The sequence below is a fragment of the Taudactylus pleione genome, unplaced genomic scaffold (assembly GCF_031769625.1).
Source record: "Taudactylus pleione unplaced genomic scaffold, aTauple2 ptg000147l, whole genome shotgun sequence".
NCBI classification, from domain to species: Eukaryota; Metazoa; Chordata; class Amphibia; order Anura; family Myobatrachidae; genus Taudactylus; species Taudactylus pleione.
The window spans coordinates 3,812,039-3,872,986 of record NW_028284549.1 but is presented as its reverse complement, the minus strand read 5'-3'; the positions used below and the strand labels follow the sequence as shown (position 1 = coordinate 3,872,986).

At 51.0% G+C, this 60,948-nt stretch overlaps 1 protein-coding gene across 1 annotated transcript; it reads right to left on the bottom strand.

The window, feature by feature from the left end:
* Positions 1–350: 350 nt before the first annotated feature.
* On the bottom strand, positions 351–29,516 carry POFUT2 (protein O-fucosyltransferase 2). Its single transcript, XM_088474120.1, is given in 10 exon segments — positions 351–1,452; positions 3,947–4,070; positions 5,217–5,397; positions 7,136–7,261; positions 11,205–11,271; positions 11,363–11,460; positions 11,462–11,474; positions 14,988–15,132; positions 28,397–28,647; positions 29,271–29,516. Coding segments are annotated over 10 exon segments (1,377 nt in total). The 5' UTR covers positions 29,489–29,516; the 3' UTR covers positions 351–1,298.
* Between the last annotated feature and the right edge of the window lie 31,432 nt (positions 29,517–60,948).

Sequence of the window (60,948 nt, the reverse complement as noted above, 5' to 3'; positions counted from 1 at the left end):
TGGTTAATGGAAGTTTATTTGAAATTCAACTATTCCTTTCTGTGTTTTCCTTACATTTTTGAAAACAATGGAAGTCAGCAAACTCTCTTTTGCTCACATATTTCCATAGACTTATAAAGAATGGTTTCTAGTTCTGGTGAATGCCAAAGTGGAACATTATAACTAGAATATTAATATTATGTTAAGCAGTAAAGATATGTTTGTATAAATGCATTGGTATGCTATGCATTTACACACAACCAGGCCAATACTGTCAAAGCGTTCTCTCTTAATACTAGGATGACATCGCCACCTTGTGACAAGAACAGTGTACTGCTGGAATACAAATCACAATTATTATGAGACTTTTATTGTTTCATAAAAACACAGTAGTGGTATATACAAAACACATTGTAAAACAAGTGTCACCGTTTTCTGTTGGATGTAATACAGCTTAGTGTAACAGTCACATCCCAGGTAGAAAACAAATTCTAAAATATTGATAAATTATTTTTGCAGTGGTATTTACATATAAAATGTGCAAGTTAAAAACAAAAACCTGCATTGCAGAAGATAGAAAAAACCTTTTATCATAGACTGCACCAAGTATACAAAGTTCCACAGCCCTGATGCCATTATTCCAATATTTAAGTCATTATGTAACATACTAAAGGGCAGATATTTTTTAATACTGAAACGGCCGCCCTCTAAAGACAAAGTTGGACCAGAACAGACAATGGGTTTCGAGACATCATTTGTGAGTAATGGGGAACAGGCAGCATTGTACTATGCAGTCTGTCTGTATATCCGTGAATGATCCGCTATTTTTCCTCCATAAGGTGTAGACGGGAAGTTGAATACTGAAGGACGTATTACACATGGCTCTTTTTCGGAATGTTCAGCTAGTTTCCTTTGAAGTGTATCAGTCTCTCTCCCATCTAGGAAACATTCTTGGCACCAGTCTTCAAACAAAGTTTTCAAATATTTCCACAAATCACAATTGATGTCTCTGTATCTTCTAACAGTTTCTGCCTAACCGGAGGAGATTGTGATTTCACAGGAGAAGCAAACTGATGAGAAGCTGCCAGCACCGAACCTACACCTACGCATATTATAATGGAGATGCATGAGAAATGTCCATCGCGTGTTTAATCTTACAAATTAACACTGACAGTTACTGACAGCAGTAAAAAGTGTTCCCTTAAACCACATCCACGAGCAGCCGCTACAGTTTAGGACTCAAGATCAAACCAGGGCGAGTTCACGGAGGAAGGTGCGTGGGGCCAACTGTGCAAAGTAATGATCCTGGCACGTCCTGGTCAGTATACAATCTTCCAGTGTGTAGGCTGCTCGCAGTTATTTTCTTTGTCCCCGCAGAAGCGGTTGTAGGTGGTCTTTGGATCAAAGCCTAAAATCTCTCTCTCCTCGTGGATGCGGAAGGAGAAGGTGGAGACGGAGGTGCCAATAAAATATCTGTGTGTAGAAAGAGATTAGGAAGCAAAATAAAAACTTGTAATGGTCACGATGACCCCAGTAGTGCATACTTTGGCTCGTTAAACTTATAATCAGAGCCCAATTGACCTCACTAACCTGGAGGCAGGTCCATGATGGAATGTAAAATAATGTCATGCAATGCCGGGGGCTCGAACAATAATTTTTATAGGATTTTTGGTCTTCCAATTTATCAAGTGTTATTACAAGAAACTCATTTACCAGTGTCCTGGTCGCTGTCACTCAAGAGAGGCGTCTACACACTTTGGTCTCTCAGTAGCTCCTAGATAACAGCACAACTCTTTACATACTCCATGTGTGACAGACAGACAGGGAACTGTGCCCTCTATAGCAGTGGTTCTCAAACTCAGTCCTCAGGACCCAAAACAGTGCATGTTTTCCAGGTCTCCTCACAGAATCCCAAGTGAAATATTTCACCTGTCGATCTATCAAGATGCGTCAGTGAGTAATGAATGCATCTGGAAAATGTGGCCTGTGTGGGGGCCTTGAGGTCCGAGTTTGAGAATCTGGGCTCTATAGAACTGAACCTAGTAGGTTTATACATCCAGCACCCTTTCACGGACATCATGGCTGAGATTGTGTTCTGACATACGCCCCCTTGTGGTAATAGTCAGATTTTAGTGTTAGATCCAACCATGAACCACACATTACCCTCTGAGCTGTAGATGATGTAGGGAAGACCTGTGCCTTCGCCCCTACACTATATGTCGTTCCCCCCAGGGGAATCTCCTTTCTAAGTACCCACTGAAAGTATAACGACTTGCTTTGTAATTAGACACATGCATTATGGAGCTTGGACAGGACGACACCCAGGTCATACAACCTTTTTTGTCACTCCACTACTTCTCACATAGATCGGGTATTTGGCTCCAGAGACATTACCCTGATGTGGATATTCTATATATACCCTCCAACAATGTCTTCCCTTTCACACCACACTGCCGGGTCGCACACAGGATTTTGTACGCTGGTCCATCCCGGGTGCGACCCGTCTGAGACCCCTTTCAGACTGGCGGCCCGACCAGAGTTAGTGCTGAGTAGATGATGTCACCACGGGATCGGTATGATTTACCACCGGACGCAAGTCCGGCGGTTAGAATAACGACAGCGGCTGCCCGACATGGGTAAAAATCCCGATCGTCCCTAAGGTAAGTATTCACTAACCTAATTCCCTCCCCTAACCCTCCTTAGGGGTGCCTAACCCTAACCTTCCCCCCAGTGCCTAACTCTAATCCCCCCTCTAAGAGCCTAACCCCCCTTCCCCGCCGCCTAAACCTAAGTCCCCCTGGGGGGTGCCTAACCCTAACCCTCCCTCCCCCCCCCCTAGCCTAAGCCTAACCTCCCGGGTGGGTGCCTAGCCCTAAGTCCCCAACGGGAGCCCTAAACATAACCCTCCATATCCCCCACCCGTACGACTGTCCGCGCTCAGCATCCCTTCGATCGGGATACCAGGCACCGGTCTCCTGGCGTCGGTAAAATGACAGGCGTCTAGATTTAGACGCCGCCTGTCATTTAACCCTCGCCGGAATAAAGCAGTCGGGAAGCCGGCCGTCGGGATTAGGTCTGCCGGCTTCCTGACTGCATACCGTCACGTGCTGAGTCGGCGTTTGGAGATGAGATCATCGCCAACTCTTCCTGTGCTGTGAACAGGTTGCAATCGACCCTGGTTACCCGTTCACACTGCACCGCGAGCCGGGTTGAACCTATGTACAGTATATTGAATTATATATTTTCATGCAGGTACATAATCATGATCTCTGTGTTTCAACAATACACTTTATTTTAAGTTCTCAATTTAAACTTTCTATTTTAATAAGGGTTTTCCCACTTTCAGACGACTTGCAGTATATTAGCAAAACGTACACTTTATGCAACGTCCTGGCACAAGGACCATGTGTTTTAGTGGCCTGTGCCATCGGCTGGTGAATCTGCATTAGCTGTACCCTCTTCTCCAAAGGTGTAAATACAGCCTATTAGTTTGCACATACCATCCTACATACAATCATCTGTTGGGCTTCCTACGCTGCTTTTCACAAAGGCTTTCCGGGCAGAGCTGTTTGTTTTCCGGTTTCCCTTGGTTATGACGCAGAACAGCTCTGAGGACACAACTGATGGTATGCACAGAGCTTGCCTGATGTGTGTTTTGGTCAAAGGCGACATTAACAAACAACCTGCCTTGGTGACAGACAGACGAGGACGATCAATCTGTTTATTAAACGTTTCAGAGGGTCATGTATCAATTCATAGCTCCCAACCATCCCGCTTAGGAGGCTCCTGATGTCGGGAGACATTCAATCAGATAAAAAGTTTCTTTTGCATGTCATTTTATTATTTCTACTGGTTTAAGATTCCTTTAACAGATAAAGTTTATATAAAAAGAAAAAGAGGTGTATAAATGAAGTAAGGGTTCCACCCCCCTCAATCTAGTAACCCCATAAGCCCCCAATCCCATTACCTGGCATGGGCACAGATCCACTGGTCTATAATGGCCACCCCGCCATCCTTGTACATCTCCAGCTCTTCCCATGTGGGTTCATATCTCACCATGTCAGGGATCAGATTCCGCAGCTCTTCAAGATCTGAGAAAAAGTCAAAGTTTTAAAAGACACAATCCGTACTGAGTACTCCCTGTGTTCAGAATACTCTCTTTATAGAAGCATGAAATGGCATCTGTTGAAGTGATGGGTAGTTCACAAAAGCAGACGGGACCATAACTAAATAAAAGAAAGTAACATACAATAGTCCCTATAAACAAATAACAATATAAACAGAAACCTTCGCCTGCCATATATGGTATTTTTGACATATATAATGTAAATGGTTTGAGAATGTTGCAGTTCTGGTATCAGCATACGATACGCCTATACGGGAGATCGGAAAGCGCATTTCAGATCTGGATCCCTCACGTGTAAGACAGAAAAGGCACTCTATTCTAGAAAATCTAGATAAATAATTCAGAAATCACGCAAGTAAATGTGTAAGTGCCTTAAAAGCAAATTAACAATAAAAGGAGATTATAGCGAGACACCCATGTGACGGGTGTCCCCCATTTTTTTACTCAGTAAAACTTATGTACGGCCCAGTCTTTATGGGGTACCTTGACAGGCCTCTGATGAAGTGCCACCCCTTCCTGACACTAATCTAGTTAGGCTTCTGGTAGTCCCACTGAATGGTTTTTGCTATAGCAATGAAAATTATTTTTCTTTGACGACGTAAATGTCCATAAAAGACACTTGTGAACAATGCAAGCGTGTCTGTTTCTGTGCCCTGCCTCTCTGCAGCACATGGGGGGGGGGGGGGGGATTCAATTGATCGTGATGTTGAATAGCCCCAGACAGGAGATCCTGGGGATAGTCATGTGAACGCGATGTTAAGCCTGACTACGGAGGATTTCAGCTCGCACCCTGAGAGCAGAAATCTGACTTAAAGTGACGATCGCGATGCTATTTCACAGCTTAGCGTGGCGCTGACAGCATACCGGCTGGCACTTAAGTTGAAAAATACCGGTTCTCGCAACTAAGCACCCCACTTTAGTCGCGCTAACCGTCATTCTCCGACTTAAGTGCTACTAGTCAGATTTAACAGCGATTTGTGAATTGAATAGCTCTGGGACCTCCTTCCCGGGGCTATTCAACATCGCGATCAATTGAATCGCCCCCATGAAATGCCGGAATGCGCTTAGCGAGAACAATGTACCTGGCGTGCTCCCATTACAAGGCACCTACCTTGCCTGTCGGCGTCTGTGGCAATAAATACTTTCTTGAGTTTCAGCTTCTTCAAGAGACTATGAATTTCCTGTGCAGCTCGTCGCAGGCTGGGTACATCTTCCCTGTGGCCCCAAATGAAGTCTTTTCTCCTGAGGTGGACGGCGATGTAAGCCCCCCCTAGAGGTGTGCTAGGCTTTTCCTGCATAGGAGACATTGAGTGAGCACACCTTGCTTACCTAATGGCTAGAATACTCCATTAATGGGGTAAAGTTACAAAAAAACGGATTTGTTTTTGTAATTGCGGCACTTTTGAAGCGCACGGCTTGTCATGAGCAGTTTGCACCGGGGTCGGCTGAAATATAATGCATTTCATTTGGCGAGAGTTTAACATATAAATTGCAACTTTCAACGTCTTATAAAAGGCTCAGTCACATTCTCTGTATCACTTATGCTGGCCATACACTCTGCAATTATCGGGACGATCCGCCCGATATCGGTGGATCGCCGCGATAATTGCAGCGTGTATGCGGGCGACCGAGGGTTAAATATTGCTCGGTCGGGCATGCTGGATTGTCCAGCATGCCCGTCCGATGCGATATTTACCCGGGAAACTGTCGGCCGCATCGGGCAGTGTATGCCCAGCGCGGCCGACAGACAGACATTTCCTGTGTTCCTTCCTACGGAAGGAACAGGGAAATGTCTCCTCCCCCGGGGGCGGAGCGCGGATGTCGGGCTATACACTGTGAGATTTCTCTCACGGTGTATGCCGGCGACATCTGCGGCTGGCAGGCAGCCAGATAAAATGTCTGTCGGTCTGACAGACATTTTATCTGGCAGTGTATGCCCAGCATTAGTTATTGAAATTTGTAGCAATTATGTGCAACGTTTTCTATGAGCCAGCCATATATTTACACAATAAAGATGACAGACATTAAAATACTTATAGCGGTATTCAATTTGAGCTGAGCCGCGATACTTTTTTGCGGCCCGAACTATTCGCCTACTTCGCCTGTTTTGTAGGCGGAAAAATATTGCGCGCGTGCCCGCCTTACCCCGTATTCTATTTGAAAGTACATGAAAAAACGGGACCCGGCGAAACTTGAACAGGCGGAAAGTACTGTCAGATTTGGGGAAATCAGCCTGACACCCCCCAAAAGATGCTCTGACATGGGGGTTCCCTATGGTACCCCCCTGATTTGCCTTGCTGAAGGTATTTGGTGTTTTTTATACGGGCTCAATAGCTGCTAAATAGCGTTTTTCTATAAGTGGTGCAGAATAGTATTTAGGAGTATTTTTTGCAGAAAATAACTTATCCCAGCAAATTTGAGGTACTTGAAAATGGGGGTCAGCATATTTAAAAGTTGGTAAAGTGAAGTTTAAAAAAAACGTGAAAAATCCACCTGCCGCAAGCACCTGCAATAAAAAAAAACACCTGGGGCGTACTTGGGGACCCCCCCCCAGAGTCAAGTTTAACTTTGTCCCACAACAAATTTTTTTTTCCCCCCCTTTTCAAAGTAATTTTTTGGGGTGTCCTTAAGTTGTTGTTTTTTTGACACAGTTTACCTTTGGGGGACTGTCTGAAGGCTGCAGGGGGGTTCCCGCAACGTTGCACCCCAAAACCCCAATTCTGTACTTTTTTCCGCCTCCTATTCATAGGCGAAACTTTTTCGCCTAGTACATTGCATTGACTTTCCGCCTTAATCGGAAAGTCTTTCAAATTGAATTCGGGGTAAAAGCAAAACAAGCGAAAATGACGCGAAAAAGTATTGCGGATCCGGACTTTTCGCCTCAAATTGAATACGGGGCCTTAGAGAGAACAGATCCTGCTGCTTAAATTGTTGCGCTTGTCCTCAGAGTAGCAGCAACTGTAACTAGACTTCACTTATTACTGCAGCCTGTCATCACGATTATCAGAGATGAGACCTAGAACGCACTACCTTCACCTTTGTCCAGTCATCATGGAAGATGGTTCGGTCAGCCTCATCATTAGACTGAAGAGATTTAGCCCGGAACTCGTCCCCTACTACCCTCAGGTGCTGGGCAAACCTCATGCTGCGCCGTGTCTGGGGGAGGCAATCAGAGTGGTATAAAGAGGGGTCTCTACACAAAACACAGTGCACAATAACATGGGAGCTTTAACAAGAATGAGTCTAACTGCAGGCGGCTACTGTGTGCGCCATCAGACACGAAGATTTATTACAGGTAAAACGATAGGAAAATTGCTGCTCAGTTGCCATTTACAAAACCAACACACGCTCCAATAGTCATCTCCAATTATCACATGTAAAAATATACAAAGTGCTGGATAGATTTAAACATAATAAAAATAAAATTGACCAGAAAAACTGCCAGGTAATAAGAAAGGAGGCGATTAGGACAGACAAGACAGCTTCAATTGTCTGAGGTTCTACAGATGTGTCTGTTGCCGTGAGACTCTGCTGGCGCTGGGAGTCTTTTTTTTTTTTTTTGCCGAAAATGCGTCTAAATCGCAATGCGATGCGACTAGGACGCAGCAGCAAACTGTGCCGATGAATGCGATGTGTGACACTTGTATATCTGTGTGCGACTTCTCTCAATAAGGTGCAAAGTGCTACTATAAAGCGGCCGCAGCTTTTGTCCACGTCCAGATCCATTTACAGTCTCACGCAGATATACAGGTGTCACATGTCACAGTAATTGGCACAGTCTCCTATATACAGACTCAGGAGCACACAGATATACAGGTGTCACATGTCACAGTAATCGGCACAGTCTCCTATATACAGACTCAGGAGCACGCAGATATACAGGTGTCACATTAATCGGCACAGTCTCCTATATACAGACTCAGGAGCACGCAGATATACAGGTGTCACAGTAATCGGCACAGTCTCCTATATACAGACTCAGGAGCACACAGATATACAGGTGTCACATGTCACAGTAATCGGCACAGTCTCCTATATACAGACTCAGGAGCACACAGATATACAGGTGTCACATGTCACATTAATCGGCAGTGTCTCCTATATACAGACTCAGGAGCACACAGATATACAGGTGTCACATGTCACATTAATCGGCACAGTCTCCTATATACAGACTCAGGAGCACACAGATATACAGGTGTCACATGTCACATTAATCGGCACAGTCTCCTATATACAGACTCAGGAGCACGCAGATATACAGGTGTCACATTAATCGGCACAGTCTCCTATATACAGACTCAGGAGCACGCAGATATACAGGTGTCACATTAATCGGCACAGTCTCCTATATACAGACTCAGGAGCACGCAGATATACAGGTGTCACATTAATCGGCACAGTCTCCTATATACAGACTCAGGAGCACGCAGATATACAGGTGTCACATTAATCGGCACAGTCTCCTATATACAGACTCAGGAGCACACAGATATACAAGTGTCATATTAATCAGCACAGTCTCCTGCTGCGTCCTAGTCGCATCGCACTGTGACTTAGAAGCCTGACGGCTCACTCAGGCCAGGCATATCGGTGCTGCATGGGGTGTTGAGGATAGACGAGAAAGGACACATCTGTGGCAATCTTCTCTGCCATAGTCCCCTCCCTTTTCCGTCGTTCATGGCAGTCTTTCCAGCGTCAAAAAAACAAACAAAATAACAGTCAACCGTCCTTATCATATTGGCTGCCTAGGGGTGCCAGGCCCGATACCAGGTGGCATTTGGCTCCTCCTTGTACCCATGGCCTGCGAGTATCAGTGAAAGAGAGTAAATAAGTGCCCCTATATAGTTAATAGTTTATAGTTAAACATAGTGCCCACTTATTAACTTCTAACTAATAGTGCCCCCTTACTTACCATAAAAGTTGCACCCCCTTCATACAATAATTAGTTGCGCTATAATAATAGCAGCCCTGGTACTTTGTTATACATTTTTATCCACTTATTGCCCCCGAAAATGTTTCATAGTGTAGCCAGCATGCTGGAGCAGTCTCACACACTCTATTACAGGGGTGACCAACCTCGGTCCCCAAGAGCTACCAACAGGTCACGTTTTGCAGATCACCCAGTAGGTGCACAGGTGTAGTCATTAGTCACTAACACATTTGAAAAGATCCACGGGTGAAGCTAATTATTTCACTTGTGATTCTGAGGAGACCTGGAAAATATGCACTGTTGGCAGTTCACGAGCACCAGGGTTGGCTACCCCTGCGCTATTAAGTAGGTGGGCATCTGGACATTTATTCATTTCAGCCTTGTCCCTAAAAGACTGGGACTATTAGTGAGAGAGGTTTTTTTTTTTTAAATGTTTACAGTAATAATGTCAGTTTCTGGTGCGCGGTGGTTTCTGTGGAATGGGTATACCAACAGCAGCATCCCGTTGGGCTGTACCCAGACGGGGGTCGGGTAAGTATACTTACCCTCCCCCCTTCTCCCCCTAACCCTCCCTTCTTGTAGCATAATCCTAACCCTCCCCACCCCACACCCTAACCCTCCCAGTCTTCCTCCTTCATGCCTAAACCTAACCCTTCCCCCCTTAGTGCCTAACCCTAACGTCTCCCCAAAAAATCTAACACTAACAGGGCAATTCAATTTGGAGCGAAAAGTCAGTTTTTGCGATAATTTCGCACCGATGACATCATTTTCGCTGGTTTTGGTTTTACACCGTATTCAATTTCAAAGACTTTTCGCAGGTTCGAAAAGTCTTTGAAAAAAACAGTGATAACTTTTAACCACTGAATAGGTGGCGAAAAAAAGTGCAGAATGGTGGTTTAGTGGTGCGGGATTAAAAAAAAATAGCCTGCATAAAATAAACTGTCAAAAAAAGTTTAAAAAAAAAATATAGGGACACCCCAAAAAAATTATTGAAAATTTGGGGTGAAAAAAAGGAGGGAAAAAATTGTTTAAAAATAGGGAAATAGGTTCTGCAAGTATGCGGCAGGTGTTTTCTAGAATAGGCTATTAGCGGCAGGTGTTTTCTAGAATAGGCTATTAGCGGCAGGTGTTTTCTAGAATAGGCTATTAGCGGCAGGTGCATATTTGCAGAATTTTTAAAGAAAGACTTTAGGGACTTAAAAATATGCTAGTACCCATTTTCATGTACCCCAAATTTGATGGGACCACTTAAAAAAAAATAAATAAATAACCTAAGTGCTCTTCTGCAACACTTCTTCAATGTTGGGGAAAAAACACCTGCAGCCGCTATTTAAAACCCCGACTTCCATTTGCAGACTAAAACGGGGGTACTCATAGTGATCCCCATGTTTTTACAGTTTTAGGGGGGTCCTACAATTTATTCCAGGTAAATTTCCTTTTTTTTCGCCGATCCTACTTCGCCGGGTCCAGTTTTCGTAGCTTTCAAATTGAATACGGGGATAAAGCGGGCGCGCGCCCGATACTTTGTCCCAGGAAAATCTCCGATGTGGAGCGAAAAGTCCAGCACGGACTTTTCGCTCCCGTATTGAATACAGCTCTATCCCCACTATCCTGCCTAATCCTAACACAAACCCCCCACCCCCAACCTCGGGGTGCCTAACCCTAACCTCCCCCCAAATAAACCCAACACTAACCCTGCTATGTTGCCTAAACCTAACCCCCCCCCCTCATAGCTAACAGCTAAGATGCCCCGTTCGGGCTGGAGTCTGTCTGTATTCCGGTGTCAGTATTTCGACACCTATTTTAAGTCCCACGTCGGGCTTCCACCATAAGGATTCAGACCGGCGACATACCGTCTGCTAAATACATCCCGGTTTCAGTACCGTCTCACATCTCTATCAATTGGAGTATTTTTAACACTCCAAACCAATGCACACTCGTCAGCCCCCAAAACCCCTAACCTGATCAGCATGCCCCCATTATCTGCTAAACACAATACACAGTATAGCGCAGACCACTTGCTCTCCTGGCACAGACTGTAGAGTATGAACACACTGTACAAGGGGAAAATAACTTTGCTTCCGTCCATAGAGTAGATTTTAATTAAAACCTGCTTCAGGGCCAATACATATATCCAGGGAGCATGGAACTTGCTTGTATACACACATTCCAATAATCTCTGCCTCCATAATGGTCGTGTAGAAGGTTCTCTGCTCTGTCTAACATTACGGACCTTTAAAGAAAGGAAAGAAGGACACCGGAGGTTACCATGCTGTTACAGAAACGCGCAGCGCCGCCCTGTATAGCGATGTCGGACTTCTCACCTTGCGCTGGTGTTTTTCAGCAGCACTGGAGCGATGATAGAAGCCGATCCCTGGACTGAAAGACAGGTGACATTTAAACCTCTGGTCTCTTCGTAGCCCCCAAAACCATCCCCTAGAAAGAAAACACCAATCAGTAAGCTCCGTATCCTCTGTAAGTATCGGCTACTGTAAGTATCGGCGATGTATAACCCAATTACCCCAATGACGTTCTGAGCCAAATACCTTACAGAGTCCGAGTCTTTTGCTGGTACTGCTTCTCCAACTTTATGCAAATACCTCTACAAGCCTTTCCCTGGTGTATATGTATAACACTTACACTATAGTCACATAGGTAATAGAGGAGAGCATTGGCTGACAGAAGACACCATACTGCTCCTTATTAGTATAACACTTACACTATACTCACATAGGTAATAGAGGAAGGCATTGGCTGAAAGAAGACACCATACTACTCCTTATTAGTATAACACTTACACTATACTCACATAGGTAATAGAGGAGGGCATTGGCTGACAGAAGACACCATACTACTCCTCATTAGTATAACACTTACACTATAGTCACATAGGTAATAGAGGAGTGCATTGGCTGACAGAAGACACCATACTGCTCCTTATTAGTATAACACTTACACTATAGTCACATAGGTAATAGAGGAGAGCATTGGCTGACAGAAGACACACCATACTGCTCCTTATTAGTATAACACACTATAGTCACATAGGTAATAGAGGAGGGCATTGGCTGACAGAAGACACCATACTGCTCCTAATTAGTATAACACTTACACTATAGTCACATAGGTAATAGGGGAGGGCATTGGCTGACAGAAGACACCATACTGCTCCTTATTAGTATAACACTTACACAATAGTCACATAGGTAATAGAGGAGAGCATTGGCTACACAGAAGACACCATACTACTCCTTATTACTATAACACTTACACTATAGTCACACAGGTAATAGAGGAGGGCATTGGCTGACAGAAGACACCATACTGCTCCTTATTAGTATAACACTTACACTATAGTCACATAGGTAATAGAGGAAGGCATTGGCTGACAGAAGACACCATACTGCTCCTTATTAGTATAACACACTATAGTCACATAGGTAATAGAGGAGGGCATTGGCTGACAGAAGACACCATACTGCTCCTTATTAGTATAACACTTACACAATAGTCACATAGGTAATAGAGGAGGGCATTGGCTGACAGAAGACACCATACTGCTCCTTATTAGTATAACACTTACACTATAGTCACATAGGTAATAGAGGAGGGCATTGGCTGACAGAAGACACCATACTGCTTCTTATTAGTATAACACTTACACAATAGTCACATAGGTAATAGAGGAGGGCATTGGCTGACAGAAGACACCATACTGCTCCTTATTAGTATAACACTTACACTATAGTCACATAGGTAATAGAGGAGGGCATTGGCTGACAGAAGACACCACACTGCTCCTTATTAGTATAACACTTACACTATACTCACATAGGTAATAGAGGAGAGCATTGGCTGACAGAAGACACCATACTACTCCTTATTAGTATAACACTTACACTATACTCACATAGGTAATAGAGGAGAGCATTGGCTGACAGAAGACACCATACTGCTCCTTATTAGTATAACACTTACACTATACTCACATAGGTAATAGAGGAAGGCATTGGCTGACAGAAGACACCACACTGCTCCTTATTAGTATAACACACTATAGTCACATAGGTAACAGAGGAGGGCATTGGCTGACAGAAGACACCATACTGCTCCTTATTAGTATAACACTTACACTATAGTCACATAGGTAATAGAGGAAGGCATTGGCTGACAGAAGACACCATACTGCTCCTTATTAGTATAACACTTACACTATAGTCACATAGGTAATAGAGGAGGGCATTGGCTGACAGAAGACACCATACTGCTCCTTATTAGTATAACACTTACACTATAGTCACATAGGTAATAGAGGAGGGCATTGGCTGACAGAAGACACCATACTGCTCCTTATTAGTATAACACTTACACTATACTCACATAGGTAATAGAGGAGAGCATTGGCTGACAGAAGACACCATACTGCTCCTTATTAGTAGAACACTTACACTATAGTCACATAGGTAATAGAGGAGTGCATTGGCTGACAGAAGACACCATACTGCTCCTTATTAGTATAACACTTACACTATAGTCACATAGGTAATAGAGGAGACTGGTAACATTAGACATTGTAAATGGACAGTTGAGACATGTTCATCATTTAATATGTATGCATACTGTAAATAATATGGGCGAGATTTATTACCACATACAAGCAAGGACAAATTATTTATACAGGTCATGAAATTCTGTAGTGACTTAGGGGGGTGTTCAATTAGGTGCAAGAATAGCAAACATCCCGCACCTATGGGGGTTTTCCTGCACCTGTGGGGGGGGGGGGTTCCTGCACCTGTGGGGGGGGGGGGTTCCTGCACCTGTGGGGGGGGGGGTTTCCTGCACCTGTGGGGGGGGGGGTTTCCTGCACCTGTGGGGGGGGGGGGTTTCCTGCACCTGTGGGGGGGGGGGGGGGGGAGGGGGGTTTCCTGCACCTGTGGGGGGGGGGGGAGGGGGGTTTCCTGCACCTGTGGGGGGGAAAGGGGGGTTTCCTGCACCTGTGGGGGGGATTTCCTGCACCTGTGGGGGGGGGGGGGGAGGGGGGTTTCCTGCACCTGTGGGGGGGGGGAGGAAGGTTTCCTGCACCTGTGGGGAGTTTTTCGCTGTTCAATCAGGTCCTGGGGTTTTTCATTTTTTGAGCACTTCCAGAGCACGACCAATGTTTCCTAAAATCCACATTGTAATGAGAAATGGTCGGGAAATGCTCTGGGACCCTGGCGGCACCCCTCCTATTTACTAATTAGGCAATTGGAAGTTTCCAATTAGCTTAATTATTCAGTAAATAGCTTCCGAATCGGTGTCTCCTTCGTCCAGTGCTGGGACCTGGTCTTCTGCAGCAATGGTGGTGTGTATGTTGTGTGAGTGTGTGCGTGTGTGTCTAAGTATGTGTGTGAGCCCCCCGAAGGCGGCAGCAGCAGGGACACCTACATCTCCCAGCAGCCACCTCCCCTCCCAGCAGCCTCCTCGACTCCCAGCAGCCCCTTGCCCAGTGCAAAGATGGAGGGGAGATGACCAGGAACCGTGGGGACCACCAGAGAAGTAAGCAGGGTTTTCAGTGCTGAAAAACCAGCGCGCATTTTTATTTTCTTTTTAAATCGAGTACAGCGGGTATCGGGAGCGCGCATACCCGCAGTATTCCAATATTGGGCGCAAGGTCTGCGTGATTTTTTGCAGACAAACCCTCACTCCCAATTGAATAGCCCCTAAATATCCATAATAATGTACAGAAGAGGGCGCTGTAACCCTTACAATACACATTGTTTTTAATGAATACAGAAGTGATGACATCAGAGCTCATTGATCATAAGTAATGTCATCAGAAAGTATCAGCTATTACTGCCAAGAGTTTATACTGTATATTAGCATCCCCTGTGTATTATAAGGGTATAGTTGACAACATATATATTTGATATGGGGGTGGGGGGAGAGTTAGTACTTGTAGAAAGATCATACCTGTAATACCCATGTTTGTCTTCAGAGTACATGACCTGATCGATACAAGGTCTCTGATCCACCTTCTCCTCCCAGGTCCCCTCCTTCCAGCCTTCAGCATAGCCCTGCAGGACATACACCTGCTCGATAAACGGCCCCCCGGATTCTGCAATTGGAATATACGCAGGAGATCAGATGGCGAGACGGCTAAAACCAAAACACTTCTGCGCTAACTATAGTTACATTAAATAAAAATAAAAAATGTGTGTTTATCCTGCCTTAACCTTAAATAAACACAATTAAAATGTCTACTAGCTATGACCAAGTTAAAGGCGGATGCCCTATTATTAGGTTAGCGCTTTATAATTGGGAACAAACAGTGAAAAATGAGAATGGATAATAATAACACAGACAAATAGGTAAGAGGGCCCTGCTTACACTCTATAGTACAATATTACAATGCACTACTAGGATACCATACATTTCTGATGTATGTACAGTTGTTTTTTTTCTTGTCAATAGGATTAAATGGTTTAACAGTCGCTGTGAGGGAGTAAGTTGGACGGCTGGGGTTTCCGAAACTACTTTGGACAAACTGTCACCGCCAACACTTGTGGCAGCCATATTTGTCAGACTCATGAGTGATACACAGCCTATAATGGGTATGTAATGGGTTTGGCGCAAGCTTTAGGTATAACTAATGGAACGCTTTAGTATATTTTCAAATACCTTTGTTTTCCATTCCCTCTAACATTTTTATTTACTGTAAGTGAAGTGTAATTAAACCATTAAGGTCACTTAGGACCGCAGCCAGCAAACCACTTGTGACCGGCTGTTTGCAAGCAGTCAGCTGATGGTGCTTTCTTATCACTCAGGCATAGACTGTGCTTTTGGAAGGGTGTTTAAGCGGGATCGGTATGAATGACCGCCGGACCAGACACCGGCACCACTGAAAACCCTGATTGGTAAGTACACTAACTATCCCTAACCCTCCCTTAGGGGGGTTAGGCACCCCTAAGTGCCTAAATCTAATCTCCCTCGTCCCCGCAGCCTAAGCCTTAGTTAGGCACCTCCCGGGGGGTGTCTAACTAAGTCCCGCCGGGAGCCCCTAACCTAACCCTCCCCCCCTGCGGCTGTCCACCCCTGCAGCCTGGCTTACCTTTATTTGGTATGCTGGGCTCCCACAGCATAGGGATAATGATAGGTGTCGAGATTTTAATGCCTATCATTTGTCCCGTCGGGATTGCACAGTCGGCATTTCGACCGTCGGATTCCTGACTGCATACTGTTTAAGCAATTGTTTTCAGGAGACAGAGTTGATGGTAATATAAGAGATATTTTTGTAGGTTAATGTCTGACATGTTTTTGTTGCACATAAATAAGAGTACTGTGCGCTCATTCTGGGACAAACTCTTCATGGGCCCCCAAAGATTCTCTTAGCCAACATTTCAGTGAAATCACAATTAAATGACATTTATATATTGGCAGCATATTCCACTGCACTTTACAATTAGAACAGATCAGTAATAAACCCAGACTGGATGAACGACAGACAAAGAGGTAGAAGGGCCCTGCACGAGCAAGCTTACAATCTAATCATAAGATTCCAAAAGCTTACAGAATGGAAGTATACTGCCATCAGATTCTAATGTCCCAGGTGTCTTACTGTATTTCGCAGAAAATGTAGATAGCAATGTCCTTCCCAGCCATCATCACTGCCTGTTCAGAGGTTTTAGAAGAAGTTGATCAGGTAATTTCCTCCAATCTGAGTAATAAGGCACCTGGCGTGGATGGCATACCACTAGAGGTTTATAAAAGATTTTAACTAAAAAATTTTGATTCTTTGCAGTCCTCTAGGTCTGTGTCTCTGTCTATGTCCAAAGTTCTGGTTATTTTTATTCCAATACTGAGTAAGGACCAAATTGGCCCAGTATTTTATCACGTTGCTTCCCATGGATGTTAAAATCCTGGCCAAGGTCCTGGCCCCCAGGCTTAATGCATTTAAGGTTACTTAGGTTGTCCACCCAGACCAGACGCGGTTTATGCTCAGTAATATCCAATTTCCATGAAAAAACAGAGTCCGACCTGGATTTTCGGACATGGTTCCAACCCAGGTCAGACCCCGTTTACACTGAACCCTCCATCTGGGTTATTTCCAGCTCAGCCCCGTTCACAGTGAACCAGAGTCTGCCCTGCTAAACTTGTGAGGTCATAAAAAGTGGGAGGTGACTGCTCCACAACCACCAATCAGCTCATTTTAGGCATGACCCAGGTCGGATAACCCGGGTCGAGCCGTTTACACTGCACCATTACTGGGGTCCATCCTGGATCAGAACCTGGTAGCTACCTGGGTTGGATTCCCAGGTTACTGGACCTAGGTTTATTTTTTAGGGACCCTTTTCCACTGAGGTGACCCGGGAATAACCCGGGTTATTGCAGCAGTGGAAAAGGGGTATAAATGAACTGCCACTAATCTGAGTACCCTCTACCCTTCAGGTGACCAGGTTGTCTGGGGAGAGGACAGTGGGGGTGGAAGCTGCCAAGTTCTCGGCCTGGCTAACCCATACTTGCCTACCCTCCCGATTCGGCCAGGAGCCTCCCGAAAATCAGGTGCCGCTCCTGGCCCCCACCGGAAAGGCAGGCAAGCCTCCCGGTCCCCGGCAACCTGCCTGGCCCCCCCCCCCCAACGATCACCATATAAACCCCGGCAGCGGACGGGCCGGTGACGCGATTCGCGCTGAATCGCGTCATCGTGCTTCCGCCCCTGCTTTACAATGCCGTTATTCTTGGCATCATGAAGAGGGGGCGGGACCGTGATGACGCGATCGCGCTGTCACGCACACTTTTTTCGCGTCACTTACCTGGCCACACCCCTCGCTGATAAAGCCCGACAGCTCCCTCCCGGAAGGAGGGAGCTAAAAGTCGGCAACCCTGTCGAGACGGAGAGAAAGAAGCATCAGATTCGGTCGCACACGCGCGCTTGCATGAAGCATCCGTCTCATCCAGATACACACAGGTTTGCAAGAAGACATTAATCAATGACTGTACTGATGAGCCAGCGGCAATCAAGGTACTGCAATGGCACCTCCAGTGGAGCGGTGTGCTGAAGCATTCGGACTGTTACTGTGGTCCGGTGTTAAAAAGTAAATAAAGTAAAACATATAAAACAAATACTGCTAGAGTCAAGCTGGATACACATTAGACCATTAGCAAACGATGCAATGGTCATCCAGATTAATAGCCTTCACTTAATGGGCCTACCTGGAAGCATTAAAGGTCCTTCTCTAATAACTGAACTACCAAGGGTGTTGGGCATCTCAAATTAACTTTCTGACTTTGAAATTGAACGGATTCATGGGCCTGGGCCCAGTAAGAGATGGGATGGATACCAGACCAAGGGTTGTAGTTTTCAAATGCCTCAATTTTCAACATAAAATTACTCTTTGACCCACCAGTAAGCAGAAGTTAAATGGAGCGAAAAATGCCTCCTGCTGTTTCCAGACTACTCAGCAGAAGTTTCAGAAGCTAGTAGGGAGATGCTTCCATGATCCATCTGTACTAAGCTAGCTGGCTCCCAGTGTAAGTTCATGCTGCTATACCCGGCATCTACAATGGATCAGATCACTAAAACTTTTTTTGCCCTGTTGATATAGTACCCGGACAAACGATCTAATGCATACACACTGTACAATCTTCCAAACGACCGAACGATATAACTTGCATCGTTTGGAGTTTACATTGTTAATTATATAATGTAACCATATGGCCTGGTTGTCCGGTAGTACGTACACACTGCACTATTTGCAGGAAATCAGTAACGAGATCGTCAGATTGAGCTGCGTGTAGGGAAGTCCTGAAGATGCGACAAACGCCTCTGCGGAGCGCGCACACACATGACGATTTGTACGAAATGTGTTTCCGATATGTTGGAATTGGCCAAATCATTAAAAAAAAAAAACTGCGTAATGTGTACCCAGCTTTAAACTACAGTTCCCAAGAGGCACATGGTATAGAGGGAAAGGAGATGCACAAAGGCATTCAGATTGTAAGTGCCGGCGCTCTGGGATTCTACCACCCCAATGTCCCCAAAAGAAAAGGAATAAGAATTGCGCTCTCTCTCTCTCTATACAGTGTTCTCCCCAGGGTGTTTTTGCGGGCACATCGCCCAGCAGAAACAGCCTACTGTCCGGCACTCCCTCCCGCCCCAATGTGCCGCGTTCCCTGTTGCCCGGTCACCCTGGTGTTCTTGTTGCCACAGGCAGGGATGCCGGATGTGACACCGAGCTGCGCCGACGCCACATCTGAGTCCGTCTGGCATCCGTGTCCTCCGGCAATAAGGACAAGGGGCGCGGCGCATTGGGGTGGGAGGGAGTTACTTTGGTTCATTAACAGGTAGGTTACTGAGCCAGTTCTTTCTCCAGTAATAGAACATCTGATAAATCCTCTCCACCTCCAATATATACTGTAATCTGCATATAATGGGAGGAGCAGCCAGTAATAGTACATCTGATACATCCTCTCCACCCCCAATATATACTGTAATCTGCATATAATGGGAGGAGCAGACAGTAATAGTACATCTGATACATCCTCTACACCCCAATATATACTGTAATCTGCATATAATGGGGAGGAGCAGCCAGTAATAGTACATCTGATACATCTTCTACACCCCAATATATACTGTAATCTGCACATAATGGGAGGAGCAGCCAGTAATAGTACATCTGATACATCCTCTCCACCCCCAATATATACTGTAATCTGCACATAATGGGAGGAGAAGCAGCCAGTAATAGTACATCTGATACATCCTCTCCACCCCCAATATATACTGTAATTTGCACATAATGGGAGGAGCAGCCAGTAATAGTACATCTGATACATCCTCTCCACCCCCAATATATACTGTAATCTGCACATAATGGGAGGAGCAGCCAGTAATAGTACATCTGATACATCCTCTCCATCCCCAATATATACTGTAATCTGCACATAATGGGAGGAGCAGCCAGTAATAGTACATCTGATACATCCTCTCCATCCCCAATATATACTGTAATCTGCACATAATGGGAGGAGCAGCCAGTAATGTTACATCTGATACATCCTCTCCACCCCAATATATACTGTAATCTGTACATAATGGGAGGAGCAGCCAGTAATAGTACATCTGATACATCCTCTCCATCCCCAATATATACTGTAATCTGCATATAATGGGTGGAGCAGCCAGTAATAGTACATCTGGTACATCCTCTCCACCCCCAATATATACTGTAATCTGCACATAATGGGAGGAGCAGCCAGTAATAGTACATCTGATACATCCTCTCCACCCCAATATATACTGTAATCTGTACATAATGGGAGGAGCAGCCAGTAATAGTACATCTGATACATCCTCTCCATCCCCAATATATACTGTAATCTGCACATAATGGGAGGAGCAGCCAGTAATGTTACATCTGATACATCCTCTCCACCCCCCAATATATACTGTAATCTGCATATAATGGGAGGAGCAGCCAGTAATAGTACATCTGATACATCCTCTCCATCCCCAATATATACTGTAATCTGCACATAATGGGAGGAGCAGCCAGTAATGTTACATCTGATACATCCTCTCCACCCCCCAATATATACTGTAATCTGCACATAATGGGAGGAGCAGCCAGTAATAGTACATCTGATACATCCTCTCCATCCCCAATATATACTGTAATCTGCACATAATGGGAGAAGCAGCCAGTAATAGTACATCTGATACATCCTCTCCACCCCAATATATACTGTAATCTGTACATAATGGGAGGAGCAGCCAGTAATAGTACATCTGATACATCCTCTCCATCCCCAATATATACTGTAATCTGCACATAATGAGAGGAGCAGCCAGTAATAGTCTTTCTGATACATCCTCTCCATCCCCAATATATACTGTAATCTACACATAATGGGAGGAGCAGCCAGTAACAGTACATCTGATACATCCTCTCCTCCCCCAATATATACTCTAATCTGCACATAATGGGAGGAGCAGCCAGTAATAGTACATCTGATACATCCTCTCCACCCCCAATATATACTGTAATCTGCACATAATGGGAGGAGCAGCCAGTAATAGAACATGTGATACATCCTCTCCACCCCCAATATATACTGTAATCTGCACATAATAGGAGGAGCAGCCACTAACAGTACATCTGATACATCCTCTCCACCCCCAATATATACTGTAATCTGCATACAATGGGAGGAGCAGCCAGTAATAGTACATCTGATGCATCCTCTCCACCCCCTATACTGTAATCTGCATATAATGGGAGGAGCAGCCAGTAATAGTACATCTGATACATCCTCTCCACCCCCAATATATACTGTAATCTGCACATAATGGGAGGAGCAGCCAGTAATGGTACATCTGATACATCCTCTCCACCCCCAATATATACTGTAATCTGCACATAATGGGAGGAGCAGCCAGTAATAGTACATCTGATACATCCTCTCCACCCCCAATATATACTGTAATCTGCATATAATGGGAGGAGCAGCCAGTAATAGTACATCTGATACATCCTCTCCACCCCCAATATATACTGTAATCTGCACATAATGGGAGGAGCAGCCAGTAACAGTACATCTGATACATCCTCTCCACCCCAATATATACTGTAATCTGCACATAATGGGAGGAGCAGCCAGTAATAGTACATCTGATACATCCTCTCCATCCCCAATATATACTGTAATCTGCACATAATGGGAGGAGCAGACAGTAATAGTACATCTGATACATCCTCTCCACCCCCAATATATACTGTAATCTGCATATAATGGGAGGAGCAGACAGTAATAGTACATCTGATACATCCTCTACACCCCAATATATACTGTAATCTGCACATAATGGGAGGAGCAGCCAGTAATGTTACATCTGATACATCCTCTCCACCCCAATATATACTGTAATCTGCACATAATGGGAGGAGCAGCCAGTAATAGTACATCTGATACATCCTCTACACCCCCAATATATACTGTAATCTGCACATAATGGGAGGAGCAGCCAGTAATAGTACATCTGATACATCCTCTCCTGCACATAATGGGAGGAGCAGCCAGTAATAGTACATGTGATACATCCTCTCCACCCCCAAATATATACTGTAATCTGCACATAATGGGAGGAGCAGCCAGTAATAGTACATGTGATACATCCTCTCCACCCCCAAATATATACTGTAATCTGCACATAATGGGAGGAGCAGCCAGTAATAGTACATCTGATACATCCTCTCCATCCCCAATATATACTGTAATCTGCATATAATAGGAGGAGCAGCCAGTAATAGAACATGTGATACATCCTCTCCACCCCCAATATATACTGTAATCTGCACATAATGGGAGGAGCAGACAGTAATAGTACATCTGATACATCCTCTCCACCCCCAATATATACTGTAATCTGCATATAATGGGAGGAGCAGACAGTAATAGTACATCTGATACATCCTCTACACCCCAATATATACTGTAATCTGCACATAATGGGAGGAGCAGCCAGTAATAGTACATCTGATACATCCTCTCCACCCCAATATATACTGTAATCTGCACATAATGGGAGGAGCAGACAGTAATAGTACATCTGATACATCCTCTCCACCCCCAATATATACTGTAATCTGCATATAATGGGAGGAGCAGACAGTAATAGTACATCTGATACATCCTCTACACCCCAATATATACTGTAATCTGCATATAATGGGAGGAGCAGCCAGTAACTGTACATCTGGTACATCCTCTCCACCCCCAATATATACTGTAATCTGCATATAATGGGTGGAGCAGCCAGTAATAGTACATCTGATACATCCTCTCCACCCCCAATATATACTGTAATCTGCACATAATGGGAGGAGCAGCCAGTAATGTTACATCTGATACATCCTCTCCACCCCAATATATACTGTAATCTGCACATAATGGGAGGAGCAGCCAGTAATAGTACATCTGATACATCCTCTACACCCCCAATATATACTGTAATCTGCACATAATGGGAGGAGCAGCCAGTAATAGTACATCTGATACATCCTCTCCTGCACATAATGGGAGGAGCAGCCAGTAATAGTACATGTGATACATCCTCTCCACCCCCAAATATATACTGTAATCTAAACATAATGGGAGGAGCAGCCAGTAATAGTACATCTGATACATCCTCTCCACCCCCTATACTGTAATCTGCATATAATGGGAGGAGCAGCCAGTAATAGTACATCTGATGCATCCTCTCCACCCCCAATATATACTGTAATCTGCACATAATGGGAGGAGCAGCCAGTAATAGTACATCTGATACATCCTCTCCACCCCCAATATATACTGTTATCTGCATATAATGGGAGGAGCAGCCAGTAATAGTACATCTGATGCATCCTCTCCACCCCCAATATATACTGTAATCTGCACATAATGGGAGGAGCAGCCAGTAATAGTACATCTGATACATCCTCTCCACCCCCCAATATATACTGTAATCTGCACATAATGGGAGAAGCAGCCAGTAACTGTACATCTGGTACATCCTCTCCACCCCCAATATATACTGTAATCTGCACATAATGGGAGGAGCAGCCAGTAATAGTACATCTGATACATCCTCTCCATCCCCAATATATACTGTAATCTGCACATAATGGGAGGAGCAGCCAGTAATAGTACATCTGATACATCCTCTCCACCCCAATATATACTGTAATCTGCACATAATGGGAGGAGCAGCCAGTAATAGTACATCTGATACATCCTCTACACCCCCAATATATACTGTAATCTGCACATAATGAGAGGAGCAGCCAGTAATAGTCTTTCTGATACATCCTCTCCATCCCCAATATATACTGTAATCTGCATATAATGGGAGGAGCAGCCAGTAATAGAACATGTGATACATCCTCTCCATCCCCAATATATACTGTAATCTGCACATAATGGGAGGAGCAGCCAGTAATAGAACATGTGATACATCCTCTCCATCCCCAATATATACTGTAATCTGCACATAATGGGAGGAGCAGCCAGTAACTGTACATCTGATACATCCTCTCCACCCCCAATATATACTGTAATCTGCATATAATGGGAGGAGCAGCCAGTAATAGTACATCTGATACATCCTCTCCATCCCCAATATATACTGTAATCTGCACATAATGGGAGGAGCAGCCAGTAACAGTACATCTGATACATCCTCTCCACCCCCAATATATACTGTAATCTGCACATAATGAGAGGAGCAGCCAGTAATAGTCTTTCTGATACATCCTCTCCACCCCCAATATATACTGTAATCTGCACATAATGGGAGGAGCAGCCAGTAATAGAACATCTGATACATCCTCTCCATCCCCAATATATACTGTAATCTGCACATAATGGGAGGAGCAGCCAGTAATAGTACATCTGATACATCCTCTCCACCCCCAATATATACTGTAATCTGCATATAATGGGTGGAGCAGCCAGTAATAGTACATCTGATACATCCTCTCCACCCCAATATATACTGTAATCTGCACATAATGGGAGGAGCAGCCAGTAATAGTACATCTGATACATCCTCTCCACCCCCAATATATACTGTAATCTGCACATAATGGGAGGAGAAGCAGCCAGTAATAGTACATCTGATACATCCTCTCCACCCCCAATATATACTGTAATCTGCACATAATGGGAGGAGCAGCCAGTAATAGTACATCTGATACATCCTCTCCATCCCCAATATATACTGTAATCTGCACATAATGGGAGGAGCAGCCAGTAACTGTACATCTGATACATCCTCTCCACCCCCAATATATACTGTAATCTGCATATAATGGGAGGAGCAGCCAGTAATAGTACATCTGATACATCCTCTCCATCCCCAATATATACTGTAATCTGCACATAATGGGAGGAGCAGCCAGTAATAGTACATCTGATACATCCTCTCCACCCCCAATATATACTGTAATCTGTACATAATGGGAGGAGCAGCCAGTAATAGAACATGTGATACATCCTCTCCACCCCCAATATATACTGTAATCTGCACATAATGGGAGGAGCAGCCAGTAACAGTACATCTGATACATCCTCTCCATCCCCAATATATACTGTAATCTGCACATAATGGAAGGAGCAGCCAGTAATAGTACATCTGATACATCCTCTCCACCCCCAATATATACTGTAATCTGCACATAATGGGAGGAGCAGCCAGTAATAGTACATCTGATACATCCTCTCCATCCCCAATATATACTGTAATCTGCACATAATGGAAGGAGCAGCCAGTAATAGTACATCTGATACATCCTCTCCACCCCCAATATATACTGTAATCTGTACATAATGGGAGAAGCAGCCAGTAACAGTACATCTGATACATCCTCTCCATCCCCAATATATACTGTAATCTGCACATAATGGGAGGAGCAGCCAGTAATAGTACATCTGATACATCCTCTACACCCCAATATATACTGTAATCTGCACATAATGGGAGGAGCAGCCAGTAATAGTACATCTGATACATCCTCTCCACCCCCAATATATACTGTAATCTGCACATAATGGGAGGAGCAGCCAGTAATGGAGTCAATGCATTAGAGCATTTCCAAGAGGTGCAGCAACTATCTGCGCCTAATGGTGGGTACACACTATACAGATATATCTGCAGATGATGGTTGTTCGTACACACTGAACAACCATCATCTGTGTCTGCCCGCAGGTCCCGGCGACCAAAGGGCATGTCCCAGCGGGCGAGTCCTTCCCCCCTCCTCGCGGCTGCCGCTGTGTGTGTACGGGTGGCGCCTGCTGATGGACAGATGTTTGCAGCACAGCCAATGCTATATGTCTGTGAACGCCGGCGTTCACCGACATATCGCGGGTAAACACTGCCCGACAGGCAGCAGATACATTGGGCGATCAATTGATCAGCCAATGTATCTGTCAGTGTGTATCCAGCTTAAGTGGAGAGCTAAACAAGCATTATCACATGGATGATACATTCTATGTCTGTCACTCCACACAGCCACAGTGACTGGTCAGCTGCTGCATATCGGACCTATTTCACCTACTGAATCACCTAGGACAGGATATGCAAAGGACAATCAAATAGTTTAGATACTCTACTAAAAAAAACGATTTGAGGGGGAATTCAATTAGTCTACAGTGGCCGGGAACGATTCAATTGTTTGTGCCGCAGGGCGCGAGTGCCCATCATTTTGCATTGTGGTGTATAGGGGCCGGGAAGAGTGTGCTAAGTTTAAATCATTATAAGATCAGGATTTAAATCATTTATTATTGCGAAGGCCCCCACTAGGCTACTTCTTCATGCCACCCGGCTGGAAACATTTTCTGGGGAGAACACTGCTATATATATATATATAGCGTTCCCGCTAGGCTGTTTCAGCGGGGCGCCGTGCCCTGCCGTATGTCTGAAGGTTAGAAAGCACCCTGCCCTCCAGCACGGCGCCCTACTGAAACAGCCTGCGGGTTCTGTCCTCCACCCGCGGGCCGCAGTGTCCCACAGGTGGGGAAAACGGCAGAGCAGCTGCCGGTGAATTCACAGTGACCGCGGCGCTTGGGGGCTGCCCAGCATGTCCATAAGTGCCAGGCACGCCCCCAAAAGTGACACATCAAAGACACGCCCCATATTCATTGGGCACACCCCTTTTTTGGGCGCGCAGATGTTCCCTAGCTCTAGCAAACATATATAATATATATATATATATATATATTGTCGAAGCCGAATGATTGGCTGAGACCAGATCTTAAAATTAATATCGAGCGACGCCATCTTGAGCCGTCAGCATGAAACCATGGTGTGTGATGCTAATATACTATTAGCATCGTGCGATCGCATTACCACTGCATACTGTTTAAAATCTTATCATACCCCATACGCAACGTTACACATATAAATATATATTTAAAGACTTCATGTATTCAGTGATGACAGACTTGTCTTGTAGACATGTCTGTGACAAATAATCAAGAATACACAAAGATACTGTAAGTGTTTACTTCAAATATATACACAGTATGTCTGTGGCAATTGAAATGTTGGATTTATAAACAATTGCCAGATGTGTAGCTATTGTTAACAAATGTAGGCCTTGAATCCAATGCTGATGTATTTAAGTAGAACTAACAGTTGTATTAGGTGAGCCTTTTGTTAAAATTATCAGATTGTTTGCCAAAGCTTGCTCCATCCATGAACAGGACAAAACCCCATTGTCTGTCATTCTTTTAGTTCAGACAGAAGTAAAATAAATAATAAGCAGTGTGAGGATATATATATATATATATTTTTTTAAACGATCACATGGGTATCCACATTGCATGCGCGCGCACACTCACACATATATATATATATATATATATATTATATACACACACACACACACACACACACACACACACAGTTGCACCTTTTCCGCTGCATGAAAACACACAATGCATACTTACATATAATCATAACTATACACGCACTCATAAAAGGTTCCTTCACATTATGGTTTATATTAAAGTTATTAATTATGATATAAAATGCATGTATTTAATATTTATGTTATACGACATGATAAACATGGCATGTTTGGTACTAAACTGACACATTGTTTATTTCCAGATATCTGAACCTATCAGCGAGGGAGCCGCATCTTGCGTTCGATGGTTATGGAATATAGGAAATTATTGGTTAGAATGTATACACTGTAATGTAGTGTCTCTATCTAATTTAAATCAATTAAAAAATGACAATGTAATCTGGGGAATTGGGACATACCCCTAGTGAACTGTCCTATGAACTACAGCGTACTACAAAGAGCAAGAACCAATGGAATTATGTTTGTCTGTCTACATTGTTGTTATCATGATCTGTTAGGGTATATAGCCTGTGTCCCGGTCCCAGTTAGCAGCCATTCTCTTGGATGACCACAGACCTCTGGATTGATGACTGTAACTGGGACCGGTGCGCTTGCGTAATGTATCGACTATACCTTGTTTATGTATAACCTTTTGCGCTAATTGTATTTAGATCACAACGTGTAACTAAATGCTTTTTAAGTGAATAATATATTTTTGTACTTTAGAACCACACTCAAAGTCTGGAAAGCAATTATTTCTTGGGCGACTTAAAACGCTAAATAGCGACATATAGGTATATAGATCATTAGGAATTCATTATATATATATATATATATATATATACACACACACACACATATACATATATATTATATTCTGTGTGGAGGATCACTTATACCTACCTTTAGGTTACTGAACACTACTAGAATTAAAGAGTAAAGTACATATTTTTCTTCAACTATATAAATTAAATTGCTGACAGGACTCACCCGCCAAGAACTCTTCATACTCAATGACGGGGATGTTTTGGTGAAGGCTGTCAAGCTCAAAGAACTCGGCCCAGGGAATCCGCACTTGGTGTATGTCAGGGCTCTGCCAGTGATAGAGGCGTCCCCAGGGAGGCAGAACCAGCACCCACTCCGCGCTTTTCTGCAGCGTCTTCATCAGGGAGGCCATGCGGATATATACATCTCTGCGCAAATTAAATCCTTCCGGGGGGTTGACATCATATAACAGGTACCTGCGTAACAAAAACGGCACCTGAGAAAGCTTCCCAATGGCTCACAAAGTAATAAAGACAACTGGCAGGAATTCAATTGTTTTAGCGCACCCTTCTAAAGTGACAGGAGATCGCAGGGCGCTATTCAACTGATGCCAACTATCGCGCTGATCACATGCATCGAGGTCGGGTTTCGCCACGTGAAACTGCTACATCCAACCAAAGTGTTGGCACGGTCGCAAAAAGTGCCGTTTGGGCGCCCAAATCGGCATTTCAGCTCGTACCTCCCGGGGAGGTACGAGCTGAAATGCCAGCGCCAGCAGCCGATTGCGCCAGACAGGAGCAACCATCGTATAGCTCCGTCGGACGCAAACAATTGAATCCCGCCCAATGATAAGGACAGCAGGAAAAGCGCACATCTAATGGGCTAAGGAGGAGGATTACTGGGAAGGAATATAAAAGTTATTTGGAAGTAAATAATAAGAGGCCTATTTATTAAGCAGTATTTAACCCTCTCTCCCATTATACATGATGCAGGAGATAACAAAATATAACGATCAGAGGACTGAGCAGTAATGAATGATACAGGTAACGAGGCCATCGCTCTGCCACGTCACCAGCTCACGCTGCCTCATGCCTCCTACCTCCGCTCGGATGAGGCGGCGCCCACAGGTAGTGATGCCGCTGAGTGGCCCGGGCTGAACGCTCCCTGCTGGCCGCGGGCCCACGACAACAGAACGGCAACGACCCACAGCCCTGCGGCCTTACAGCAGCCAGCAGCCGCCATGTCCTGGCCGAGGCGAGCGCTGCTGCAGTGCGGGGCCGCACTTCCGCCGCCTAGGCCTCGGCGTCCCGTTCCCATGGAGACTGCTAGGCCGCCCCTCCTCCCCGCCATGTGTAGGTCGTCGCCACTAGCAACCACGCATGTAATGTGCTTCTACTGCTCATTTGTTACATCCGTCTGTTCAGAATACCCGAAGGCAATGTGTCATTCACAATTAAAGCAACAAGTCATTATTAAATGTACTACAGTCAAATAATGTATAAGACGTTGCTTAGAAAGAATCGGGATCCAGTCAAGATGTCGGCGGACGTGATACCGGATGTCAGGATACCGACGCCGGAATCCCGACCGCTGGAATCCCGAAGGGATCAAGATACCGACGCCTGCATCCCTAAGGTAAGTATGCAGAATGCGGGATAGGCTTAGCGTTAGGCCGGGGGGCGTAGACAGGGGCGTATATACCCATTTGCCAGGATGGCACTCGCCAGGGGCGCCGGCCAAAGGGGGTATTACCAACAGCAGCCAATAGGTGGACTACCCCAGGGGCTTGAACTAGTGCCCCGGGCCCCACAAGTGTAGGGCAGAGAGCAGTGACAGAGGTCTGCCCTACACAGTAACAAACACACAGCCGCCAGCAGCGGCATGTGTGTTTGTTTATTTTATAGCAGCCAGCCAATGAGAGTCATTGGCTGCTGCATCGTCCACGGAGGTAGCCGTCTGGAACTCACCCATGAGCTCCGCCTTCCGGCTCCCCCCCCCTGCAGCGGGTGATGGGAGAGACGTTATGACGTCCCTCCCATACCATAGTGCAGAGCGAGAGCGGGCCCGAAGGAGTGGACAGTGCTGGAGCGGGGATCAGGTGTGTTGCTTTTTTTTTCTGTGTGGGGGTGTTTTTTTTTTCTGGCACAGCACAGGGGAGGGGAGTGTGGATACTGCCGCTACTGGGGGCACTTTAAGGGGGATGACCGCTACTGGGGGCACGTTAAGGGGGGATGGTCGCTACTGGGGGAACGTTATGGGGGGGAGGGATAGCCGCTACTGGGGGCACTGTATAGGGGGGACTACTACTGGGGGCATTGCATAAGGGGGACTACTCCTGGGGGCACTGCATAGGGTGGACTATTACTGGGGGTACTACATAGAGGGGACTACTAGTGGGGGCACTGCATAGAGGGGACTACTTCTGGGTGCACTTCCTGAAGTTATGGGGGGAGGGGGGCGCCGGTCCATTACCTAGCCGGGGCACTGGGATCCCTAGATACACCCCTGGGCTTAGGTTTAGGGACCTGCCGAGGTAGGTTAGGGTTAGGCACCGGGAAGGTTGGTGTTAGGTTTAGGCACCACCCGGGGGGAGGTTAGGGTTAGGCACCACTGGGGGAGGGTTAGGGGGGGAGGGAGAGGGTTAAGCCAGGTACACACTAGCCTATATTTTGAACGATTGAGTGGGGAAAGGGGGCCGATTGAGTGATATCGTTCAAAATATTGGCTAGTGTTTTTAAACGACCAGCAATGCGCGCACCTGCTGGTCGTTTACAATAACCCTAGTCGGCTGTACATGCAGCCCAATCTGGGGTTATCGTGAGCGATGCCATGCTGCTGAATGCAGCATGGCCTCGCAAACCCCCCCCACACACACCTTCGCCGGTCGGCATTGGCAAGTGTGTGTATACATGCCGGGCCTGCCGAGTACGATATCGCCGCATACACTACACACATCATGTAGTGCAGGCTTGCCTACCCTCCCGATTTTCGGGTGCCGCTCCCGGCCCCCCGGAAAGGCAGGCAAGCCTCCCGGAAGTCTCACACCCTCCCCACCTCCCCCCTGAAAAAAAACACAAATCCCCGCAGCGGGGGGCCCGGTGACGCGATTCGAGCAGAATCGCGTCATCGTGGCCCCGCCCCCTGCTTCACAATGCCTAAAATCACGGCATTGTGAAGAGGGGGCGGAGTCACGATGACGCGATCGTACGCTCCGCCCCCTGTGTGACCCAAAATGGCCGCTCCGCCCCCAATGGCCGGCCCCGCCCCCCACTATTAGCCGACAATCAGCTCCCTCCCGGAAGGCTGGAGCTGATTGTCGGCAAGTATGATGTAGTGTGTATGCGGCATTAGATTACTTACAGGCCCCTGTCGGGATCTTAACCATCGTGATGCCGCTCTCGGTCTTTTGACCTCCGGCATCCCGTCTGCCGGTATATCATTCCAATTCCAAAGGATCATGTGTCAGATTATTTTTTTTATAGTTATGTTGGAAATCAGAACAGAGACTATAAGTGGAACTTGTTCATTATACAGGCGCCACTCGCAACATGGAGTCTGCTCTGATGTCGTTTTGGTTGTCACCGGCTGTCTCCCACCTCTGGGCCACCTGGTCTCATGTTGTTAGCTCTCTCTGCCACCCAGGCTAACCATCCTGCAGTCACAGTGTGTCAGGCCCCTTCCGCCGTGTCTCTACCTCTCCACAGCAGGTCTATGTCACCTGTATGTGTCTTACCTATGCATGGCCATGCTGCATATTTCTACATCAGGGTCCATAGGGTATCCACCTGATACCTTGGGGTATAGGTGATGACGTCAGGCATCGGGCACCATAGAGTTAAGTTTTCAGCCTCCCAGGATGCACTAGGGTCCCCCTCCTATACCCTGCCCCCGAGCCAAGGCATCCCAGTTTCGTTGGTGCCCGGCTCGGAGTCGGAGCACCTGTTTAGAGGAGGGCTAAGGATAGCCCCTGAAGTTTTCTTCAAGGCAGCTGTGGCTGCACATCTGGAAGTACAGCATGGACAGTCACTACTGAAGTCCATTCTGTCTCCCCTACACCTCGCCGGTACCAGAACGCCGGTACTGATTCGGGGATGCTGGTAAGCATCTGGGGTCACGGCTAACGGTGACCCCAGATGTTTGGGACCATGGCCGGATTCAAGGGGCAGCATTTAAGCAGCGGGGTCCCGCGGTGGGTCCCTGCTGAACACATGGTGCAAAGTACCCAGGCAGGGGGCTCCCTGTGGACTAGCTGCATGCGTGGAGCCAGGTAACTAACCTGCGCTTCCACTACCCCCCTGGGACAGCGGACCACAGCTGAGCGGTAGCGCTGCGGCGTCCCAGGGGTTAATTGCATGCCAGGGGAGCATGCCTTCCCTGTACACAGACGGCGCCTCCACCGCTGCACACAGCCCTCTCTGCGCTGCCGATTGGCCCTGTGGCAGCGCTCCTCCCCCGGGCCGGCCTGCTCTCTGCTCCTCGGTGGCCATCTTTGTATGGTGAACGCTGCTGGAGCTGCTGATGGTGGCATCGCGGTCTGGGTCCCCTGGCATACCTCTCCTCTGTTGAAACAGGTCTGTGTATGCAGCGCTGTGTCCTACCAGGCTCTGTGTCTGCATAGTTGAGGAACAGCGCTAATAGTGCAGGGATTAATTGTTCTGCATTGTATGGGACTACTGCTAGCGTCTGCTGCCTGTACTTTCACTTTCTACTGTCAGCCATTTCACTGTCCCTGCTCTTCTTCTGCTAAAGCCCTTGCGGTGCGGTGCTTGCAGGGTGGTTCTCCCACTATACTAACTAGTATCAGTGAGAGGGGTCACATACTTACCATCATGTCTGAGAGTGAATTTCCTCTCCAGCTTATGTGTACTAAGTGCAATGTACCAATAGCGGAGGGTGAGGGTAACGCGGAGGGGCTATGTCGGCAGTGTTATTTATTGGCGCGGCCAATTACTGTTACGGCTCCGGTACAGGAACCTCCCTGGGCTTGTTTCGCTAAAGCGCTTACAACCCTAGTGGGCCAGTTAGCTCCGCAACCTGCGTTTTCCCAGATGGGATTGTTCCAGCAGTTAGTGGTGTCGTCACTCATGCAGGGGTTACCGAGACAACTGATGGTACCCCACAGTCTCCCTATTTCCCCTCCCCAGGTTTCACAGGAACCTGCGTGGGTTAATGCTCTGACAAAATCGGTACAGCATTTGTCGGACGTGTTACAAGGGGAGTCTGTGTTGCGGCCACATAAACTGCCCGTGGCGTCTCTGCCTGCTCCTTATGAGGATGACGACGTAACGTCATATGATGGGGAGATTCTGGATCTATCTGACCAAGAACCTCTCCGTACTAAAGAGTCGGACGCTAAGTCCAAGGTTTATATTCCTGGCAGTCCGCACAGCTTTAGTTATTGAGGATGATGATCCTCCGGTGTCCAAGTCCAAATATGCCTTTTTTAAGGATATTAAGGGTGACGCCACAATGTTTCCTCTTTCGGGTCAGTTAGTAGACCATTTAGAGGAGGCGTGGAAACACCCTGGTAAACGGTATCGGCCTCAGAGGCGCTTAGCTGTGGCTTATCCGTTTGCGGACAATTATTTTTGTAAGTGGGAATCCCCTCCACAAGTGGATTCTCATGTGAGACGCCTTATCCGAAGTGCCACATTGCCCATGCCCTCCATGTCATCCTTGAAGGATGCTACGGACCACGAGGTGGAGATCTGCCTAAAGTCCATTTATTCCCTCGCCGGGGGAGCATCCAGACCAGCTATGGCCGTATGTTGGGTAGCCAGAGCTATGGAGTGCTGGGCTGATAGTTTGGAGGCGTCTTTGGATTCCGACTGTTCGGCTGAACAGGCCGAGTTGGTAGGCAATCTACGGGATTCGGCCACTTACATCAAGCGGCCTTGGATATCAGTATCCTCACATCTCGGATTTCTTCGGCAGCTGTTGCTGCTCGTCGCACCTTATGGTTGCGATCTTGGAAGGCGGACGCTGATTCCAAAAAGGGCTTAGAAGCTTTGCCTTTTAATGGAGAAGTCCTATTTGGTCCGGATCTGGACAAAATTGTTGCCACGCTGGCGGCAGCCAAATCTGCATGTCTCTCGTCTGCTGCGGTCCCTTCCAGTTCAGGTACGTCGGCCTTACAGGGCCCAGGGTAGGCCTAAAGCACAGTCTTTTCCCCGACAGGCTGGGCCCAAATAATCGGCCAAGCCCAGGAAACAGGCCTGGAGTACCAGACGTCCGTCCCCTAAGTCAGATGACAAACCTGCGGCCTGACGGTCCGGGCCTCCCTTTGGGGGATCCCAAAGTGGGAGGCCGCCTGCTGCTGTTCGCCCAGTGTTGGTCGATAACCACGACAGACAATTGGGTTCATGAGGTGGTTTCTCATGGGTATGCCCTCTCCTTTCGGCACAGGCCCCCATCCCGGTTCTTCGGCACGGGTCTTCCATTAGACCGGAACAAAGCCTTGGAACTGCGGAAGGTTTTGCACACTATGCTCCCAGAGGGGCCAGGGTTTTTATTCCAATCTATTTTTGGTGCAGAAACCCAATGGGTCGTATCGTCCGATTCTCAACCTCAAGGTCCTCAACAAGTCCTTGCGGGTGCCGCGGTTTCGGATGGAGACCCTACGGTCCATCATTCTGGCGTTGGAACCTGGGGACTACATGGTGTCATTCTACATACAGGACGCTTACCTGCATGTCCCTATTCTTTTACGCCATCAACAGTTCCTCAGGTTTGCAATCCGCAACGATCAGTTCCGGGCGTTACCTTTTAGCCTGGCGACAGCACCACGAGTGTTCACCAAGGTCATGGCTTACCTGCGGTTGCAGGGAGTCCGCATGTTGCCGTACCTAGACGACCTTCTGTTGGTGGCAGGATCTCCGCAGCTCCATCTACGCCACTTGGACCTGACGATTGCAGTACTGCAACGTCACGGCTGGTTAATAAACTGGCAAAAGTCCACCCTGATCCCGTCTCAGAGGATTCTGCACCTCGGAGCCTTATTGGACTCCAGACAGCAGAGGATCTTTGTGACGGGGGAAAAGATCTCTGCCTTACAGTTGAAGGTGCGCAGTTGTCTGCAGAGTCGCTGAGTGTCTCTGCATTCGGCGATGAGGTTACTGTGCTCCATGGTGTCAGTATTCGACATGGTGGAATATACCCAGTTTCACTCCAGACCTCTGCAGCAATTGATCCTGTCCAAATGGAATGGACTGCCTCAGAGTCTAAAGTCCCAGACGATGGTGCTCACTCCGGAGGTTTGCCTGTCTCTAGCCTGGTGGTTGCAGACGACCCACCTCAACAAGGGTCGTCCATTTTGGGTGGCGAACTGGGTCCTGTTAACAATGGACACCAGCCTTCGGGGCTGGGGAGCTCTCACGGGTCCACACTTGTTCCAGGGCAGGTGGAAAAAGGAGCTTCCAATAAACATCTTGGAACTCCGCGCGGTTTTCAATGCTCTCCAGCAGGCACATCGGGTTCTCCAAGGTCACCCCGTGCAGGTCCAGTCGGACAACGCCACCACTGTGGCCTACATAAATCGGCAAGGAGGAACCCGAAGTCGGGCGGCACTCGTAGAGGTGTCCCACATCCTGGTCTGGGCAGAGTGCAATCTCCCGGCCATAGCAGCAGTCTTCATCCCGGGAGTCCTCAACTGGGAGGCGGTCTTTCTCAGTCGCCAGGACGTTCTTTCGGGGGAATGGTCTCTGCACCAGGACGTCTTTCAACTTCTGGTAGACAGGTGGGGTCTTCCAGAGATAGACCTCATGGCGTCACGGCACAAAAAGTTGCCGGTGTACTGGTCTCGAACAAGAGACGAAAAGGCGTCTCTGGTGGATGCTCTGTCCGTCCAGTGGACGTTCCGGTTTGCTTATCTCTTTCCTCCGTTTTCCCTTCTTCCACGGGTAATCCGGAAATTCACACAGGAAGGAGGAACGCTCCTGTTGATAGCTCCCGCGTGGCCCAGGCGGCACTGGTTCTCAGACCTTCAGAGACTGTCCGTGGACATTCCTCTGCGGTTGCCGCTATGACCGGACCTGCTGTCACAGGGTCCTTGTCTTCACCCGGACCTGACTCGGCTGTCTTTGACGGCGTGGCTGTTGAGACGGCCATGTTAAGGTCCAGGGGGTTTTCCAGCTCTATGGTACAAACTATGCTAAGAGCTCAGAAACCATCTTCTGCAAGGATATACCATCGTGTGTGGCATACGTTCTTTCAGTGTTATGCCCCTCGGGAGTTCCATCTGTCTAGAGTGTTAGCTTTCCTACAGGCGGGACTAGACCATGGGCTTTGCCTTCTCTGAAGGTGCAGGTGCCTGCCCTGTCAGTCTGGTTCCATCGTAGGATTGCTGCAATCCCTGATGTGTGCACCTTTATGCAAGGTGTTCTTCGAATTCAGCCGCCTTTTGTTCCACCGGTGGCGCCTTCGGATTTAGCTGTGGTCCTGAGGGCTCTCCAGGGACCGCCGTTTGAACCACTGGGCTCAGTGGACCTTAAATGGCTGACAGCTAAAACAATTTTCCTTCTGGCCATTGCTTCGGCCAGACGTGTTTCTGACAGGGGCTCTCTCCTGTAGACCCCCTTTTCTGATTTTTCATAGGAACAGGGCAGTGCTGCGCACTCGTCCTGAATTTCTTCCCAAAATTGTTTCAAGTTTCCATATCAACGAGGAAATCGTTGTGCCGGCTTTTAACTCACCTGACCTTTCAGTGGGTGAGGCCACTTTGGACATTGTGCGGGCCTTAAGGATTTATGTTGACCGCACTTCTTCGTTTAGGAAGTCGGACGCCTTGTTTGTCCTCTATGGCTTCCGTAAAAAGGGTTGGCCTGCTTCAAAGCAAACTTTGGCAGGTTGGATTCGTATGGCAATTTCTGAAGCTTAGCTTTATGAAGGCCTTCCGGTTACATCCTCTGTGAGGGCTCATTCCACTAGGTCTGTGGGTCCTTCGTGAGCAGCTCGACGTGGTGCCTCTGCAGTCCAGATCTGCAAGGCTGCCACGTGGTCCTCTGTCCATACCTTTGTGAGGTATTACGCGTTTGACACCTTTGCCTCTCAGGATGCTTCCTTCTGGCGACGGATTCTACTTTCAGCACAGGAGCGTCCCCACCCTTAAAGGATACTGCTTTGGGACATTCCCAAGGTATCCTGTGGATACCTTATGGACCCTGATGTAGAAAATATGAGATATGGTAAGAACTTACCTTTGTTATCTCTATTTCTACGAAGTCCATAGGGTTCCACAGGACTCCCGCCCTGTCGCACCTGTGCTGCAGATGGGCTTTACTCTGGTCACCGTTTTTTTCCATCTCCCTCTGGTGAGAATGTGATTCTTGTGTGTGTCCAGATCTTTCTTCTCTCTCTTCCTTCTCCTCCTCCGGCCTATGGCTTGGTACAGGGTTGGACTGGCCCACAGGGGTACAGGGGAAAACCCTGGTGGGCCCCATTGCCTGAGGGCCCACCCCTGTCCTATAGGTGTCAGGTTCCAGACCTCAAATCATACATTGTTACTCTATTAGATGGTCAGTTACCTGGTGGAGTAATACCACTGATCAGCATGGGTGCTTGGTTCCTTTCTATAGAAACTACACAAAGATTTCCCTATTGGTTAGCCAAGTTTCTGTGGTGGCTAGCCAGCCTCTGGTGGCTGGCCACACCCCTTAAGCATGGGCCCCTACACTGTATTTTCCTGGTGGGCCCTTCATTCCCCAGTCCGACACTGGCTTGGTACGTAACTGAGATGCCTTGGCTCGGGGGCGGGGTATAGGAGGGGGACCCTAGTGCATCCTGGGAGGCTGAAAAGCTTAACTCTATGGTGCCCGATGCCTGACGTCATCACCTATACCCCAAGGTATCTTGTGGAACCCTATGGACTTCGTAGAAATAGAGATAACAAAGGTAAGTTCTTACCATATCTCATATTATATGTCTGCAATATATAACAAGGACGTGTTACTTACCATTATTTTATAAGGCAAAACTCTGCTCAATCCTTCCCCTCTACCCTCCTGAACTTCAGCGATCCAAGTCTGACCCATGTAAAAAAGAGCAGACCCCTTGGATACCCAAATAACATAAGTCCACCTGTCCTTCATTCATCCCCAATTATAATCTACTTCTATTGCTCCCACGCTTCCTGGCACTATGGAGCCACCATCCTCTCTGATCACTTTAAGGAATTGGGGGCGTATTCAATTAGACATGAAAAATCCAGGACTTTTCGCATGCCGGACTTTTCGCCGTCATCGCTGGTTTTCCATGTGAAATAGTATCGCGCATGTCCCCGCTTATCCCTGTATTCAATTAGATATCGGCGAAAACGGCACCCGGTGAAACGCAAACAGGAGAAAAGTGCTGTCAGATTTGGGTAAATCAGACTGACACCCCCCAAAAGATGCACTAACTTTGGGGATCATGGTAGATGCCCCGAATAGCCCTGCTGAAGGTATTTGGGGTACTTAAATGCTCTCATTAGCTGCTAATTAGCGTTTTTGCACAAGTACTTAAGAATAACATTTAGCAGGTTTTTTTTAATAACTAGTCCCAGCAAATTTGGGGTACATGAAAATGGGTGCTAGCATGGTTAAAAATCGCAAAAGTGAAGTTTTAGATAACATGAAAAATGCACCTTCACCAAGCACCTGCAATAAAAAAAAACACCTCCCCCATACTTGCAGACCCCCCCTCCCCCCAAAATCTGTTTTGCTAGTTTTTAAGTTTGTACCCCAACTTTGTACTTTTTCTACCCCTTTTTCAAAGTAAATTTTTGGGATGTTCTTTTTATTTTCTTTAGGATGTTTTTGATGCAGTTTACCTTTTGGGACCTGTCCGAAGGGTGCAGGGTGGTTTCCCTACCTTTGCACCCCAAAACCGCAATTCTCAACTTTTTTTCAACAGCTATTCATAGGCAAAACTTTTCCGCCGGGTACATTGCATTACATTTTCGCACCGGCGAGAAGTCGCCACAATTGAATACAGGGAAAAGTTTCCGCTGGCGAAATTACGTCACCGGCGAAACTTTTTTTCAGAAAACAGCTTTTTGACACTAATTGAATACGGCCCTTAGTCAGAGCAATAGAAGAAATGATGGAACCTCTTATGCAAGCCCAGGGGGAGAAATTTGGGGAATCCACTAGGGGGTGTGGAATAACAGACAGTAAAAAGGTCGACAGTGTCTAGATAGATACCAGATGTTAGACAGTCAATAGGTCGAACGGGACAAACTGTACAGACTGTCGACATGGCCAGAAGGTCGACACGTTCTTTTTTTTTCTAGCCCTAATCTTCACCCTAACCCTCCCCTTGGTGCCAAACCCTAACCCTCCCTCCTTGTGGCTAACTGTCGGGGTAAATGCCTGACCCTAACCGTCCCTTCCAGTGCCTAACCCTAAGCTCCGGTAAGTGCTTAACCCTCCCTCCTTGTGCCTAACCATCGGGGTAGGTGCCTAACCCTAAAGTTGCCCACACACATACCGACTTTTCATCCAATTTGGCCAATTTCGACGAATCGTGATGACAGATCATGTAAAAAATGGCCAAATCGTGAGTTTCTACTCTTGATCACGATGCCGATGCTCGCCCCCGCTCGTCGTACCTCGCATCTTCAGATCTGCTGTGCTGTAGGGCAGATTAGCCAATCTGGTATACAATGCACTGGTTGCAAGATAGATCTTAAGTCAGATTGGACATTTTTAACTCCAAATCATGACCATGACTGCCTGGGGAGAGTTCAGGGGAAATCGTGTACATCGGCTGATTGTGAGCAAGTCGGTATGTGTGGCACCGTAACTATCGGGGGAAAGTGCTTAACCCTCCGGTAAGTGCCTAGCCCTAAAAAAAATCACATGTTGACCATTATTTGTGACGACATTTGACCGCGTCGACCATTTGTACCTGTCGACCTTCATACATCTAGACATTTAGTGTGTCAACCTTTTGTCCCTGTCGACCTATTGACTGTCTATCATCTGGTGTCTATCAAGACATCTTCTTCTGCATCCAGCGTTGGGTCTGCGGCAGCGGTGAGTATGCAGTGTGTGTCAGTGTTTGTTAGTGTTTCTAAGTGTGTATGAGTTTGTGTGTCCCAAGTGTAGTATGCTCCCCCTGGAATGGGCGCTGGGAGAACTACATCTCCCAGCAGCCCTTGTGCCTCCCTGCAGCCCCCGAGACTCCCAGCAGCCCCATCCCCAATGAGAAGATGGCGGGGAGGCCACCGGGAGCCGCGGAGACCCCCAGGCAGGTAAGTAACTTTTTCTTTAAATTTTTACACAGCCACTTTTCTTTAATTGGATATCATGGGTATGGGGAGTGCGCATACCCGCGGTAATCCAAAATTGGGCGCGATCGTGCAAGGTTTTTTCCTCGCTAAACCTTGCGTCCAATTGACTATGCCCCAATAGGGTCTATTCATGTAAAACATGAACTGGCTACCGAAAATATCACATTATATTCCATCACATCGATGTGATCTATAGTGATGTTTTATAGTCATTCCTGTAGACTTATCTATCCCGCGTCTTCCTGTGGTAAATGGCCCCTCCGTGATCCCTGGAAGCAGTGTGAAGACAGACACATCAGGAGCCCGATATGTCTTCTTCCCACTGCACATGGGCCAGGCATCTGGGAGCAACAGGTCACGTCAGACCTGCTGTAAAGGATGCTGGGCTAAAGGGGACGGAGCCAGCGCCAGGGTGTTGGGCAGAGAGCAGGGAAGTATGCAGCTTCCCTACTCTTTTCATCTCTCAGTACAGGTTAAGCCATCCTGAGCTGAGCTTTCCATTCTTGATGCTGACATCTCAGCATTATGATGTCTGTCACAGAGAGGAGGCGGGAGCAGGCAGGCAGCCACAGCAGTGATGACGTCTCAGCATCATGATGTCTGTCACAGAGAGGAGGCGGGAGCAGGCAGGCAGCCACAGCAGTGATGACGTCTCAGCATTATGATATCTGTCAGAGAGAGGAGGCGGGATCAGGGAGGCAGCCACAGCCGTGCTGACCTCTCAGCATTATGATATCTGTCAGAGAGAGGAGGTGGGAGCAGGCAGGCAGCCACAGCAGTGATGACGTCTCAGGATCATGATGTCTGTCACAGAGAGGAGGTGGGAGCAGGCAGGCAGCCACAGCAGTGCTGACGTCTCAGCATTATGATATCTGTCAGAGAGAGGAGGCAGGAGCAGGCAGGCAGCCACAGCTGTGCTGACCTCTCAGCATTATGATGTCTGTCACAGAGAGGAGGTGGGAGCAGGCAGGCAGCCACAGCAGTGATGACGTCTCAGCATTATGATGTCTGTCACAGAGAGGAGGCGGGAGCAGGCAGGCAGCCACAGCAGTGATGACGTCTCATCATTATGATGTCTGTCACAGAGAGGAGACGGGAGCAGGTAGACTTATTTTTGTCAGGTTTGCTGCAAAATATTGTTGATAAATAAAGGTGCCCACAGACATAGCGATATTTTACACGATCTGGCCGATTCCGACGAATCGTGACGACAGATCGTGTAAAATATGGCCAAATCGTGAGGTAATCGTGAGTCCTAACTCACGATCACGATGTGATGCGCGTCCCCGCTGGTCGCACATCGCATCGTCAGATCTGCCGTGCAGTAGGGCAGATCTGACAATCTGGGACAAAATGCACTGGGGAAAAAAAAAAAAAGGTAAGCAGCACGATAGATCTTATGCTTTTTACTCCAAATCGTGTGTAGGAGCTGCCGGGGGAGAGTTCAGGGGAAATCGCACACATCGTGGGATCGTGTGCAGATCGGTATGTGTGTGGGCACCTTAAGCCCCTAAAATTGTCTTGTTCACATGACATTTATTCACTCCCTATACAGCAGATGGCGCTCTTATCAAAGGTTTGCCAGCTGGCATTTGGGAAGTAGGGAAGTGTAGTAGCTTTCGGTTTTAGCAAAATTGCTAATAATCAGCATCCACATCCAATACCGGAAGATGAGCATGAGACCATTGAGGAAATGTAATAGGCTCAGCTTTTACAAAATTGTAAACAATTGGATATTTTGAACAGCCATTTTTAAAACGGCACTGTTAAATAGTCTCCATTTAAATTTGAACTTCATCTATGTGACTCACAGCGCTGGAGCTTCGCACTGGACCTGGCGCGTTGAGAGGGGCTATTTTGGTGCGACTTTACGCAGTGTAAAAGGACACATTTGTATGAAGTTGAGACAGTCTCCGTAGACGACACCACTATTGTTCAGTAGCAGCTCTACATAACAGTTGCCTTAAGCTCCAGCATACCTTTGCTACATTACTTTTGTATGAGGAATTGTATACAGCCACCTCACTGAATTTAATTTAACCACTTCTGAATCTGTTGTTCTCTTATAATCCATGAGGTTCTTTCAGTTTGCTTTGGATACACTGCCATCTAGTGGCTTGAACTCAAACAGCAGGATTCAAAGTCTATTTTATACCAGTTTTCACTCTATCCCTGGAAGAGAAGCAGTGACTACCCCATTGCAACATCAACTACCTCCAATTGCTGACTGTCCTGACAGACCCTGCCTACACCCTCTTTATAGGTTCTGCAAACAGGACTTGTCATTCTCAGCGCCGGTGCAAGGTTTCTCGGTGCCCTAGGTGAAGCTACACAATTAGTATGCCACTAATAGCAGTCACTATAAAGGCTATGTGCCGTTCAGATGTGGAATCTCACTGCTTTTTCTCAAGTGATCTTCAGATATATTTCAGACATACCTATACTTGCTGTGATTCTGACTAACCCCTTATTTAAGAATACTTATTGGGCATGTGTGGCCATTCATTGTAAATTGGGCAGGAATCATACCAACACTTCTTACACTACGTTTTGTGGAAACCCATCCTTACCCGCAGCCCTAGGCAATGTTTTGTTTCTGATGTGGAGAGATAGGGGCATATTTAAAATGAAAGATGTTTCTGAGCCTGAAGGCTATCTCAGAACCTTTAAAGATCTTCAAGACACTTGGGGGTACATTTACTAAGAATCGTGTTTGGTTGAGGTTGCATTCTCGGGTATATTTGAGCAGTTTTCCAAACACAGAGATTTACTAACACTAAACATGGGTGAACAAACCCTACCGAACACCCACTGATTACACCATTGAGCCAACTCTCAAGTACTTTCAATAGATAACAATAGAACATGAAAATTTACCAAGAATTGTGGTTGCAAACACGCCCACAAACTGAGCAAACTCGGACCAAAATAAACTTTTTAAATAGACTACCCTGTGAAAAGAGTATTTGCAGAAGCCTGCACAGATCAGTGTGATCTGTGCATTGCTTCCATGTGTGTAAATGTACAGAAAGTTACAAATATTTAAATACATTTGCGTGGGGTTCCTCCCCAAAAGCATAACCAGCACCGGCTGTTTGAGTCGGCTCTGATCTTAAAAATACAAGGAAAAACTTGTGTAGGGGTCCCCCGTATTTTAAGAATCAGCACCGGGCTCAACAAGCAGGGGGGTAATGCCACAGCCAGGGGACACACTTGACGGGGTATCCCCCGATTAAACCAATGCTTGCTGAGCCCGGTCAAAGCATTAACCCCCACAACTAGCCAGCCCAGGCTGGGGATTCCTTGGAAGTGGGGACCCCCCAATTAAGGGGTTCCCCTTTTCCAGTGTTCCCCATGGAGCGAGTTTGATGGTTTTCAAAATTAGATTCAAAGCAATATTGTCCTTTACAGTACGACTACACATCCCGACAAGCCTTCCCCGAATGCTGGCTCTGGGAGAATCACAAGTGAAAATATAAACACAATACACACACACCGAATGTTGAACTCTTCTATTACATACTTACTGTACATACTTACCTTGTCCCTAGCGCCGATCGGTCCCCTTGTCCAGTTGCATCACAGGGAGTATGAAAGCAAAAAGAATTCTAACCCGATCCATGCTGACATAGAAGATCAATGTGCATATTATAAATACAGTTATCTGCGCTAGTAAAGTGCACCTGCACGAAGTATACAGTACTTGCACCAACAGTGCACACTGTGCCTAGGACTAATTTCCAGTTACCTGCTTGCAAGTGTATCCTACATCCAGGACTGCCATAACAGGGTACTGCCGGGACTGGAGTCCCAGGACCGAAACACCCACTACTTCCCCCCCCACCCCCCTTGCCACTGCACAGTAAAAGTAAGGTACTACTGACAGTTACTGACAGCAACAGGCCTAGCCCAAGGCCGCCCTCCCGCGCAGTGTTTGTCAGATGAGAGGAGAGGGGACACAGTGTGGGTCAGATGAGGAGAGGGGCAGCATGTGGGTCAGATGAGGGGAGGGGGGCACAGTGTCAATCAGATGGGAGTGGGTACAGTGTGGGTCAGATGAGGGGAGGGCCACAGTGTGGGTCAGATGAGGGGACGGGCAGCACAGTGTGGGTGGGAGGAGGGAAGGTGGAGCACGGTGTGGGTGGGATAAGGGAAGGAGGAGCATAGTGTGGGTGGGATGAAGGAAGGGGGAGCACGGTGTGGGTGAGATGAGGGAAAAGGGAGCACAGTGTGGGTGAGATGAGGGAAGGGGGAGCACGGTGTGGGTGAGATGACGGAAAAGGGAGCACAGTGTGGGTGAGATGAGGGAAGGGGGAGCATGGTGTGGGTGAGATGAGGGAAGGAGGAGCACAGTGTGGGTGAGATGAGGGAAGGGGGAGCACGGTGTGGGTGGGATGAGGGAAGAGGGAGCACGGTGTGGGTGAGATGAGGGACGGGGAGCACGGTGTGTGTGAGATGAGGGATGGAGGAGCAAGGTGTGGGTGAGATGAAGGACGGAGGAGCACGGTGTGGGTGAGATGAAGGACGGAGGAGCACGGTGTGGGTGAGATGAGGGAAGGTGGAGCACGGTTTGGGTGAGATGAGGGAAGGGGGAGCACGGTGTGGGTGAGATGTGGGAAGGGGGAGCACGGTGTGGGTGAGATGAGGGACGGTGGAGCACGGTGTGGGTGAGATGAGGGACGGAGGAGCACGGTGTGGGTGGGATGAGGGAAGGGGGAGCACGGTGTGGGTGATATGAAGAACGGGGAGCACGGTGTGGGTGAGATAAGGGAAGGGAGAGCACGGTGTGGGTCGGATAAGGGAAGGAGGAGCGCGGTGTGGGTGAGATGAGGGAAGGGGAGCACGGTGTGGGTGAGATGAGGGACAGGGAGCACGGAGTGGGTCGGATAAGGGAAGGAGGAGCACGGTGTGGGTGAGATGAGGGACAGGGAGCACGGTGTGGGTGAGATGAGGGACAGGGAGCACGGTGTGGGTGAGATGAGGGACGGGGGAGCACGGTGTGGATGAGATGAGGGACGGAGGAGCATGGTGTTGGTGAGATGAGGGATGGAGGAGCACGGTGTGGGTGAGATGAGGGAAGGGGGAGCACGATGTGGGTGAGATGAGGGAAGGGGGAGCATGGTGTGGGTGAGATGAGGGGACAGGGGAGCACGGTGTGAGTGAGATGAGGGACGGAGGAGCACGGTGTGGGTGAAATGAGGGAAGGGGGGAGCACAGTATGGGTGGGATGAGGGAAGAGGGGCACGGTGTGGGTGAGATGAGGGAAGGGGGAGCACAATATGGGTGGGAGGAGGGAAGAGGGGCATGGTGTGTTTGAGATGAGAGAAGGGGGAAGCACAGTATGGGTGGGATGAGGGAAGAGGGGCATGGTGTGTTTGAGATGAGGGACGGAGGAGCACGGTGTGGGTGAGATGAGGGATGGGGAGCACGGTGTGGGTGAGATGAGGGACGGGAGCACGGTGTGGGTGAGATGAGGGACGGAGGAGCACGGTGTGGGTGAGATGAGGGATGGGGAGCACGGTGTCGGTGAGATGAGGGATAGGGAGCACGGTGTGGGTGAGATGAGGGAAGGGAGAGCACGGTGTGGGTGAGATGAGGGATGGGAGCACGGTGTGGGTGAGATGAGGGACGGAGGAGCACGGTGTGGGTGAGATGAGGGAAGGTGGAGCACGGTGTGGGTGAGATGTGCGAAGGGGGAGCACGGTGTGGGTGAGATGTGCGAAGGGGGAGCACGGTGTGGGTGAGATGAGGGACGGGGGAGCATGGTGTGGGTGAGACGAGGGACAGAGGAGCAGTGTGGGTGGGATGAGGGAAGGGGGAGCGCGGTATGGGTGAGATGAGGGAAGGGGGAGCACGGTGTGGGAAGGATGAGGGAATGGGAGCACGGTGTGGGTGAGATGAGGGAAGGTGGAGCACGGTGTGGGTGATATGAGGGACGGGGAGCACGGTGTGGGTGATATGAGGGACGGGGAGCACGGTGTGGGTGAGATGAGGGAAGGGAGAGCACGGTGTGAGTGAGATGAGGGACGGGGGAGCACGGTGTGGGTGAGATGAGGGACGGGGGAGCACGGTGTGGGTGAGATGAGGGATGGAGGAGCACGGTGTGGGTGAGATGAGGGATGGGGAGCACGGTGTGGGTGAGATGAGGGAAGGGGGAGCAGGGTGTGGGTGAGATGAGGGAAGGGAGAGCACGGTGTGGGTGAGATGAGGGATGGGGGAGCACGGTGTGGGTGAGATGAGGGAAGGGGGAGCACGGTGTGGGTGAGATGTGGGAAGGGGGAGCACGGTGTTGGTGAGATGAGGGACGGGGGAGCACGGTGTGGGTGAGATGAGGGACGGGGGAGCACGGTGTGGGTGAGATGAGGGACGGGGGAGCACGTTGTGGGTGGGATGAGGGAAGGGGGAGCACGGTGTGTGTGAGATGAGGGAAGGGGGAGCACGGTGTGGGTGAGATGAGGGAAGGAGGAGCACGGTGTGGGTGAGATGAGGGAAGGGGGAGCACAGTGTGGGTGAGATGAGGGACAGGGAGCACGGTGTGGGTGAAATGAGGGAAGGGGGAGCACAGTATTGGTGGGATGAGGGAAGAGGGGCACGGTGTGAGTGAGATGAGGGAAGGGGTGAGCACAGTATGGGTGGGATGAGGGAAGAGGGGCACGGTGTGTTTGAGATGAGGGACGGAAGAGCACGGTGTGGGTGAGATGAGGGATGGAGGAGCACGGTGTGGGTGAGATGAGCGACGGGGAGGACGGGGTGGGTGAGATGAGGGAAGGGGGAGCACGGTGTGGGTGAGATGAGGGACGGGGAGCACGGTGTGGGTGAGATGAGGGACGGGAGCACGGTGTTGGTGAGATGAGGGACGGGAGCACGGTGTGGGTGAGATGAGGGACGGAGGAGCACGGTGTGGGTGAGATGAGGGAAGGTGGAGCACGGTGTGGGTGAGATGAGGGAAGGAGGAGCACGGTGTGGGTGAGATGTGGGAAGGGGGAGCACGGTGTGGGTGAGATGAGGGACGGTGGAGCACGGTGTAGGTGGGATGAGGGAAGGGGGAGCACGGTGTGGGTGATATGAAGGACGGGGAGCACGGTGTGGGTGAGATGAGTGAAGGGAGAGCACGGTGTGGGTCGGATAAGGGAAGGAGAAGCGCGGTGTGGGTGAGATGAGGGAAGGGGAGCACGGTGTGGGTGAGATGAGGGACAGGGAGCACGGTGTGGGTGAGATGAGGGACAGGGAGCACGGTGTGGGTGAGATGAGGGATGGAGGAGCACGGTGTGGGTGAGATGAGGGACGTGAGCACGGTGTGGGTGAGATGAGGGATGGAGGAGCACGGTGTGGGTGGGATGACGGAAGGTGGAGCACGGTTTGGGTGAGATGAGGGAAGGTGGAGCACGGTGTGGGTGAGATGTGGGAAGGGGGAGCACGGTGTGGGTGAGATGAGGGACGGTGGAGCACGGTGTGGGTGAGATGAGGGACGGAGGAGCACGGTGTGGGTGGGATGAGGGAAGGGGGAGCACGGTGTGGGTGATATGAAGGACGGGGAGCACGGTGTGGGTGAGATAAGGGAAGGGAGAGCACGGTGTGGGCCGGATAAGGGAAGGAGGAGCGCGGTGTGGGTGAGATGAGGGAAGGGGAGCACGGTGTGGGTGAGATGAGGGACAGGGAGCACGGAGTGGGTCGGATAAGGGAAGGAGGAGCACGGTGTGGGTGAGATGAGGGACAGGGAGCACGGTGTGGGTGAGATGAGGGACAGGGAGCACGGTGTGGGTGAGATGAGGGACGGGGGAGCACGGTGTGGATGAGATGAGGGACGGAGGAGCATGGTGTTGGTGAGATGAGGGATGGAGGAGCACAGTGTGGGTGAGATGAGGGAAGGGGGAGCACGATGTGGGTGAGATGAGGGAAGGGGGAGCATGGTGTGGGTGAGAGGAGGGGACAGGGGAGCACGGTGTGGGTGAGATGAGGGACGGAGGAGCACGGTGTGGTTGGAATGAGGGAAGGGGGAGCACAGTATGGGTGGGATGAGGGAAGAGGGGCACGGTGTGGGTGAGATGAGGGAAGGGGGAGCACAATATGGGTGGGAGGAGGGAAGAGGGGCATGGTGTGTTTGAGATGAGGGAAGGGGGACGCACAGTATGGGTGGGATGAGGGAAGAGGGGCATGGTGTGTTTGAGATGAGGGACGGAGGAGCACTGTGTGGGTGAGATGAGGGATGGGGAGCACGGTGTGGGTGAGATGAGGGACGGGAGCACGGTGTGGGTGAGATGAGGGACGGAGGAGCACGGTGTGGGTGAGATGAGGGAAGGTGAGCACGGTGTGGGTGAGATGAGGGATGGGGAGCACGGTGTCGGTGAGATGAGGGATGGGGAGCACGGTGAGGGTGATATGAGGGACAGGGAGCACGGTGTGGGTGAGATGAGGGACGGGAGCACGGTGTGGGTGAGATGAGGGACGGAGGGGCACGGTGTGGGTGAGATGAGGGAAGGTGGAGCACGGTGTGGGTGAGATGTGCGAAGGGGGAGCACGGTGTGGGTGAGATGAGGGACGGGGGAGCATGGTGTGGGTGAGATGAGGGACAGAGGAGCAGTGTGGGTGGGATGAGGGAAGGGGGAGCGCGGTGTGGGTGAGATGAGGGAAGGGGGAGCACGGTGTGGGTAGGATGAGGGAAGGGGAGCACGGTGTGGGTGAGATGAGGGAAGGGGAGCACGGTGTCGGTGAGATGAGGGACAGGGAGCACGGAGTGGGTCGTATAAGGGAAGGAGGAGCACGGTGTGAGTGAGATGAGGGACAGGGAGCACGGTGTGGGTGAGATGAGGGACAGGGAGCACGGTGTGGGTGAGATGAGGGACGGGGGAGCACGGTGTGGATGAGATGAGGGAAGGAGGAGCATGGTGTTGCTGAGATGAGGGATGGAGGAGCACGGTGTGGGTGAGATGAGGGAAGGGGGAGCACGATGTGGGTGAGATGAGGGAAGGGGGAGCATGGTGTAGGTGAGATGAGGGACAGGGGAGCACGGTGTGGGTGAGATGAGGGACGGAGGAGCACGGTGTGGGTGAAATGAGGGAAGGGGGGAGCACAGTATGGGTGGGATGAGGGAAGAGGGGCACGGTGTGGGTGAGATGAGGGAAGGGGGAGCACAATATGGGTGGGAGGAGGGAAGAGGGGCATGGTGTGCTTGAGATGAGGGAAGGGGGAAGCACAGTATGGGTGGGATGAGGGAAGCGGGGCACGGTGTGGGTGAGATGAGGGAAGGGGGAGCACAATATGGGTGGGATGAGGGAAGAGGGGCATGGTGTGTTTGAGATGAGGGACGGAGGAGCACGGTGTGGGTGAGATGAGGGATGGGGAGCACGGTGTGGGTGAGATGAGGGACGGGAGCACGGTGTGGGTGAGATGAGGGACGGAGGAGCACGGTGTGGGTGAGATGAGGGAAGGTGAGCACGGTGTGGGTGAGATGAGGGATGGGGAGCACGGTGTCGGTGAGATGAGGGATGGGGAGCACGGTGTGGGTGAGATGAGGGAAGGGAGAGCACGGTGTGGGTGAGATGAGGGACGGGAGCACGGTGTGGGTGAGATGAGGGACAGGGGAGCACGGTGTGGGTGAGATGAGGGACGGAGGAGCACGGTGTGGGTGAAATGAGGGAAGGGGGGAGCACAGTATGGGTGGGATGAGGGAAGAGGGGCACGGTGTGGGTGAGATGAGGGAAGGGGGAGCACAATATGGGTGGGAGGAGGGAAGATGGGCATGGTGTGTTTGAGATGAGGGAAGGGGGAAGCACAGTATGGGTGGGATGAGGGAAGAGGGGCATGGTGTGTTTGAGAAGAGGGACGGAGGAGCACGGTGTGGGTGAGATGAGGGATGGGGAGCACGGTGTGGGTGAGATGAGGGACGGGAGCACGGTGTGGGTGAGATGAGGGACGGAGGAGCACGGTGTGGGTGAAATGAGGGAAGGTGAGCACGGTGTGGGTGAGATGAGGGATGGGGAGCACGGTGTCGGTGAGATGAGGGATGGGGAGCACGGTGTGGGTGAGATGAGGGAAGGGAGAGCACGGTGTGGGTGAGATGAGGGATGGGAGCACGGTGTGGGTGAGATGAGGGACGGAGGAGCACGGTGTGGGTGAGATGAGGGAAGGTGGAGCACGGTGTGGGTGAGATGTGCGAAGGGGGAGCACGGTGTGGGTGAGATGTGCGAAGGGGGAGCACGGTGTGGGTGAGATGAGGGACGGGGGAGCATGGTGTGGGTGAGACGAGGGACAGAGGAGCAGTGTGGGTGGGATGAGGGAAGGGGGAGCGCGGTGTGGGTGAGATGAGGGAAGGGGGAGCACGGTGTGAGTAGGATGAGGGAAGGGGAGCACGGTGTGGGTGAGATGAGGGAAGGTGGAGCACGGTGTGGGTGATATGAGGGACGGGGAGCACGGTGTGGGTGATATGAGGGACGGGGAGCACGGTGTGGGTGAGATGAGGGAAGGGAGAGCACGGTGTGAGTGAGATGAGGGACGGGGGAGCACGGTGTGGGTGAGATGAGGGACGGGGGAGCACGATGTGGGTGAGATGAGGGATGGAGGAGCACGGTGTGGGTGAGATGAGGGATGGGGAGCACGGTGTGGGTGAGATGAGGGAAGGGGGAGCAGGGTGTGGGTGAGATGAGGGAAGGGAGAGCACGGTGTGAGTGAGATGAGGGATGGGGGAGCACGGTGTGGGTGAGATGAGGGAAGGGGGAGCACGGTGTGGGTGAGATGTGGGAAGGGGGAGCACGGTGTTGGTGAGATGAGGGACGGGGGAGCACGGTGTGGGTGAGATGAGGGACGGGGGAGCACGGTGTGGGTGAGATGAGGGACGGGGGAGCACGGTGTGTGTGAGATTAGGGAAGGGGGAGCACGGTGTGGGTGAGATGAGGGAAGGAGGAGCACGGTGTGGGTGAGATGAGGGAAGGGGGAGCACGGTGTGGGTGAGATGAGGGACAGGGAGCACGGTGTGGGTGAAATGAGGGAAGGGGGAGCACAGTATTGGTGGGATGAGGGAAGAGGGGCACGGTGTGAGTGAGATGAGGGAAGAGGGGCACGGTGTGTTTGAGATGAGGGACGGAAGAGCACGTGTGGGTGAGATGAGGGATGGAGGAGCACGGTGTGGGTGAGATGAGCGACGGGGAGGACGGGGTGGGTGAGATGAGGGAAGGGGGAGCACGGTGTGGGTGAGATGAGGGACGGGGAGCACGGTGTGGGTGAGATGAGGGACGGGAGCACGGTGTGGGTGAGATGAGGGATGGGAGCACGGTGTGGGTGAGATGAGGGACGGAGGAGCACGGTGTGGGTGAGATGAGGGAAGGTGGAGCACGGTGTGGGTGAGATGAGGGAAGGAGGAGCACGGTGTGGGTGAGATGTGGGAAGGGGGAGCACGGTGTGGGTGAGATGAGGGACGGTGGAGCACGGTGTAGGTGGGATGAGGGAAGGGGGAGCACGGTGTGGGTGATATGAAGGACGGGGAGCACGGTGTGGGTGAGATGAGTGAAGGGAGAGCACGGTGTGGGTCGGATAAGGGAAGGAGAAGCGCGGTGTGGGTGATATGAGGGACAGGGAGCACGGTGTGGGTGAGATGAGGGACGGGAGCACGGTGTGGGTGAGATGAGGGACGGAGGGGCACGGTGTGGGTGAGATGAGGGAAGGTGGAACACGGTGTGGGTGAGATGTGCGAAGGGGGAGCACGGTGTGGGTGAGATGAGGGACGGGGGAGCATGGTGTGGGTGAGATGAGGGACAGAGGAGCAGTGTGGGTGGGATGAGGGAAGGGGGAGCGCGGTGTGGGTGAGATGAGGGAAGGGGGAGCACGGTGTGGGTAGGATGAGGGAAGGGGAGCACGGTGTGGGTGAGATGAGGGAAGGGGAGCACGGTGTCGGTGAGATGAGGGACAGGGAGCACGGAGTGGGTCGGATAAGGGAATGAGGAGCACGGTGTGGGTGAGATGAGGGACAGGGAGCACGGTGTGGGTGAGATGAGGGACAGGGAGCACGGTGTGGGTGAGATGAGGGACGGGGGAGCATGGTGTGGATGAGATGAGGGACGGAGGAGCATGGTGTTGCTGAGATGAGGGATGGAGGAGCACGGTGTGGGTGAGATGAGGGAAGGGGGAGCACGATGTGGGTGAGATGAGGGAAGGGGGAGCATGGTGTGGGTGAGATGAGTGACAGGGGAGCACGGTGTGGGTGAGATGAGGGACGGAGGAGCACGGTGTGGGTGAAATGAGGGAAGGGGGGAGCACAGTATGGGTGAGATGAGGGAAGAGGGGCACGGTGTGGGTGAGATGAGGGAAGGGGGAGCACAATATGGGTGGGAGGAGGGAAGAGGGGCATGGTGTGCTTGAGATGAGGGAAGGGGGAAGCACAGTATGGGTGGGATGAGGGAAGAGGGGCACGGTGTGGGTGAGATGAGGGAAGGGGGAGCACAATATGGGTGGGATGAGGGAAGAGGGGCATGGTGTGTTTGAGATGAGGGACGGAGGAGCACGGTGTGGGTGAGATGAGGGATGGGGAGCACGGTGTGGGTGAGATGAGGGACGGGAGCACGGTGTGGGTGAGATGAGGGACGGAGGAGCACGGTGTGGGTGAGATGAGGGAAGGTGAGCACGGTGTGGGTGAGATGAGGGATGGGGAGCACGGTGTCGGTGAGATGAGGGATGGGGAGCACGGTGTGGGTGAGATGAGGGAAGGGAGAGCACGGTGTGGGTGAGATGAGGGACAGGAGCACGGTGTGGGTGAGATGAGGGACGGAGGAGCACGGTGTGGGTGAGATGAGGGAAGGTGGAGCACGGTGTGGGTGAGATGTGTGAAGGGGGAGCACGGTGTGGGTGAGATGAGGGACGGGGGAGCATGGTGTGGGTGAGACGAGGGACAGAGGAGCAGTGTGGGTGGGATGAGGGAAGGGGGAGCGCGGTGTGGGTGAGATGAGGGAAGGGGGAGCACGGTGTGGGTAGGATGAGGGAAGGGGAGCACGGTGTGTGTGAGATGAGGGAAGGTGGAGCACGGTGTGGGTGATATGAGGGACGGGGAGCACGGTGTGGGTGATATGAGGGACAGGGAGCACGGTGTGGGTGAGATGAGGGAAGGGAGAGCACGTTGTGAGTGAGATGAGGGATGGGGGAGCACGGTGTGGGTGAGATGAGGGACGGGGGAGCACGGTGTGGGTGAGATGAGGGATGGAGGAGCACGGTGTGGGTGAGATGAGGGATGGGGAGCACGGTGTGGGTGAGATGAGGGAAGGGGGAGCAGGGTGTGGGTGAGATGAGGGAAGGGAGAGCACGGTGTGGGTGAGATGAGGGATGGGGGAGCACGGTGTGGGTGAGATGAGGGAAGGGGGAGCATGGTGTGGGTGAGATGAGGGATGGAGGAGCATGGTGTGGGTGAGATGAGGGAAGGGGGAGCACGGTGTGTGTGAGATGAGGGAAGGGGGAGCACGGTGTGGGTAGGATGAGGGAAGGGGAGCACGGTGTGGGTGAGATGAGGGAAGGGGAGCACGGTGTTGGTGAGATGAGGGACAGGGAGCACAGAGTGGGTCGGATAAGGGAAGGAGGAGCACGGTGTGGGTGAGATGAGGGACAGGGAGCACGTTGTGGGTGAGATGAGGGACAGGGAGCACGGTGTGGGTGAGATGAGGGACGGGGGAGCACGGTGTGGATGAGATGAGGGACGGGGGAGCATGGTGTTGCTGAGATGAGGGATGGAGGAGCACGGTGTGGGTGAGATGAGGGAAGGGGGAGCACGATGTGGGTGAGATGAGGGAAGGGGGAGCATGGTGTGGGTGAGATGAGGGACAGGGGAGCACGGTGTGGGTGAGATGAGGGACGGAGGAGCACGGTGTGGGTGAAATGAGGGAAGGGGGGAGCACAGTATGGGTGGGATGAGGGAAGAGGGGCACGGTGTGGGTGAGATGAGGGAAGGGGGAGCACAATATGGGTGGGAGGAGGGAAGAGGGGCATGGTGTGCTTGAGATGAGGGAAGGGGGAAGCACAGTATGGGTGGGATGAGGGAAGAGGGGCACGGTGTGGGTGAGATGAGGGAAGGGGGAGCACAATATGGGTGGGATGAGGGAAGAGGGGCATGGTGTGTTTGAGATGAGGGACGGAGGAGCACGGTGTGGGTGAGATGAGGGATGGGGAGCACGGTGTGGGTGAGATGAGGGACGGGAGCACGGTGTGGGTGAGATGAGGGACGGAGGAGCACGGTGTGGGTGAGATGAGGGAAGGTGAGCACGGTGTGGGTGAGATGAGGGTTGGGGAGCACAGTGTCGGTGAGATGAGGGATGGGGAGCACGGTGTGGGTGAGATGAGGGAAGGGAGAGCACGGTGTGGGTGAGATGAGGGACGGGAGCACGGTGTGGGTGAGATGAGGGACGGAGGAGCACGGTGTGGGTGAGATGAAGGAAGGTGGAGCATGGTGTGGGTGAGATGTGCGAAGGGGGAGCACGGTGTGGGTGAGATGAGGGACGGGGGAGCATGGTGTGGGTGAGACGAGGGACAGAGGAGCAGTGTGGGTGGGATGAGGGAAGGGGGAGCGCGGTGTGGGTGAGATGAGGGAAGGGGGAGCACGGTGTGGGTAGGATGAGGGAAGGTGGAGCACGGTGTGGGTGATATGAGGAACGGGGAGCACGGTGTGGGTGATATGAGGGACAGGGAGCACGGTGTGGGTGAGATGAGGGAAGGGAGAGCACGGTGTGAGTGAGATGAGGGATGGGGGAGCACGGTGTGGGTGAGATGAGGGACGGGGGAGCACGGTGTGGGTGAGATGAGGGATGGAGGAGCACGGTGTGGGTGAGATGAGGGATGGGGAGCACGGTGTGGGTGAGATGAGGGAAGGGGGAGCACGGTGTGGGTGATATGAGGGACAGGGAGCACGGTGTGGGTGATATGAGGGACAGGTGTGTTTGAGATGAGGGAAGGGGGAAGCACAGTATGGGTGGTATGAGGGAAGAGGGGCATGGTGTGTTTGAGATGAGGGACGGAGGAGCACGGTGTGGGTGAGATGAGGGACGGGGAGCACGGTGTGGGTGAGATGAGGGACGGGAGAGCACGGTGTGGGTGAGATGAGAGACGGGGAGCACGGTGTGGGTGAGATGAGGGACGGGAGCACTGTGTGGGTGAGATGAGGGACGGAGGAGCACGGTGTGGGTGAGATGAGGGAAGGTGGAGCACGGTGTGGGTGGGATGAGGGAAGGGGGAGCACGGTGTGGGTGATATGAAGGACGGGGAGCACGGTGTGGGTGAGATAAGGGAAGGGAGAGCACGGTGTGGGCCGGATAAGGGAAGGAGGAGCGCGGTGTGGGTGAGATGAGGGAAGGGGAGCACGGTGTGGGTGAGATGAGGGACAGGGAGCACGGAGTGGGTCGGATAAGGGAAGGAGGAGCACGGTGTGGGTGAGATGAGGGACAGGGAGCACGGTGTGGGTGAGATGAGGGACAGGGAGCACGGTGTGGGTGAGATGAGGGACGGGGGAGCACGGTGTGGATGAGATGAGGGACGGAGGAGCATGGTGTTGGTGAGATGAGGGATGGAGGAGCACAGTGTGGGTGAGATGAGGGAAGGGGGAGCACGATGTGGGTGAGATGAGGGAAGGGGGAGCATGGTGTGGGTGAGAGGAGGGGACAGGGGAGCACGGTGTGGGTGAGATGAGGGACGGAGGAGCACGGTGTGGTTGGAATGAGGGAAGGGGGAGCACAGTATGGGTGGGATGAGGGAAGAGGGGCACGGTGTGGGTGAGATGAGGGAAGGGGGAGCACAATATGGGTGGGAGGAGGGAAGAGGGGCATGGTGTGTTTGAGATGAGGGAAGGGGGACGCACAGTATGGGTGGGATGAGGGAAGAGGGGCATGGTGTGTTTGAGATGAGGGACGGAGGAGCACTGTGTGGGTGAGATGAGGGATGGGGAGCACGGTGTGGGTGAGATGAGGGACGGGAGCACGGTGTGGGTGAGATGAGGGACGGAGGAGCACGGTGTGGGTGAGATGAGGGAAGGTGAGCACGGTGTGGGTGAGATGAGGGATGGGGAGCACGGTGTCGGTGAGATGAGGGATGGGGAGCACGGTGAGGGTGATATGAGGGACAGGGAGCACGGTGTGGGTGAGATGAGGGACGGGAGCACGGTGTGGGTGAGATGAGGGACGGAGGGGCACGGTGTGGGTGAGATGAGGGAAGGTGGAGCACGGTGTGGGTGAGATGTGCGAAGGGGGAGCACGGTGTGGGTGAGATGAGGGACGGGGGAGCATGGTGTGGGTGAGATGAGGGACAGAGGAGCAGTGTGGGTGGGATGAGGGAAGGGGGAGCGCGGTGTGGGTGAGATGAGGGAAGGGGGAGCACGGTGTGGGTAGGATGAGGGAAGGGGAGCACGGTGTGGGTGAGATGAGGGAAGGGGAGCACGGTGTCGGTGAGATGAGGGACAGGGAGCACGGAGTGGGTCGTATAAGGGAAGGAGGAGCACGGTGTGAGTGAGATGAGGGACAGGGAGCACGGTGTGGGTGAGATGAGGGACAGGGAGCACGGTGTGGGTGAGATGAGGGACGGGGGAGCACGGTGTGGATGAGATGAGGGAAGGAGGAGCATGGTGTTGCTGAGATGAGGGATGGAGGAGCACGGTGTGGGTGAGATGAGGGATGGAGGAGCGCGGTGTGGGTGAGATGAGGGAAGGGGGAGCACGATGTGGGTGAGATGAGGGAAGGGGGAGCATGGTGTAGGTGAGATGAGGGACAGGGGAGCACGGTGTGGGTGAGATGAGGGACGGAGGAGCACGGTGTGGGTGAAATGAGGGAAGGGGGGAGCACAGTATGGGTGGGATGAGGGAAGAGGGGCACGGTGTGGGTGAGATGAGGGAAGGGGGAGCACAATATGGGTGGGAGGAGGGAAGAGGGGCATGGTGTGCTTGAGATGAGGGAAGGGGGAAGCACAGTATGGGTGGGATGAGGGAAGCGGGGCACGGTGTGGGTGAGATGAGGGAAGGGGGAGCACAATATGGGTGGGATGAGGGAAGAGGGGCATGGTGTGTTTGAGATGAGGGACGGAGGAGCACGGTGTGGGTGAGATGAGGGATGGGGAGCACGGTGTGGGTGAGATGAGGGACGGGAGCACGGTGTGGGTGAGATGAGGGACGGAGGAGCACGGTGTGGGTGAGATGAGGGAAGGTGAGCACGGTGTGGGTGAGATGAGGGATGGGGAGCACGGTGTCGGTGAGATGAGGGATGGGGAGCACGGTGTGGGTGAGATGAGGGAAGGGAGAGCACGGTGTGGGTGAGATGAGGGACGGGAGCACGGTGTGGGTGAGATGAGGGACAGGGGAGCACGGTGTGGGTGAGATGAGGGACGGAGGAGCACGGTGTGGGTGAAATGAGGGAAGGGGGGAGCACAGTATGGGTGGGATGAGGGAAGAGGGGCACGGTGTGGGTGAGATGAGGGAAGGGGGAGCACAATATGGGTGGGAGGAGGGAAGATGGGCATGGTGTGTTTGAGATGAGGGAAGGGGGAAGCACAGTATGGGTGGGATGAGGGAAGAGGGGCATGGTGTGTTTGAGAAGAGGGACGGAGGAGCACGGTGTGGGTGAGATGAGGGATGGGGAGCACGGTGTGGGTGAGATGAGGGATGGGAGCACGGTGTGGGTGAGATGAGGGACGGAGGAGCACGGTGTGGGTGAAATGAGGGAAGGTGAGCACGGTGTGGGTGAGATGAGGGATGGGGAGCACGGTGTCGGTGAGATGAGGGATGGGGAGCACGGTGTGGGTGAGATGAGGGAAGGGAGAGCACGGTGTGGGTGAGATGAGGGATGGGAGCACGGTGTGGGTGAGATGAGGGACGGAGGAGCACGGTGTGGGTGAGATGAGGGAAGGTGGAGCACGGTGTGGGTGAGATGTGCGAAGGGGGAGCACGGTGTGGGTGAGATGTGCGAAGGGGGAGCACGGTGTGGGTGAGATGAGGGACGGGGGAGCATGGTGTGGGTGAGACGAGGGACAGAGGAGCAGTGTGGGTGGGATGAGGGAAGGGGGAGCGCGGTGTGGGTGAGATGAGGGAAGGGGGAGCACGGTGTGGGTAGGATGAGGGAAGGGGAGCACGGTGTGGGTGAGATGAGGGAAGGTGGAGCACGGTGTGGGTGATATGAGGGACGGGGAGCACAGTGTGGGTGATATGAGGGACGGGGAGCACGGTGTGGGTGAGATGAGGGAAGGGAGAGCACGGTGTGAGTGAGATGAGGGACGGGGGAGCACGGTGTGGGTGAGATGAGGGACGGGGGAGCACGATGTGGGTGAGATGAGGGATGGAGGAGCACGGTGTGGGTGAGATGAGGGATGGGGAGCACGGTGTGGGTGAGATGAGGGAAGGGGGAGCAGGGTGTGGGTGAGATGAGGGAAGGGAGAGCACGGTGTGAGTGAGATGAGGGATGGGGGAGCACGGTGTGGGTGAGATGAGGGAAGGGGGAGCACGGTGTGGGTGAGATGTGGGAAGGGGGAGCACGGTGTTGGTGAGATGAGGGACGGGGGAGCACGGTGTGGGTGAGATGAGGGACGGGGGAGCACGGTGTGGGTGAGATGAGGGACGGGGGAGCACGGTGTGGGTGGGATGAGGGAAGGGGGAGCACGGTGTGTGTGAGATTAGGGAAGGGGGAGCACGGTGTGGGTGAGATGAGGGAAGGAGGAGCACGGTGTGGGTGAGATGAGGGAAGGGGGAGCACGGTGTGGGTGAGATGAGGGACAGGGAGCACGGTGTGGGTGAAATGAGGGAAGGGGGAGCACAGTATTGGTGGGATGAGGGAAGAGGGGCACGGTGTGAGTGAGATGAGGGAAGAGGGGCACGGTGTGTTTGAGATGAGGGACGGAAGAGCACGTGTGGGTGAGATGAGGGATGGAGGAGCACGGTGTGGGTGAGATGAGCGACGGGGAGGACGGGGTGGGTGAGATGAGGGAAGGGGGAGCACGGTGTGGGTGAGATGAGGGACGGGGAGCACGGTGTGGGTGAGATGAGGGACGGGAGCACGGTGTGGGTGAGATGAGGGACGGGAGCACGGTGTGGGTGAGATGAGGGACGGAGGAGCACGGTGTGGGTGAGATGAGGGAAGGTGGAGCACGGTGTGGGTGAGATGAGGGAAGGAGGAGCACGGTGTGGGTGAGATGTGGGAAGGGGGAGCACGGTGTGGGTGAGATGAGGGACGGTGGAGCACGGTGTAGGTGGGATGAGGGAAGGGGGAGCACGGTGTGGGTGATATGAAGGACGGGGAGCACGGTGTGGGTGAGATGAGTGAAGGGAGAGCACGGTGTGGGTCGGATAAGGGAAGGAGAAGCGCGGTGTGGGTGATATGAGGGACAGGGAGCACGGTGTGGGTGAGATGAGGGACGGGAGCACGGTGTGGGTGAGATGAGGGACGGAGGGGCACGGTGTGGGTGAGATGAGGGAAGGTGGATCACGGTGTGGGTGAGATGTGCGAAGGGGGAGCACGGTGTGGGTGAGATGAGGGACGGGGGAGCATGGTGTGGGTGAGATGAGGGACAGAGGAGCAGTGTGGGTGGGATGAGGGAAGGGGGAGCGCGGTGTGGGTGAGATGAGGGAAGGGGGAGCACGGTGTGGGTAGGAAGAGGGAAGGGGAGCACGGTGTGGGTGAGATGAGGGAAGGGGAGCACGGTGTCGGTGAGATGAGGGACAGGGAGCACGGAGTGGGTCGGATAAGGGAATGATGAGCACGGTGTGGGTGAGATGAGGGACAGGGAGCACGGTGTGGGTGAGATGAGGGACAGGGAGCACGGTGTGGGTGAGATGAGGGACGGGGGAGCATGGTGTGGATGAGATGAGGGACGGAGGAGCATGGTGTTGCTGAGATGAGGGATGGAGGAGCACGGTGTGGGTGAGATGAGGGAAGGGGGAGCACGATGTGGGTGAGATGAGGGAAGGGGGAGCATGGTGTGGGTGAGATGAGTGACAGGGGAGCACGGTGTGGGTGAGATGAGGGACGGAGGAGCACGGTGTGGGTGAAATGAGGGAAGGGGGGAGCACAGTATGGGTGGGATGAGGGAAGAGGGGCACGGTGTGGGTGAGATGAGGGAAGGGGGAGCACAATATGGGTGGGAGGAGGGAAGAGGGGCATGGTGTGCTTGAGATGAGGGAAGGGGGAAGCACAGTATGGGTGGGATGAGGGAAGAGGGGCACGGTGTGGGTGAGATGAGGGAAGGGGGAGCACAATATGGGTGGGATGAGGGAAGAGGGGCATGGTGTGTTTGAGATGAGGGACGGAGGAGCACGGTGTGGGTGAGATGAGGGATGGGGAGCACGGTGTGGGTGAGATGAGGGACGGGAGCACGGTGTGGGTGAGATGAGGGACGGAGGAGCACGGTGTGGGTGAGATGAGGGAAGGTGAGCACGGTGTGGGTGAGATGAGGGATGGGGAGCACGGTGTCGGTGAGATGAGGGATGGGGAGCACGGTGTGGGTGAGATGAGGGAAGGGAGAGCACGGTGTGGGTGAGATGAGGGACAGGAGCACGGTGTGGGTGAGATGAGGG